The following is a 59,117-nucleotide window of genomic DNA, read 5'->3' as shown; positions in this document are numbered from 1 at the left end:
GGGTCCAGGTTTTGCAGCTCTTTCAGAACATCTGCTATCTGGATTTGGGTAAAGGAGAACCTGGAGAGGCTTGGGCGAGTAGCTGCGGGGGGGGGGGGCGGAGCTGTTGGCCGAGGTTGGAGTAGCCAGGAGGACGGCATGGCCAGCCGTTGAGAAATGCTTGTTGAAGTTTTCGATAATCATGGATTTATCGGTGGTGACCGTGTTACCTAGCCTCAGTGCAGTGGGCAGCTGGGAGGAGGTGCTCTTGTTCTCCATGGACTTTACAGTGTCCCAGAACTTTTTGGAGTTAGAGCTACAGGATGCACATTTCTGCCTGAAGAAGCTGGCCTTGGCTTTCCTGACTGACTGCGTGTATTGGTTCCTGACTTCCCTGAACAGTTGCATATCGCGGGGACTATTCGATGCTATTGCAGTCCGCCACAGGATGTTTTTGTGCTGGTCGAGGGCAGTCAGGTCTGGAGTGAACCAAGGGCTATATCTGTTCTTAGTTCTGCATTTTTTGAACGGAGCATGCTTATCTAAAATGGTGAGGAAGTTACTTTTAAAGAATGACCAGGCATCCTCAACTGATGGGATGAGGTCGATATCCTTCCAGGATACCCGGGCCAGGTCGATTAGAAAGGCCTGCTCGCAGAAGTGTTTTAGGGAGCGTTTGACAGTGATGAGGGGTGGTCGTTTGACTGCGGATCCGTAGCGGATACAGGCAATGAGGCAGTGATCGCTGAGATCCTGGTTGAAGACAGCGGAGGTGTATTTGGAGGGCCAGTTGGTCAGGATGACATCTATGAGGGTGCCCTTGTTTACAGATTTAGGGTTGTACCTGGTGGGTTCCTTGATGATTTGTGTGAGATTGAGGGCATCTAGCTTAGATTGTAGGACTGCCGGGGTGTTAAGCATATCCCAGTTTAGGTCACCTAACAGAACAAACTCTGAAGCTAGATGGGGGGCGATCAATTCACAAATGGTGTCCAGGGCACAGCTGGGAGCTGAGGGGGGTCGGTAGCAGGCGGCAACAGTGAGAGACTTATTTCTGGAGAGAGTAATTTTTAAAATGAGTAGTTCGAACTGTTTGGGTATGGACCTGGAAAGTATGACATTACTTTGCAGGCTATCTCTGCAGTAGACTGCAACTCCTCCCCCTTTGGCAGTTGTATCTTGATAGAAAATGTTATAGTTGGGTATGGAAATCTCCGAATTTTTGGTGGCCTTCCTAAGCCAGGATTCAGACACGGCAAGGACATCAGGGTTAGCAGAGTGTGCTAAAGCAGTGAGTAAAACAAACTTAGGGAGGAGGCTTCTGATGTTGACATGCATGAAACCAAGGCTTTTTCGATCACAGATGTCAACGAATGAGGGTGCCTGGGGACATGCAGGGCCTGGGTTTACCTCCACATCACCCGCGGAACAGAGGAGGAGTAGGATGAGGGTGCGGCTAAAGGCTATCAAAACTGGTCGCCTAGAGCGTTGGGGACAAAGAATAAAAGGACCATATTTCTGGGCATGGTAGAATATATTCAGGGCATAATGCGCAGACAGGGGTATGGTGGGGTGCGGGTACAGCGGAGGAAAGCCCAGGCACTGGGTGATGATAAGAGAGGTTGTATCTCTGGACATGCTGGTTGTAATGGGTTAGGTCACTGCATGTGTGGGAGGTGGGACAAAGGAGGTATCAGAGGTATGAAGAGTGGAACTAGGGGCTCCATTGTAAACTAAAACAATGATAACTAACCTGAACAACAGTATACAAGGCATATTGACATTTGAGAGAGACATACAGCGAGGCATACAGTAATCGCAGGTGTTGATTGGGAGAGCTAGCTAAAACAGCAGGTGAGACAACAGCTAATCAGCTAGCACAACAACAGCAGGTAAAATGACGATGACTAGGCAGAGAGGGTCGGATTAACTACACACAGAGCCTGAGTGCGGCTGGGGCCGACAGATAAAAACATAAACAAACAGAATGGAGTACCGTGATTAATGGACAGTCCAGCAGGCATCAGCTATGTAGCCAAGTGATCAGTGTCCAGCAGGCATCAGCTATGTAGCCAAGTTTACAGCAAGGATCCGGTGGAGTATTGGGCTCTAGCCGTGTATGAGTGTGGTTCGGGTGAACAGCTGAGTAGGCCGGGAAGTGGGCCTCAGGGATAGCTTCGGTACTGCATGCAAGCTAGCTGTGAAGATCAGAAGTAGTGGTCCAGGGATTACGGCAGGAATCCGGCGTTGTTGTGGAGAGAGTTATCCAGGCTAAAAAAAAATAAAAAATAAAAAACTGTCTGGCTGTGCAGAAGGTAAAAGCCGCTAGCAGTGGCTAACAATGACTAAATAGCTTGTAGCTAGTTAGCTGGTTAGCTTCTGGAGGTTCTTGAATGTGTTCTAAAAATTTAAAATAATAGCGATTCCATATTAACATCTCCTCCCCGCTGATCCTCAACACTGGGGCCCCACAAGGGTGCGTTCTGAGCCCTCTCCTGTACTCCCTGTTCACCCACGACTGCGTGGCCACGCACGCCTCCAACTCAATCATCAAGTTTGCGGACGACACAACAGTGGTAGGCTTGATTACCAACAACGACGAGACGGCCTACAGGGAGGAGGTGAGGGCCCTCGGAGTGTGGTGTCAGGAAAATAACCTCACACTCAACGTCAACAAAACTAAGGAGATGATTGTGGACTTCAGGAAACAGCAGAGGGAACACCCCCCCATCCACATCGATGGAACAGTAGTGGAGAGGGTAGCAAGTTTTAAGTTCCTCGGCATACACATCACAGACAAACTGAATTGTCCACTCACACAGACAGCATCGTGAGGAAGGCGCAGCAGCGCCTCTTCAACCTCAGGAGGCTGAAGAAATTCGGCTTGTCACCAAAAGCACTCACAAACTTCTACAGATGCACAATCAAGAGCATCCTGGCGGGCTGTATCACCGCCTGGTATGGCAACTGCACCGCCCTCAACCATAAGGCTCTCCAGAGGGTAGTGAGGTCTGCACAACGCATCACCGGGGGCAAACTACCTGCCCTCCAGGACACCTACACCACCCGATGCTACAGGAAGGCCATAAAGATCATCAAGGACATCAACCACCCGAGCCACTGCCTGTTCACCCCGCTGTCATCCAGAAGGCGAGGTCAGTACAGGTGCATCAAAGCTGGGACCGAGAGACTGAAAAACAGCTTCTATCTCAAGGCCATCAGACTGTTAAACAGCCACCACTAACATTGAGTGGCTACTGCCAACACACTGTCAATGCCACTGACTCTACTCCAGCCACTTTAATCATGGGAATTGATGGGAAATGATGTAAATATATCACTAGCCACTTTAAACAATGCTACCTTATATAATGTTACTTACCCTACATTATTCATCTCATATGTATACGTAGATACTGTACTCTATATCATCGACTGCATCCTTATGTAATACATGTATCACTAGCCACTTTAACTATGCCACTTGGTTTACATACTCATCTCATATGTATATACTGTACTCGATATCATCTACTGTATCTTGCCTATGCTGCTCTGTACCATCACTCATTCATATATCTTTATGTACATATTCTTTATCCCCTTACACTGTGTATAAGACAGTAGTTTTTTTTGGAATTGTTAGTTAGATCACTTGTTCGTTATTACTGCATTGTCGGAACTAGAAGCACAAGCATTTCGCTACACTCGCATTAACATCTGCTAACCATGTGTATGTGACAAATAAATTTGATTTGATTTGATTTGATTTGATATTATTGGATCACATTGGGTGATCCAGAGGTACATCTGAATTTTATTTTGCTTCTTTATATAACCTTTTCCTCCAGTCTATACAAGTATGGATCAACCACAAGGAAAGGTTTTAAATAATTATAAATGCTTTTAATGTCCAAGAGACAGCAAGTGAAAGCCAAACTGAGTGATCTTCTATGAGTGCAAGAATGGGTATTAATCATGTCTCCTTGTCTTGAGATTTTCATTTTTTTTTGTGGTGAAAAGATGGTCTTTCCCAAGGCAACTTTTGTACATAATACACTGGATTGAAAAGCTGTATATTTGTCTAACAGGCATATATTGAATGCTAACAGGCATATATTGAATCAAAAAGTGCAATATTTAATCCAATAACAATCAATCGAGAATGAGGACATTGTCCCACACTAAAATAAAGTATGTTTGGCTGATTCATGATCTGTGCCTAATGGCAACGTGCACATGGGTCCACCTAAATTGCACCTATAGCTATGTAGGACTGTAAAACCTAAATTATATCTGCTCATACACAACCACTGAGGGATATAATTAATACACAGCACTATCTCCTGAGGCATGTGTGCTCTCTGCTGGAAAAAAAGGCTAATTGCAGGTGTGTGTTTGCTTATATTCCAAGTTCATAGGTGGTACTGTTACACTTTTAGCTAATGCACACACTTCCGAGGATAGAAGAAGAAGATGCAGCGCATGAGCGGAATAAGTACGTCACAGGGTTAGTAATGCCGCGTTCAAAACAACTGGGAATTGGAAAAATACGTGGTCAAATCATGACTGCTGTGATCTTCAGGTCGGAACACTAGAAAGAGGCCAGAGTTCCGGAGTTGGAATTCCGAATTGGATGACTGTTTAGATTTATTTTCCACAGTCGGAGATCGTTTTTCCAGATTTCCGAGTTCCTTTGAACGCGGCATTATACCAATCTGAGTGTGTCACACAATTATAGTCGTTATGGCAGCCCATGCTAGTGAGCTTGAAATTGCTAAGAAAAATTTAACAGAAGCAATTGGTGATAATGTCAAACAGTAAGTATGCTACCGTTGGTGACGTTGTCCTTACACGGTATGTTTGTTTTACTTTCCTATTTCGCAAGTTGGTTTAAACGTCTACAAATGGATAGCAAAGCTAGCAAACGTTAGCTGTCTGCAAACGGCTATGCAGTGACCAGTGTAACCTTAGCTATCTTACTGAATGTTTATTTCCTCAATTGCATATCTTTTAAAGTTACTGGGCGAACTTGAAGCTGTGGTTCAAACAGAAGATAAGTAAGGAAGAGTTTGACATCGAGGCTCGTCGCCTTTTGGCACAAGACAACGGTTAGTGCAGATATTATTTGACCTTCTCTGTTTCTGTGTGTTGGACCTAGCTGGTCCGTGGAGCCCTGCATCTTCCCATTAACCTCATTTTTAGTGACTGGCTTCATTATACTTTTGTTACTCACCAAAGTCAATATGTTACTAGAGTGACGATGAACTTTTCTCTGAATTAGCGAGCTGTCGTTTCGTTAGTCCAAAATACGTCATGTGAGCACTTTATTTCCCGGCACTATCCATGCGTTTGATCTGCACAACGACCAGAGCTACAGTTCAATGCAAAAACAAGAAACCATTTCAAAGCTAACTCTCCCAATTTTCCACCCTCTCAGTTCATGTCCACAATGACTTTCTCCTGGCCATTCTCACTCGCTGTCAGATCATCATCTCCACACCAGGTAGGTTTTCCAATGTAGAATGTATCGATATCTTAATTGAAACAGTTTCCTCACATCTGTATTTTTTTATTTTACCTTTATTTAACTAGTCAAGTCAGTTAAGAACAAATTCTTGTTTTAATTGACGGCCTAGGAACAGTGGGTTAACTGCCTTGTTCAGGGGCAGAAACAACAGATTTGTACCTTGTTAGCTCAGGGATTTGATCTTGCAACCTTTCGGTTACTAGTCCAACACTCTAACCACTAGGCTTGACCACAAACCTGACTGCAACCTCCTCCTCTTTTCCAGAGGGTGCTGGATCTTTGCAATGGGCAGGTGGCTCAGCCTCCAAGCCGGGCAAGCCTGCCAAAGGAAAGAAGAAGTTCTCCTCCAGACAAAAATTTGATGTGAGTTGTTAATAATAATGTATTCATTTTGTAAAGTGCTTTTCATTATCAAGAATAATCTCAGTGCATAAAATAGAATAGGGGGGAAAATAGATGGATATATCTCTAATGAAAGTAACAATCAGTCTAGGAAGAATGGTAGGCCAGCCGATAGAGATTAGTCTTAAGGCTTGCTTTAAAAGCAGTCTGAACGGGTGGTCAGTTGGCCCTGCCTTGTTGATAGTGTTGTTAAGAAGGCAGAGCACCACTTTACTCAATTGCCACATTATTTATTACAAGTTTTAGTTTGTGGAACGTTCCAACAGGAATCTGTTCCAAAAACTTTGAAGTACAAGGTTGCCAACAAATGCATACAAAGTAACATGATCAATTCACTTAACGTTAGCTAAATAGCTGCCGAACAGGCATCAACTCATCACGTATCTTATTCTTAATGTTTGTCAATAGGCTACCAGAGTGAGGACAGACATTTTTCAGAATAAACATGGCGAGTGAAAAAACGTAATGAATTAGCCCACTCCCTACCCGGTATCATTCTGCCGCTATACAACTTTATATGCATTGTTTGTTGCCCACCTTGTTGTTTACGAAGTTTTTAGAACAGATTCCTGTTGGAACGTTCCACAAATTATACCCATCCCCCTGAACAGCCCTAAGATTATCTGGAAGTTCCATAGGCGTGGTGCGTGGGAGGAAAGTCCACAGTTGCCCATTGTGTGGAGCCTGGTCCTAGGGGCGTGGTCCTAGGAGTAGTTTGGTGCGTGGAGGTTCATAGGGGGAGAGTAGGTCAGACAGGTAGGTGGGTCTGATGTCATTTAGGGCTTTGTAGACCAGGAGGATAATTTTATATTAAATTCTTTGAGGAACAGGTAGCCAGTGGAGATCAGCAGGAATGGGATTGATATGGGTAAACTTTTTTTGTTGGTCAGAATCCTTAACACACGTGTAACAAATGTGATCATACTTCCTAATTTTCTTCCGTAGTGTTTATAAAGAATATTGTTGCCCTTGCATAATGGGAGGTGGCAATAATATATGGTTTAGATCATCTTTCTGTTGAAGTATAATGCTGTGTGTGTGTGTGACCCATGGCATCTTCAGCATCGTTTCCAGCCCCAGAACCCTCTTAGTGCGGCCCAGCCCTTTAGCCCACGGGAGGCTGGGGGTGAGGAGGACGAACTGAAACTTAGTGCCCATACCTTGCTGCTGCCCACCCGTGGCCAGCTGGAGGCCCGCATGATGGTCACCGCCTTCGAGCTGGGCCTAGACAACGTCATGGAGGACGCTGTCAGCACCATGATCCACGCTGTGGAGGTATGTGTGCGCTATACTGGTACAAGATATGAGAAGGGTTGTAGAGTTCCTGTTTTCAGTGTAGGGCTTAATCCCAATCCCCCCCCTTAACCCTCCCCATCGTTTTGAGTGTCCCTCAAATGGAGCAACTAGTGGTAGGGAGAGATATCATAACCCTAGGAAATGGGACATCTCTACATCATTGGGGCACAGTAGAAACCGCCAAAGGATTGTTTACCACGCAATTCATTGACATCAAGCCTTGTTTATCACAATGCCTGTACTGGCGGCAGGTAGCCTAGTGATTAGAGCATTGGGCCAGTAACCGAAAGGTTGCTGGATCGAATCCCCGACCTGACAAGGTCAAAATCGGTTGTTTTGCCCCTGAGCAAGATAGTTGTTCAGGGGCAGTTAACTGACTTGCCTGGTTAAATAAGAGAAAATGAATAGATTTTTTTTCCCCCTCATGCAGCACATGTTCTTACCATATGAGCAACAAATGAAAGAACTGCAAAACAACAATGTGCCCTAATCTACATATTTTCTGGCTTTGGTTCAATGTGGAGTAGTACTGAAGTAGGACTTTAATTCCATAATAACAGTTTGACAAGTAACAGTTGCATTTTCTTCACTGTCATTTTCTGCAATTTCTTGGGGATTAATGGTTAACCAGTGGAAGTAATTAAAACTGTTCTGAATTAATATTTATACCAAACATTTGTGTCCATATAGAGATTGGCTACAAAGCTTCACATCCATAGAATATCGTTTTTAAAATGTTTTTATCCTGCACTACACATAAGTAAGAAAATAATTGGCTATGTTACTTCAGCTACATTGCATGACAAATATTGTCAATCTCTAACGTTACTATGAGGAAGATCAATGATTTTAATTTATTCAATTTGGGGTAAATGCTTTAGCTAGATTCTTTACATCCACCGGATTTCACAAGGTGACAACCTGGTTTGCTCAGGAGTCACTAACGCATTAAACACCATGAATTACATTCATACACATGTCAAACACCATATAGCTAGCTATAGTTTCTCCCATTCTTCCCTGCAGATCCCCTCAAGCTCTGTCAGGTTGGTTGGGGGGGGGGGGGGTCGCTGCACAGCTATTTTCAGGTCTCTCCAAAGATGCTCAGTCGGGTTCAAGTCCGGGCTTTGGCTGGGCCACTCAAGGACATTCAGAGACTTGTCCCGAAGCCACTCCTTGTCTTGGCTGTGTGCTTAGGGTCATTCTCCTGTTGGAAGGTGTCAGTCTGAGGTCCTAACCTGCTCCATAGCGCTTTTCATCAAGGAGCTCGCTGTACTTTGCTCTGTTCATCTTTCCCTCGATCCTGACTAGTCCCACAGTCCCTGCCGCTGAAAAACACCGTAGGGATGGTGTGAGATTTCCTCCAGATGTGACACTTGGCATTCAGGCCAAAGAGTTACATTTTGGTTTCATCAGCCCAGAGAATCTTGCTTCTCATGGTCAGTCTTTTAGGTGACCTTTGGCGAACTCCAAGCAGGCTGTCATAATTTTTTATTTTTTATTGAACCTTTATTTAACTAGGCAAATCCGTTAAGAACAAATTCTTATTTGCAATGACGGCCTAGGAACAGTGGGTTAACTGTCTTGCTCAGGGGCACAACAACAGATTTTTACCTTGTCAGCTCGGAGATTCGATCTAGCAACCTTTCGGTTACTGGTCCAACGCTCTAACCACTAGGCTACCTGCCGCCCCGTCATGTGCCTTTTACTGAGGAGTGCCTTCCGACTGGCCACTCAACTATAAAGGCCTGATTGGTGGAGTGCTGCAGAGATGGTTGTCCTTCTGGAAGGTTCTCACATCTCCACAGAAGAACTCTAGAGCTCTGTCAGAGAGACCATTGGGTTCTTGGTCACCTCCCTGACCAAGGCCCATCTCACTCCGATTGCTCAGTTTGGCAGTGCGGCCAGATCTAGGAAGAGTCTTGGTGGTTCCAAACTTCTTCCATTTAAGAATGATGGAGGCCTATGTGTCTTGGGGATTTTCAATGCTGCAGATATGTTTCAGTACCCTTCCTCAGATCTGTGCCATGACACAATCCTGTCTCAAAGCTCATGGAATGGTTTTTGCTCTGACATGCACTGTCAACTGTGGGACCTTGTATAGACAGGTATGTGCCTTTGCAAATCATGTCCAAATAATTGAATTTGCCATAGGTGGACTCCAAGTTGTAGAAACAACTCAAGGATGATCAGTTGAAACAGGATGCACCTGAGCTCAATTTCGAGTCTCATAGCAAAGGGTCTGAATACTTATTTAAATAAGGTATTTCAGTTTTTTTAAATTAAATTAGCAAATAATTCTTAACCTGGTTTTGCTTTGTCATTATGTGGTATTGTGGTAGATTGAGAAATGTTTTATTTAATCAATTTTAGAATAAGGCTGTAATGTAACAATTTGGAAAAAGGGAAGGGGTCTGAATACATTCCGAATGCACTGTAGCTTGATAAATAGAAAAAGTTAACGTTGACAAAAATATGCATAATCGTTTGTTTCTACATTAACTAATATATTTCTCTTAACTACATTTTTTTAGCATGATTTGTTATGAAGTTGTAATTACTTAAATTTGCTTCCATCCTAGTGTTTTAGTTTTTTTGGAAGCAACTCTCCAGCCTTGGGAGCTTCTTGGGAGTTTTGGGAACCTCTCAGTCTGTGACTCAATAGGAAGTCTGCATCTCTCTTCACTTTGTTTGGAAGGCCAACTGGAGGGCTGAAAAGGCACTACGCCTCCCCCAAAGTTGAATTTGGATGCCAATCTGACTCGATGGGGCTCATGGGATCGTGCAAAACTGGGGGGGGGGGGTGGTGTATTGTGATTGAACCTAGGACAGATTATTTTATGCTTTGATACATGCTTTGTCTTCCAACTTTGTACCCCATCCAACATCAGCAGTCCACTCAGGAATCTCTAGATTACTACTGTATTTAACCTGTTGTCCCTCCACTACCACAGAACCACCTGAAGGATGTTCTGACTGCCGTGGTGTCCAGGAGGAAGGCCTACCGGCTGCGTGACGGACACTTCCCCTACGCCTTCGGCAGTCATGTCACCCCACAGCCCTACTTGAAGAACAGCCTGGCTGCCTACCAAATCGTCACTGAATGGTAAGGAAGTCAGAGGTCAACTGTCTGCAGCTCTCCACTGTCATCTACCTCACATCAACTAGAAGAATGTTCAATTAAATATCTAACTATTTGTGTCAATGAATTGCAAAGAAACTGAAATGTAATTACAATGCTATTATTAGAAAATTACATCCTGGTAAGCAGTTGACTGTAGAATAAAGTTTAACCAATTGTTCTGTTCCAAGTAAACTTCCAGGGTCAACTTGAAGGGCCATTTTATAAACATCAGTAGTAGCTAGCTAAATGGTTGTTCAAACAGCATATTGTGCTGTATGTGCATGAAGCAGAAGTAGTAACAGTTAGGTGAGGCTGGAGAGCTGCCAGTACAGCACCCTGCAAAAAGGATCACTGGATATAGGTCCGTCAAATACCTATATTTTTTGCAAGGTGCAAAAAGGGCAACGTAGTGCATCATTTTTGCACCATTCTGTACGGTTTTCTTGTTATTCCTAGAGAGAACTCCTTTGTGGTGTTGGGGGCCAGGCAGCATTTCCTTTTATATCAAATGTATTTATATAGCCCTTCGTACATCAGCTGATATCTCAAAGTGCTGTACAGAAACCCAGCCTAAAACCCCAAACAGCAAGCAATGCAGGTGTTGAAGCACGTTGGCTAGGAAAAACTCCCTAGAAAGGCCAAAACCTAGGGAGAAACCTAGAGAGGAACCAGGCTATGAGGGGTGGCAAGTCCTCTTCTGGCTGTGCCGGGTGGAGATTATAACCGAACATGGCCAAGATGTTCAAATGTTCATAAATGACCAGCATGGTCAAATAATAGGTCTGGGACAAGGAGCACGTCCGGTGAACAGGTCAGGATTCCATAGCCGCAGGAAGAACAGTTGAAACTGGAGCAGCAGCACGGCCAGGTGGACTGGGGACTGTCATGCCAGGTAGTCCTGAGGCATGGTCCTAAGGCTCAGGTCCTCCGAGAGAGAGAAAGAGAATTAGAGAGAGCATACTTAAATTCACACAGGACACCGGATAAGACAGGAGAAGTACTCCAGATATAACAAACTAACCCTAGCCCCTGACACATAAACTACTGCAGCATAAATACTGGAGGCTGAGACAGGAGAGGTCAGGAGACACTGTGGCCCCATCCGATGATACCCCCAGACAGGGCCAAAGAGGAAGGATATAACCCCACCCACTTTGCCAAAGCACAGCCCCCACACCACTAGAAGGATATCTTCAGCCACCAAGGCCGAGTATAGCCCACAAAGATCTCCGCCACGGCACAACCCAAGGGGGGGTGCCAACCCATTACTAATAGATTACCTTTATGCTCTTGAATCAATGTCCGTACTGACCCGCTTTCTTTCTCCTCGTCCCCCAGCCCACCTCCCAGTGCGTCTCTCCCTGCGGGCCCACCCCCTCAGGTTTCACCAGACAATACTGAGCAGCAGGCTGCTCTCCTGTTGGCCTGTTCTGGTGACAGTCTCCCTGCGCCCCTCCCTCCTATCAGCATGTTTGATCTCTTGGAAGCGTTACAGGTGAGGAGATTGCAGCTTCAATTGGCTGTACCATCCCATGATATACAGTGGGGCAAAAAAGTTTTTTGTCAGCCACCAATTGTGCAAGTTCACCCACTTAAAAAGATGAGAGAGGCCTGTAATTTTCATCATAGGTAAACTTCAACTATGACAGACAAAATGAGAAAAAAAATCACATTGTAGGACTTTTTATGAATTTATTTGCAAATTATGGTGGAAAATTAGTATTTGGTCACCTACAAACAAGCAAGATTTCTGTGAGAGCCAGAAATCTTGCTTGTTTGTAGGTGACCAAATACTAATTTTAGTACTAATACTAAGTCCTACAATGTGATTTTTTTTCTCATTTTGTCTGTCATAGTTGAAGTTTACCTATGATGAAAATTACAGGCCTCTCTCATCTTTTTAAGTGGGTGAACTTGCACAATTGGTGGCTGACAAAAAACGTTTTCTTCTTTAAGAGGCTCCTCTGTCCTCCACTCGTTACCTGTATTAATGGCACCTGTTTGAACTTGTTATCAGTATAAAATACATCTGTCCACAACCTCAAACAGTCACCCTCCAAACTCCATTATGGCCAAGACCAAAGAGCTATCAAAGGACACCAGAAACAAAATTGTAGACCTGCACCAGGCTGGGAAGACTGAATCTGCAATAGGTAAGCAGCTTGGTTTGAAGAAATCAACTGTGGGAGCAATTATTAGGAAATGGAAGACATACAAGACCACTGATAATCTCCCTCGATCTGGGGCTCCACGCAAGATCTCACCCCGTGGGGTCAAAATGGTCACAAGAACTGTGAGCAAAAATCCCAGAACCACACAGGGGGACTTATTGAATGACCTGCAGAGAGCTGGGACCAAAGTAACAAAGCCTACCATCAGTAACACACTACGCCGCCAGGGACTCAAATCCTGCAGTGCCAGACGTGTCCCCCTGCTGAAGCCAGTACATGTCCAGGCCCGTCTGAAGTTTGCTAGAGAGCATTTGAATTATACAGAAGAAGATTGGGAGAATGTCAGATGAAACCAAAAAGTTATATTTTGGTTAACTCAACTCGTCGTGTTTGGAGGACAAAGAATGCTGAGTTGCACCCAAAGAACACCATACCTACTGTGAAGCATGGGGGTGGAAACATGCTTTGGGGCTGTTTTTCTGCAAGGGGACCAGGACGACTGATCCGTGTAAAGGAAAGAATGAATGGGGCCATGTATCGTGAGATTTTGAGTGAAAACCTCCCATCAGCAAGGGCATTGAAGATGAAACGTGGCTGGGTCTTTCAGCATGACAATGATCCCAAACACACCGCCCGGGCAACGAAGGAGTGGCTTCGTAAGAAGCATTTCGAGGTCCTGGAGTGGCCTAGCCAGTCTCCAGATCTCAACCCCATAGAAAATCTTTGGAGGGAGTTGAAAGTCTGTGTTGCCCAGCAACAGCCCCAAAACATCACTGCTCTAGAGGAGATCTGCATGGAGGAATGGGCCAAAATACCAGCAACAGTGTGTGAAAACCTTGTGAAGACTTACAGAAAACGTTTGACCTCCGTCATTGCCAACAAAGGCTATATAACAAAGTATTGAGAAACTTTTGTTATTGACCAAATACATATTTTCCACCATAATTTGCAAATAAATTCATTAAAAATCCTACAATGTGGTTTTCTGGATTTTTTTTCTTCTCATTTTGTCTGTCATAGGTGAAGTGTACCTATGATGAAAATTACAGGCCTCATCTTTTTAAGTGGGAGAACTTGCACAATTGGTGGCTGACTAAATACTTTTTTGCCCCACTGTACCTATAGCATTGATATTTTAATTGATTTCCTTTTCACTTACAGTCTAATCAAAAGGCAAAGCTGAACAGGAGGTATTTATGTAAATGTGTGTGAAACTACTTTATTGCTAATGTATATGTTTTTCCTTGATGTAGGTCCACCGGGGTGTGATGCCCTCTCACACCATGTATGCCCTGAACATGGAGCGTATCCTGTCTCGACTGTGGCACCCAAGTCACGAGGAGCTGGAGCAGGACCATGTGCACCGCCAACGCCACGCAGGGAAGGACGGCCTGCTTGTCAGCTGAGACACACAGACGGTCAGGTGGACACGCAGACAGGTCATGGTTGGGTAGGGCAGAGACAAATGGAGAGATGAACACAGTGTTGAAGCACCTATGTGGGCCCTATACCCTGCCTTGAAGCAGAGCGAGAGGGAGAGGATGATCTCTAAGACTGGATTAACACTCCACTAGGGAGTGCAACCAATTCACCACGCAACACAACTTTACACTAGTGTCAATAACGTTTTAGAACGCTTGGTGGAGTGTAAACCCAGCCTTAGATGCATATCGGTGTGGAAGACTCACAGACCTGTAATGTAGAGAAAGAAAGGAAGTCCCAGTGTTGTGGTATGGTCACAGACATGGCTTGTTAAGGCACTAACATGTCTACACACATGCACACACAGCTATATCTCTCCCATAACCTCTGACTGTTTTTTTAAATGCACTGTTAATAAGTTTGGGTGCATTTCTGACCTTCGGGTGAGTTTATTTTGTTAGTTAATTTGTGTTACTTTTGTATTTCCCACACCTCTGAACAAATATTGCGGCCCCTTTTATTTTGATATTGACATGCTCTTGCAGAATTATGCCTGAACTACACTTGGGTCCTTGTTTACTGTATTTTGTCACAGCGATGCATGCATCACAGTATGTATGCAAATGTGTATAAATGGTTTTGTATTTTTTTTCACCAATTGTTTTTAATATCAGTCAAAAATAGCAAAATGAAATAAAAAATATATTACACTTCTGTTAGTTAACAAGTTTTATTGAATACATTTTTTCCTATTACATGTTCATAATTTGCCCATTTTTAATCTTCAATTAAAATAGATTACTAAGTAATCTTCCATTGTAACTTCTATTAATGAAATAGTGTATCTATTTCTATGGTGGAATAGAAATGTGTCATCTTTGGGAATAGGTGTGTAGAATGTTCCCCCTCATTACTCATGTGGACTTGAGCTCTGTAAAACACCACCAGTGGTATGTCCAGAGACTGAAGAGGAAGTGCGACACCCCACTCTTGTTTTCTTCAGTTCAATTAACTAAGTAGACCAGACACAGCTGCTATAGAGCTTGTAGACCTAAAAAACGAATGATTTACCTCTGGTTGTTCAGCCTTGGGCAAAATTAATGGAGAAAGAATAGTTAGTCGGTTACCATGACCTTTATGAACTATGAAGCCTTTTATGTGAGTTTGGTCTTACATAAAAGCTTCAGTGTAAAAAAAAAAGCCACGTTAGCTGATGAAGATCTCATAGAACAAAATGTATAAGCTCCCCTAAACCTGTGTTTACCCCACCTTATTTTAAGCATTTATTTTTAAAAAAACTCACTTTTCCCGTAGGCTTTGTTCAACGAACCATAGCGGAGTTTCTGCCTACAAAAAAAAATCAATTAATAATGCTCCCATTTCTTTTTCAATGGTAAACGGCCTGCGTGAACTATCTTAATTTTTCCACCATCTTTGGTACGACTACTAGGTCTACTACCGACCAGCATTTTCAACAGAACACCGTATTTTAGGCACACTTTCGTGAATCCTACCTCTTTTCCTAACCTTAACCTGCTACGTTAATTCTCCTAACCTGCAACGAAAAAGTAACTTTGGTATCAAAGTGCCGTGAAAAGAGTGTCTCCAACACCCACCCGTCATAGACAAGGTAACTGCTCACAACGCTCTCTTGCCATATTTGGCTTGCTTGCTGCTAATTTCCGACACGATGTCGTCCAATCGTTTGTCGAGGAGTACGGTCCACTACCAAGCGATTACACTACACAGTGACTCAATGGTCTGTCTCCATATTTCACTGTCAACAAACATTGAATTAATTCACTGTTCATCCTAGGCTGAACTATTGACCTATTTCCCTGTCAATAAAACGACATTGAAACCCCCATTCTGAATAATTATAACCGCGACAATATCCTTAATGAGAAGTTTTATTCCACGTTATATTTTGTCGTTTATACATACATTTCGCATAAAAGGCATAAAAACAGTTATGATAAAAGTATTAATTCAGATCTAACATTTGTTATACCCCTTTCACAAAATGGTATTAATGTGTAAATGTTAAGAAAGTAAGGAAGTTGTATCAGTCCTAGTAGCCTAGCCTACACACACCTGTGAGTCAGTCCTTTCACAAGGTGTGTCAATAACGCAATGTCTCATATAGTGTTACATTGTACAACTTGTTGCTGGTGAAAAAACTCAGTGCTAGACTTGGACTATTTACATACTAGACAATTCATAGGACAACAGGCACTGGCACTGTTTGTTGGCCTTGGCCACCACTAGCCTAATTATTCCACGAATAAGTTTATATTGTCCCCACTCTGTCAGGCGCAAAGACGAAGTAATGTATCACGCCTCTAAGAGCTGCGTTTGGTCCCACAATGAAATGTCTCTCGCTCAAAGCGCAGTATTTGGCCGTTCAGAACGCCTGGAGCTGCTGCGTCAATATGAGTTGGCACCCGCTGTTAACGTGGTCCATGACCTTCTGTTTGAGCAGTGCCAGTTCGTCCCGGAGCACGTTGGCAGAGGAGACCAACTCTGTGTGTTGGGTCTTCAAGTTTTTGACCCTGTCCTCCAGCCTCGAGATCCTCTCCAGCTTCCTTTTCCGGCATTTGGACGCGGCCACCCTGTTTCTCAAGCGCTTTCTCTCGGCTTTTATCCGTTCCTGGCTCTCCATGTCGATAGGAGACAGCGGAGGGGTATCGCCGCTCATCTCGGGCACCGTCTGGGGCTCCTCTTTGAATGACTGTAGCCGAGCATGCTGTAGCCGTGGATGCTGGGGTGGCCGCTGGGGCTCGACGTGGTTTTGGGACGGGACGGCCGTGTAACTAGCGGAGGAGTGTCGGTCCCCGTTAAGTGCCGACGCAGAGCTGACAGCCCGACTGAAAGTGCCCAAGTTTGTGTATTCAGGTGGGTCGGGGCGCACGGTGCAGCTGTAGGGTATAGGACTGTCCGACACAGTAGATGAGGGTGCCATGTTGTTGGCAGCATTGGCTTGAGCGTCAGAGCTGCCATTGGGCATATGCTGTTGATAATGAAGCTCCGCGAGCGCCTTTACGAATCCCTCGGCAAAACCCTCTTGCTCGTCGGTGATGTTCTTGGGACAGAGGAACTGAGTTGGGGTCGGAGTCGTCAGCCCATTGCAGGACTGGATGATAAGCCTTTCCAATTCAGGGGAAGCCAGTTTTAATAATCCCACATCAGGGGATGTCAGGATGTCGATAGCTTTCGCCCGCAGATGAGGTTTAAACATTTTAGGGTCGTTGAGGTTCAGTGTCATGCTCTGCTTCAGGGTTTTCGGGTTAAACCCATGATATCCGCCCACTGCGCCTTGCTGACCATTTATAGATTCGTCATATAATGTAGCTTCCATCTTGGTGGGCATCAATTGACGGGCCTTTATCGCGAATATAATAGCTGGAATAAAAATCCAAACATCAAAAGTCGAAATTACAATAAACAATATGGAGTGATAAATTGCAATCTGATGTCCCCTATCTTTTTACAGTCCTCGGACAAGTAGTTTTCGAATTTCAACTCGGAGGACAACTCCTGATGTCCGATGTGGAAACTTTTCTTGAGACTTTATAAAATAATAGTATCAAACAAACAAAATAACTTTCCTTCCTCAATCGATAGGCGTCTTTGTTTCAATTAGGATTGAAAAAATATTCGATTCGCCTATTGAAATAAGGTTTTTCTTCTTTAAGCAGATACGGTGTCTGACTCGACACAATGTAGTTTCTACCACTTCCAACGTGGAGACGAACTTTATCCACTTCTAAGCTGCTGCTATACTGAAAATAACAATGATGTCATGTATGAGGCTTCCTATTGGTTTGAGATGATGTGATGGGCGTTACTTTTTTAATGACATGCATGTTGCGTTGACAACCAGCCATATTCCCGCCTCCCGCAAAGGCTGATGGGATTAGGTAATGCAGTAAAAGGAACGTTGTCCTCTGGGATTACGTTTTGTTTTTGAATATCTTCTTACCCGCTTTATTTTGTGACCCAATCTCAGTCAGGTTGACCAGATTACCTTTTAAAATCAGCTTTCACAATATTTGCTTTCTTTCTTTTGCTCTTTGACTTTGTGGGTGAAAGCATGGAAATGTGATATACTTCTGGTGTGTGTGACAGAGTGATGGTGGGCAGGGGGGTTGTTTTGTTTTTCAGGTGATACGTTATGAAGGGGACTGATCATGTTCAAGTAAATATCAAATAGAACATTGTGCCTCACATTTTAAGGGGTGTTTGGTGTACAGAGTATAGGTATAACAAATAAGCAACTGTATCAACAATGTGCTCCTTCCTACACTGTAATTACACAGTTACTACCATGCAACTACATAACATTTACTGAATGTAAAGTGGAGCCAACTCTGTAACTTTATTTTTCATGAAATATTTCCCCAAATAGGTGTAGTCTATGGTTTATTATATTTAGGATTTTCATGTGCAGTATGTGGAGAAACTCCTTCCAGTTCCAGTAGAGCTCACTGGACTGAGGAGCAAAGAGGTGCTCCTCAGTCTCAAGCAAACTGTCTGACTGATAGTGTTGGTATTGTGTCTCTGCTCGGGCCTTGCCGTGAGCTTTAACTCTGTCTGCTCACTCCTTGCAATATTCAACACATTCTATTTAACCCTGACTATAAATAAGTGGACAGACTTCAGCCACAGGCCACAAACTGAGGTTAACCCTGAAGTGACATGCTTGCCCTCAGGTTGCCTTGACGGCACAACAACCACCACCATTTGGAGGTATTTGACACCTTCAGTTGGAATTCCAGATTGGGATATTTAGGAAAGTCTGTTCCTCCTGTCACAATAATGATACTAACAACAAATGGGTTCAATGACAACGTTCCAATCCCACAAACATGTACACAGTCACAGGGACACACCAGATGAACACAGGCCAAAAAACAAAAACATGTGCGCATGCTCTCTCTTTCTCTCTCTCTCTCTCGCCCTCCCTCCCTCACACACTCATGCATTCTCTGTATGAAGCTAGTAGTACTTGAGACTAGTTTCACAGCAGTCCCTCAGCAGCATCTCCCTATAGAAGATAAAAGAGGTTTACACATTTCCCCCAGCACGCACCTGTGTTTATAACTGTAGCGGGGAATTTTCCTATCAACCTACCGCTGACCCGGCCATACTTCCTGTTTCTCTGTCCCTGTTTCCTGTCCAGTGGCCTGATGGGTAACCTCTAGATAACACCACCTTCCTCCCCTGGCTCAGCCAGCTGCTTCCACTGCATGGAGGTTTCTAATCAAGAGTTTAGTTTAGAACCCGGCCCAGCTGCTACAAACTGTCCTTTGTTGTAGCGATGGACCCTCAGTACATGAAAACACTCTTCCTGTCTGTGCTCTGCTCAGACCAAAATGTGGAGAGTTCACTTAGCATGTGTTGATCATAAATAGAGGAAAGTTAGATTACTCACTCACCAGTGTGTGTGTTAAACATGTCTACGGTGTTTGTTAAGGACCATCTGTTTCTTCCTGTCCTGCTGCTCTGTTTCTCTGTCCTCTCCTTTCTCTATTCTCCCGCTCTAATAAAATAGGGGTTTCTTGATATCCTCACTTTAGAAATTAAACTAAAATTGTAAATCTGATTTAGTGGGCTAGTGTAAATACAGATTTGTGTGTGTACAATGACGAGCTGTCAGTGTTACAAACTCTCCGTTGAACAAACCAAAGAGATCCCCCGCTGCCTGGCCTGCTATGCGAGACCATAACGACTTACCATTTTTGGTCACTAACGCGTTCCGTTGGAAATCAAAGTACATTTCGCTAATCATCAAAGAGTGATTTCGTGGAAGTTATCGACATAAATTGTGATCTTCGAGGGCAGGTAATGTATAGAGCAAGTTGTTAAAGTTTCGTGTCGGGTTGACCCTGTTTAAATCAAATGTTTAGGGAGTCGCTTTTTACACCATGAATTGTCAAATGTACCAGACTGAACCGAGACCGGAATGAAATATAACAAATTGATTCCAAAAATGTAAAAGCAACATTGTATCACTTCAACGATCACTCACGCGTAGTGCAACACTTTTAGTACTTTCACACTCTATCAACAGGAAAGCGACATGATCCCGTTGCTAGTGAATATCTATCTATACTGTTTTATGCGTAGTACACTATTTCCAGGGTTGGGGAGTAACGAATTACATGTAATCCGTTATATGTAAAGGATTACAAAAACGGTAACTGTAATCCGTTACATTACCAGCAAACATATTGTAATCAGGTTACAGACACTTTTGAAAAACGAGGATTACTTCGAGAATTACACTTAAATTGAGAATATCATTGTTTTCCCAATGATATTCAGCATGAAAAAAGGCGCAAATGTACATTTGTTCCAGTTGAGCGAGTCTGACCACAAGTCAGAGACCACTATGATGACACACCAAATGGGTTTGATGGATCGCGGGAAAAGAGCAGGAAAAGGTTTTTGTATAATACAGTCCAAATTATGTCTTCCAATGGTGCGACTGCTGACGGCATCCAAAGATGATCCAATTTGAATAAACGCTTTGAGGGAAGGTTGACAGCAGTGGTTTGGCCTCGGCGATACGGATGCCACTTATTATTGATATCTACATAGTGCATTGATGTGAATCCTGCTCGCTCATTTAGTCATGCAATAAAATGCAAATTAATTACTTAAAAATCATACAATGTGATTTTCTGGATTTTTGTTTTAGATTCCGTCTCTCACAGTTGAAGTGTACCTATGATAAAAAAATTACAGACCTCTACATGCTTTGTAAGTCGGAAAACCTGCAAAATCGGCAGTGTATCAAATACTTGTTCTCCCCACTGTACATACAGTACCAGTCAAAAGATTGGACACACCTACTCATTAAAGAGTTTTTCTTTCTTTTTACTGTTTTCTACATTGTAGAATAATAGTGAAGCCATCAAGACTATGGAATAACACATATGGAATCATGTAGTAATCAAAAAAGTCTTAGCAAATCAAAAGTTATTAGAGATTCTTCAAAGTAGCCACCTTTTACCTTGATAACAGCTTTTAACACGCTTGGCATTCTCTCAACCAGCTTCACCTGGAATGCTTTTCCAACAGTCTTGAAGGAGTTCCCACATATGCTGAGCACTTGTCGGCTGCATTTCCTTCACTCTGTGGTCCAACTCATCGCAAACCATCGCAATTGTGTTGAGGTCAGGTGATTGTGGAGGCCAGGTCATCTAATGCAGCACTCCATCACTCTTCTTCTTGGTCAAATAGCCCTTACACAGCCTGGAGGTGTGTTGGGTCGTTGTCCTGTTGAAAAACAACTGATAGTCCCACTAAGCGCAAACCAGATGGAATGGTGTATCGCTGCAGAATGCTGTTGTAGCCATGCTGGTAAAGTGGGCAAGTCCTATTCTTGAAGATCAAGGGATATAACATTTATTGGGATGACTGGAATTCTGATAGACTTTGTTTTTTTAATGTAAAGATATAATTTAATCGTATTATTATATGTAGTAGAAAGCGATGGGTTAGAAGAAGCCTACATAACCAACCCTTAAAGTTAAATTGAACATCCATATATGGCCAGCTATGTAAACTTGAACATTGATTTATCCTGGAATAGATTTAATTCAGTTGGTAACATTCATTTTTGTCTCCTGTTTTAATTCAATTTTTACCTTTATTTAACTAGGCAAGTCAGTTAAAAACAAATTCTTATTTTCAATAACGGCCTAGGAACAGTGTTGCCCTGCCCTGCCCTGCCTGTTCAGGAGCAGAACGACAGATTTGTACCTTGTCAGCTCGGGGATTTGAACTTGCAACCTTCTGGTTACTAGTCCAAGGCTCTAACCACTAGGCTATCCTGCAGCATTCTTCTAATGCCTCTTAAGGGGAAAGTAATCCAAAAGTAACGGAATGTAATTAGATTACATTACTGATTTTGGATAATCCAAAAGTGACATTACTGTTTACAATTTTGGACATGTAACTGTAACGGATTACATTTATAAAGTAACCTACCCAACCCGGACTATTTCTTATATCTTTTTTTTTAAAGAAACACAATAGGTTTGTATGTTTTAATTTAATCTTTTAGACCATAACCTATATGCATGTCTAAAAACAGATCCCTAGACATGCCATAAAAAAACCTTCTTCACCAGTAATCTATTTTTAATGATTCCGCTCTCTCTGTCCTGCAGGTGTTTTACATGGCTGGGTCGGACCCAGTAGAGTGGTACTATGTCGGGGTGGACGTGGGGACAGCCAGTGTGAGGGCTGCTCTAGTCACCAGGGAGGGCCAAGTAAAGACCACTGCAGAGGAGATGGTCACCATCTGGAAACCTCACTCAGACCATTATGTCCAGTCATCCACTGACATTTGGGCTAAGTGCTGTAGCACAGTCCGGGTAGGTGTTAGAGACTGTGTTCAGGTGTGACTAAAGTGCTCTGCAAAGTGATGGACTCTCTTGGAATTTCTTTAATTATTGGTGTAGATTAGTATGATGTCTAACTCCAAGACCTTTTTGAATACTTTTTGATGTTTTGCAACGTTTTCGCACATTTAGCAGCAATACAAAACATAAACATCAACATGTAACCAACACCATATTCCTATGACAGAAAGTGACCCAGGGAGTGCAGAGGAATCAGGTCAGAGGGGTGGGTTTTGATGCCACCTGTTCCCTAGTGGTCCTGGACCAGAACTTTCAGCCTGTAGCTGTCAACCAGGATGGTGAGTGAGGGAATGATTCAAAATAGATTTATTACAGTTTTATTGAGTCCAACGTTTCAACTACGTATTTGTCAAAATGTCTCCTCCTCTCCCTGTTGCCCTGTGTGTAGGTGAGGCTGAGAGGAACGTGGTGATGTGGATGGACCATCGCGCTGCAGAGCAGGCTGCACGCATCACCAGCACTGGCCACAGGGTCCTGAGCAGGGTGGGAGGGGTAATGTCACCAGAGATGCAGCCCCCCAAGCTGCTCTGGCTGAAAGAGGTTAGAGGTCACCCACTATAAGTCAACAGACAGTTTTATTGTTGGACACCGCTGATTGGCTAGTGCTGAGGTTTATTGCCCTGGTTTTATATCATTTTCCCCTTACCCATAATTCTTTGGTCAGAACCTGAGAGCGACATGCTGGAGGGACGCTGCCCACTTCCTGGACCTCCCTGACTTCCTGTCCTGGAAAGCCACAGCTTCTCTGGCCAGGTGAGCTTTAGAACAGAAGGAGAGGGGGTTTGTGTGTGTGTGTGTGCGTATTTGTGTATCTTGACCAGTCCCAGTGTGTGTATCAGACAGATTCTCCCTTATCCTTCAGGTCCTTATGTACTGTGGTCTGTAAGTGGACCTATTGCCCCACAGAAAAATGGGACACTAGCTTCTGGACAGCCATTGGTTTGGAGGACTTACTGGAAAACGACCATTCCAAAATAGGTGAGCAGAGGGAACCGGTTTTCAACATCAAGGGAGTTTTCCTGGATAAATTAAAGATAAATAAGAAATATCAAACTCAGCACTAGTTGGTTTTGATTTCTCAATGGGAGTACCTACCTGTGGTTGTTCTCTGCAGCCAATGTGTGTTTCTCCACTCTCCACACCCACCTAGGCAGTGTGACCTGCTGTCCAGGGAGCCCAGTGGGAGAAGGCCTTACCCAAGAAGCTGCAGCCGAACTGGGGCTGGACACAGGCACTGCAGTGGGAGCCTCCCTCATCGATGCCCACGCTGGAGGCCTAGGTAGACACTCATTCCAAGGGCCTCCTGTTTTTTTTAGTTTTTAGTCACAAAATTGTTTTTGCTTCATATTGCCGCTAACAATTTATAGATGAGAATATAATAAAAATATAGATTACAACTGAAGATGTTTTTGTGAGCAGCTCAGTTTGTTTGAGTTTATTATCATCACCTGGATGAGTCACCTAACCAGACCTTGGTCATCTGGTTTCGTTTAGGCAGTTAAACTGCTCATGAACTTCGACTTTTGACTCCTGCTGGGACCTCTGCTGATTACAATTGCATGGGGTCAAACGTGAAAGTCTAAAGCACTCCGTGCTGTTCTAAACCTTTGTACATGTCAGACATGTACATGCACTCTGCTCCTTCACCTCTGTGTGCCTCCTCTTCCCCACCTCCTCCCACATTTAAAACTAGAACCAGCTTGGCAAACATTATCCCAGCAGTAAATGTCAACACTATATTCCACCGTGGAGGTTATAGACCCACTTCAAAGAGTGAAGATACTGATTTAACAATCCTCCATTTTGTGGCCCAGTCTCCCCATTGGCTATTATAAAACCCATGTTTTGGAATCATAAAGGATGTTTTATTCTGCTTGTCAAACAAATGTGTTCTTAGTGATAAAAAGAGAATAAGTAGAAGCCTTGTGCACAGCTTCCAATGGGTAGGTTATGGCAGGAACAACTTTTATTTTGTTTTTATACATGTGTTTTGGGAATTCTCAGTGAACTTTGCAAAAGGTCAAAACGTAGTGGAAATGTCAAGTAGGCAGGGGAATGAGAAATATAAAGAAATCCACAACATACTGTACTTGATATAAATGTAAATGTACAAATGTTCTTGGTACATGACCTACCCACATTTTTAACCATGTAAATAATGAGAATATGGTGTGTTTTGTGGTTTCAGGTGTGATTGGTGCAGACGTGAGGGGGTTCTCCCTGCCCTGTGAGGACCAGCCAATCACGTCGCGCATGGCCATGATCTGTGGAACATCTTCCTGTCACATGGCGGTGAGTTGGTTAGACTTAAACAGCTCCTGTTGTCATATAATATAATATGTGCCACTTAGCAAATTTGATCTAAAGTGACTTATAGAACATTGACAGTGACAGACATATTCAGTATGTGGGGCCCATGCAGGAATCCAACCCACAACCCAGGTTGCATCTTAGCCAAGTATGTTTATCTAGCATGGCGAATAGTATTGCAATGCCATTGGTCAGCAGTCCTTCCTGGTGACCAATCATGAGGGGTAGACCCTGACCTGCTGCAACCTCTTGAATCCTTCAGCTGGAGTCTAGTGTCATGAGTTTTAACATCTAGCTCTAGTAGGGGGAGGTGAGGGGGCCTGATGCTATGTTGAAGCCTCTATGTGTTATTCTGTCCCCATGTGTTCAGATCAGCCAGGGGCCCCTGTTTGTACCGGGTGTGTGGGGACCGTACTTGTCCGGCATGGTGCCTGAGTTGTGGCTCAACGAGGGAGGACAGAGTGCTACTGGAAGACTGGTCAGTTCAGCTCTGCCCCCCTGGGTCCTACTCTACTAGACCAGGCCTATTCAACTACTGGTCTATGGCCCTGCAGAACTACTGCTTTTTCTTCTCTACCCAGTAGTTAATTGATCAATTCATGTCACCTATTGGCCCAAGAACCCATACACCTGGTGTCTCAGTCTCCTGCTCAGAAGGAGAAAAAGAAAACCAGCATTGCCTCAACCCTGTAATTTTGACTTTGTCCATGTGTGAACTGTGACCTGAAGTAATCTGCTACATATGCATTATACACTGAGAACTGTCTGACACAGTACGCCTCGATGACTAGCGTTGCTCAAACCACATCCACAAAACCATAATGTCTCTTTTTTTTCTTTTTCTCCGACCTCAGATTGACCATGTGGTGAAAGGTCATGTAGCCTACCCCCAGCTACAGGAGCAGGCGGTGAAAGGGTCAGCTATTTACAGCTAAATCATATCCATTGAAACAACAACATACATTTCACATGGAATAGTACAGAATACACACTTAACATGAACCGCATACTCTATCCAGATATGTAGGCTCAGAATGCTTAGAATCCATATGAACCCACTAACCTACTAAGAGCATGGTGTAACTGTCTGTTATCACCTGTCCTGGCATGTCAATTGACAAACTTCTTGGGCAATGGGAAAACCAGTTTTTCTCGCTCGTAAACATTTTTTACATTTTTTACATCTTCTGTTGCGAGAAAATTATTGATTTACTATTGCTCGAAGACATTACATTGTTCCAATAGCAGCTGAGAAGTCATTTACTTGATACACTTTACAAAATAAATTCCCAATGAGAAACCACCTTTCTACACAAAGAATTGTCAATCAGCAACATAATACAAAGTAGGTTTCAAAAAGTGTAACATATCACCTATATTTCCCTGCAGTGGGGAGCATATCTACAGTTACCTAAACAGACACCTGTCCTTCATGGCTAAAGACCTGGGGGCTCCCCTGGAGCTGCTGGCCTCCAGCCTCCACGTCTGGCCAGACTTTCATGGCAACCGCTCCCCCCTGGCAGACCCCACTCTGAGGGGCGCGGTGAGGAGAGACCACCTCTGGTTTAGGGCTCTGATAGACTGCTCCCAGATCTGTTTATGCTATCTTGCCTAGTCTTATCATCATTGGGCAAGGACAATGACAATAGGAGTTGGCAACACACACATACACACTTTCTCACACATCATATGCTGTCACTACTCTAGTCTTTATTTAGACTATTATTATTATCTACTCTGATGCCTAGTCACCCTGCCTGTTATGTACATATTTACCTCAAATACCTGGAACCCTCTACACATTGTTCTGGTACTGGTAATACCTGGAACCCCTACACATTGTTCTGGTACTGGTAATACCTGGAACCCCTACACATTGTTCTGGTACTGGTAATACCTGGAACCCCTACACATTGATCTGGTACTGGTAATACCTGGGACCCCTACACATTGTTCTGGTACTGGTAATACCTGGGACCCCTACACATTGTTCTTGTACTGGTAATACCTGGAACCCCTACACATTGATCTGGTACTGGTAATACCTGGGACCCCTACACATTGTTCTGGTACTGGTAATACCTGGGACCCCTACACATTGTTCTGGTACTGGTAATACCTGGGACCCCTACACATTGATCTGGTACTGGTAATACCTGGAACCCCTACACATTGTTCTGGTACTGGTAATACCTGGAACCCCTACACATTGATCTGGTACTGGTAATACCTGTAACCCCTACACATTGATCTGGTACTGGTAATACCTGTAACCCCTACACATTGTTCTGGTACTGGTAATACCTGGAACCCCTACACATTGTTCTGGTACTGGTAATACCTGGGACCCCTACACATTGATCTGGTACTGGTAATACCTGGAACCCCTACACATTGTTCTGGTACTGGTAATACCTGGGACCCCTACACATTGATCTGGTACTGGTAATACCTGGGACCCCTACACATTGTTCTGGTACTGGTAATACCTGGAACCCCTACACATTGTTCTGGTACTGGTAATACCTGGGACCCCTACACATTGATCTGGTACTGGTAATACCTGGGACCCCTACACATTGTTCTGGTACTGGTAATACCTGGAACCCCTACACATTGATCTGGTACTGGTAATACCTGTATATAGATAGCTTCATTCTTGTGAAAACATTTTTTTTAAACTCTGTGTCGTTGGGAAGGGCCTGTAAGCAAGTATTTCACGGTAAAGACTACACCCTTTGACAAATACTTTTAATTTTTTATTAGTATTTGATTTGAAGACAGCACAAACCGATCTGGGACCAGGCTAGGGCTCTGACCCTCTGGGCTCAGAAATCATTCAGAAACAAATGTCATGACACTATATAAAAGCCAATGAAGGGTTTTATGCCAAAGTGTCAAAATGTCAGACCTGTATGACTTTGCTTATAAATGATTTGTGAAGCATCTATTTAGTTCTTATGAATCCTTTATGAATGCCCAACAAAGCTTTTCTAAGTGGTACTGAAGGTGCTCTGTGTGTGTACAGGTGGTTGGGCTGCCATTGTCCCAGACCTTGGATGACCTGGCCCTGCTTTACCTTGCTACTGTACAGGCACTGGCTGTGAGTTCCACTACTAATAATCCATAGCGCTTTTCTGAAACCCCAAAAAGCTTGAATACTACATTTTAATATAAACATGTCACACATTACTTGAAATATGTACCTAGATTATCCTATCCTAAATGATTGTGTGTGGTTATGATAGCCAGAGGAGTATGTCCTCCCTGTAAATTGTAAAATGGGCTTTATAAACTAATTAGATTGATTGATTGGTTATATATCGTAACAATCCCCTCCTGCCTCTCTCCTTTCAGCTGGGCACCCAGCATATCCTAGAGGCCATGACACAGGCAGGACATAACATCACAACCCTCTTCCTGTGTGGGGGGTTGAGTAAGAATCCTCTTTATGTGCAGATACACGCCAATGCCACAGGTGGGTGATGGAGGGTGATCTAGTTTGTGTCCAGCAGCTGTAAAACATGTGAAACGGGAAGTACTACCTAACCTGAACTTGAGAAACACCCCCACTGAAAACTAACCTAGATTATTTCATTTGAGGTTCTGTATTATTATTTAGAAATGTATATTTCTCATTATGAAGAGAGTGAGTAAACACTCCTATTAATTCCTTATTTGTAAAATAACTTGAGCGCTTATGAAGGGATGTAACAATACTGCGTGTTGTCTCCTCAGGGTTGCCCTTGGTGCTTCCTGCCCAGACAGAGGCTGTGTTGGTGGGAGCAGCAGTCCTAGGTGCCTGTGCTTCCCATGATTATAGCTCCATACTGGTGAGTGCAGAACACACACATACACAATAAACACAGCAGTAGAATATTTAGTTGGACATCATAGCTGCTCATTCCTGACTCCATACTACCATCTACTGGAGAGGAACTAAGGTAAAGGAGAAATGCACAGATTCCCTTGCCGTGTCTCAAGGAGGAGACTTGTGCAAAGTCTGGTGAGATGACATGGAGGTGGCTAGATAGCTGTCTAAAGAGAAGGATCTGGGGGTGTCGCTCTGTGGCATTCAGCAGCATACCACTGAACACCGGGTAGTGGCCCACCCCATAAGCCAGACGTGCTAAAAATAAGAATGTGTATTATTGTTTGCACAGGGTCGCACCTGTCCCCTCATTTGGAGTCATAACTGCTCATGCAGTTGGTGCTGTCTGAGGATTTGAGCTAGGGATGACGGACTAGGGATGACAGGGCAGTGTGAACTATAGAGCTTATACAGAAGGATAACTATAAGGCCAGGAAAGGAGAATTGTACTGCCTACGTACTGTATGTCACAAACCTCATAGACAGTTGAGCCTTCCCTTTTCAAACCAGGTGATGGGCTGTTCTCGACCTCACTTCTCCAGATCAAAACTCAATGTGTATGATTTATGGATCACTGCTTGGTTTATGAATGCATGTTTTAGGAGGCGATGGAGAAAATGGCCAAAGTGGGAAAAGTTGTTCAGCCTGACCATGAGCTCTGGAGGTGAGATGAGAGACTGGCCTGCATCAGTGTTGGGTTTCATTGGTCAAACATCTGTGGGTTGTGCTGGAGGCATGTGCTGGGTACAATGATGAATTAACATTAATGTTGGAAACATCACTACTGATATATGAAAGTATATTTGTTATCAATTTTGCTCTAATGATGTCATTCTAATAATGTTTTTATAATGTTCTAGTATCTGACTAGAGGAGCTGTTCTCTCTCTTAGCTTTTACAGGAAGAAGTACTCTGTGTTCCTGCGCCTCCATGTCCACCAGAGGGAGTACATGGCCCTTATGAATGACTGACTGAGAACCAAGAGGTGCCACTGTCCAACCTGTTGAAATAGCAGACAGTAATCCCAACACCGAGGTTGGATTAGACTGAATATAATATCAAGTAGAGACTGTGGATACGACTATGATATCAGACACCCCAAATTAGTTGATTCCAAAAATCAGCTGGACTCAGATACCCAATACACCTAATAGGTGAAAAGAGTCTGAACTCGAACGTGATTTATCAAATGCAAAATGGTGGTGACACTAATCCATCTTGAGTTGACGCATGCGGGAAGATATAGGAAATGAATGCAATTTCCCAGTATTTAAGATGTGAAGTCCTGGCCTGAAAATCTAATATGGCCTACAGTACTATCCACAGGACACTGATAAGAGTTAAAAATGCACTGACAGAAAGTCAACCTGTGAAAAGCAATAAAACAGTCATCTTGAAATATTATGCAAGTTTATAAGAATTTGAAATTGTCACTTTTTCACACCTAGGCCTATTTGCTATCATGAATCCCTCTCTCATGTCCTCTCTTTGATCTCTCTATCACACACATTATTTCTCTGATCTCCTCTTATCTCATCTCTAACCTCTCTGTCTCCTGCTGTCCAAGCAGGCCGTAGAGGAATGTGTGATCCTATTCCCTGTGCTGAACAGGATCAAAGATCATAGTGTCCTCTGATGTTCTCCTGGTGACACAGAGGAATGCTCAAATCCCACACAGCTGAGTTATCAGGACTGGTTCATGTCCAGACCCAATGGCAGATCATCCTACACCAACCAGACCTGTATTTGATTTCTGTCCAGCTATGTTACATATAGTGGGGCAAAAAAGTATTTAGTCAGCCACCAATTGTGCAAGTTCTCCCACTTAAAAAGATAAGAGAGGCCTGTAATTTTCATCATAGGTACACTTCAACTATGACAAAAAAAAAATCCAGAAAATCACATTGTAGGATTTTTAATGAATTTATTTGCAAATTATGGTGGAAAATAAGTATTTGGTCAATAACAAAAGTTTATCTCAATACTTTGTTATATACCCTTTGTTGGCAATGACAGAGGTCAAACGTTTTCTGTAAGTCTTCACAAGGTTTTCACACACTGTTGCTGGTATTTTGGCCCATTCCTCCATGCAGTTCTCCTCTAGAGCAGTGATGTTTTGGGGCTGTTGCTGGGCAACACAGACTTTCAACTCCCTCCAAAGATTTTCAATGGGGTTGAGATCTGGAGACTGGCTAGGCCACTCCAGGACCTTTAAATGCTTCTTACGAAGCCACTCCTTCGTTGCCCGGGCGGTGTGTTTGGGATCATTGTCATGCTGAAAGACCCAGCCACGTTTCATCTTCAATGCCCTTGCTGATGGAAGGAGGTTTTCACTCAAAATGTCACGATACATGGCCCCATTCATTCTTTCCTTTACACGGATCAGTCGTCCTGGTCCCTTTGCAGAAAAACAGCCCCAAAGTATGATGTTTCCACCCCCATGCTTCACAGTAGGTATGGTGTTCTTTGGATGCAACTCAGCATTCTTTGTCCTCCAAACACGACGAGTTGAGTTTTTACCAAAAAGGTCTATTTAGGTTTCATCTGACCATATGACATTCTCCCAATCTTCTTCTGGATCATCCAAATGCTCTCTAGCAAACTTCAGATGGGCCTGGACATGTACTGGCTTAAGCAGGGGGACACGTCTGGCACTGCAGGATTTGAGTCCCTGGCGGCGTAGTGTGTTACTGATGGTAGGCTTTTTTACTTTGGTCCCAGCTCTCTGCAGGTCATTCACTAGGTCCCCCCGTGTGGTTCTGGGATTTTTGCTCACCTTTCTTGTGATCATTTTGACCCCACGGGGTGAGATCTTGCGTGGAGCCCCAGATCGAGGGAGATTATCAGTGGCCTTGTATGTCTTCCATTTCCTAATAATTGCTCCCACAGTTGATTTCTTCAAACCAAGCTGCTTACCTATTGCAGATTCAGTCTTCCCAGCCTGGTGCAGGTCTACAATTTTGTTTCTGGTGTCCTTTGAAAGCTCTGTGGTCTTGGCCATAGTGGAGTTTGGAGTGTGACTGTTTGAGGTTGTGGACAGGTGTATTTTATACTGATAACAAGTTCAAACAGGTGCCATTAATACAGGTAACAGTTACAGGTCTGTGAGAGCCAGAAATCTTGCTTGTTTGTAGGTGACCAAATTCTTATTTTCCACCATAATTTGCAAATAAATTCATAAAAAATCCTACAATGTGATTTTCTGGATTTTTTTTCTCATTTTGTCTGTCATAGTTGAAGTGTACCTATGATGAAAATTACAGGCCTCTCTCATCTTTTTAAGTGTGAGAACTTGCACAATTGGTTGCTGACTAAATACTTTTTTGCCCCACTGTAGTCTCTTGTGGTGGCAGGCTGAGACTGTTATTTTAGCAAATTCAGGGTTAGCCCCAACCGGGACTCGAACCCAACACCTTAGCCGTTACACCATGAGATCCGATCCTCCGAAAAAGATTGGTAGGTGTCGGGTTACGGTTGCTTTATTGACTGCAATAAGTAACACTGAAGTGAAACTAAAGGCTGTGTTTCTGTTGAAGGCGTTTTATTAATCGTCTCACTATGAGAAGTAAGGCAGCACACCTGTCCAAAGTATTTAATACATCTTAAACCTGACAACTGCACATTCAACTCAATAAATTGAGTTGTCTGCTATGTGTCTTTGAACATGCGAGTACTACAACAAATGCAACACGTCCTGACACCATATTATCAGCAAAATACTACCAGTCAATCTGTGATATGACCAGCATTCCATCATCCTAAAGAGAATGGCAATCCCTTTCATTGTCCTCATCATCTCCCTCTGTGGTTGTGTGGGAGGCTGTGTGACTATAGGTGTGATCCTCTGCTGCCCCTCATGGCTGAGGTGTGTAGCGCAAGTACTTCCTTTCTGAGGGTAGCTCTTTGGTGTAGACCCCTGCAGGGAACATGGCTGCTGCCTCCTCCTCAGGGATATTTGGAGGAACCATCACGCGCTCGCCAGGCTGGACAGAGAGAGGTAATGAGAAGGGGAGTTAGCAGAGAAAATAGAAATGGGCATAAGTGGCATGCCAATTGACATTGGACTGACAATGGATTCTAAGTGTTTGGAGATGTGATGAATGATGATGTTAACTGACTGTCTATTGGGTCACTCAAGCTTCCATTTATATTTGATTGATAATACTTCCTGAAGGATGCTGCAAATTCCACTGTCAGGCTATAGAGCTTGATATGGATTGGCTGACTGACCTGCCAATCAGCAGGGGTGGCCACCCGGTTCTTTGCTGTGAGCTGCAGGGAGTCGACCACTCTCAGGATCTCATCAAAGTTACGCCCCGTTGTGGCAGGGTAGAGCAGGGACAGCTTCAGCTTCTTGTCTTGGCCAATCACAAACACCTGAGACATAGAAACATGTCACACTTTGGTGGGATGGCATTAGGCAGGTAGGGGCTGAGCATTGGTGGAAAAAATACCCAACTGTCATACTTGAGTAAAAGTATAAATACCTTAATAGAAAGTTACTCAAGTAAAAGTCACCCAGTAAAATACTACTTGAGTAAAAGTCTAAAAGTATTTGGTTCTAAATATACTTAAGTATCAAAAGTAAAAGTATAAATAATTTAAAATTCCTTATTAAGCAAAGCAGATGGCACCATTTTCTTGTTTTTAAAATGTATAATTTACAAACGATGCATTTATATGTAGTGAGTCTGCCAGATCAGACTGTAGGGATGACCACTTGCGTGAATTGGACCATTTTCCTGTCCTGCTAAGCATTCATCATATAACAAGTACTTTTGGGTGTCGGGGAAAATGTATGGAGTAAAAAATTTATTATTTTCTTTAGGAATGTAGTGAAGTAAAAGTAAAAGTAGTCAAAAAATATAAATAGTAAAGTACAGATACCCAACAAACTACTTAAGTAGTACTTTCAAGTATTTTTTACCTAAGTACTTTACACCACTGGGGATGCATTTACTCACATGGCAAATGGTTAGCGGGCGAGAGAAACTGTGTGTGTGTGTGACAGAGTGAGAAAGTGTAGCAGATAAGGGCTGTGTTCACGAACAGGCAGCCATCATGCGGTGATATCACCCTCACTGCTTCATATAAAAATATGACATCATGCAGCAAGGGGCTGAGGTAATGAGTGTTTTTGCCAGACGGGGTGGTGGGGCTTGGGGGGAGGGGTAGTTAACTCATACTAGCCAGTGAAGGTAGGCTGCTTGCAGCAGCATGAATAAGTCATGTTTATGGAAGATAGAGCACCAGAAAGAGGAGGACGATCTCATGGTGGGCAATGACTTACCGGAAACAGAAACGGTCGAGAGATACTGACAGGAAGAAAGCAGAAACGGTAGAGAGAGATACTGACAGGAAGAAAGCAGAAACGGTAGAGAGATACTGACAGGAAGAAAGCAGAAACGGTAGAGAGAGATACTGACAGGAAGAAAGCAGAAACGGTAGAGAGAGATACTGACAGGAAGAAAGCAGAAACGGTAGAGAGAGATACTGACAGGAAGAAAGCAGAAACGGTAGAGAGAGATACTGACAGGAAGAAAGCAGAAACGGTAGAGAGAGATACTGACAGGAAGAAAGCAGAAACGGTAGAGAGAGATACTGACAGGAAGAAAGCAGAAACGGTAGAGAGAGATACTGACAGGAAGAAAGCAGAAACGGTAGAGAGAGATACTGACAGGAAGAAAGCAGAAACGGTAGAGAGATACTGACAGGAAGAAAGCAGAAACGGTAGAGAGATACTGACAGGAAGAAAGCAGAAACGGTAGAGAGAGATACTGACAGGAAGAAAGCAGAAACGGTAGAGAGAGATACTGACAGGAAGAAAGCAGAAACGGTAGAGAGATACTGACAGGAAGAAAGCAGAAACGGTAGAGAGATACTGACAGGAAGAAAGCAGAAACGGTAGAGAGATACTGACAGGAAGAAAGTGTGGCTCGGAGTGTGTTTTTTGTTTGTCTGTACCTGTGTACCTGTGTGTGCATGCATGTTTTGACACTCACACAGCGGGCAGTGAGGGGCATGCCGTCCTTGTCCTTCTCATCTGGGTCCAGCATGCCCAGGGCCACTGCCAGCTCCCTCTGATGGTCTGCTATGATGGGGAAGGGGAACGCACAGCCAGACTCCTCATTGTTGTAGGCCAAGATGTCCTACAGGACCACAGCACATCCGTCCATTACTATACACTGGTCATTGGTTTACACACTCACAACTGGGTGTCCCAAATGGCACCCTATTCCCTTTTGACCTGGTCAAAAGTAGTGCATTATAAAGGGGTGCCATTTGGGAACAGCCTATACCTTGGTCCAGCCACGGTGGTCCTCCAGACTGTCAATGGACAGGGCGATCATCTTCACGTTGCGCCTGCTGAACTCGTCGCTGAGTTTTGCTGCTCGGCCCAGCTCTGTGGTGCAGACAGGTGTGTAGTCACAGGGGTGGGAGAACAGGATACCCCAGCTACAGAGAGAGGGGGGCGGGAGTGATGGACAGAGGGAGAGAGAAGAAGATACAGAGAGAGAGGGGGGAGTGATGGACAGAGGGAGAGAGAAGAAGATACAGAGAGAGAGAGGGGGGAGTGATGGACAGAGGGAGAGAGAGGAAGATAGAGAGGGGGGAGTGATGGACAGAGGGAGAGAGAGGAAGATACAGAGAGAGAGGGAGAGAGAGGGGGAGTGATGGACAGAGGGAGAGAGAGGAAGATACAGAGGGAGAGGGGGGGAGTGATGGACAGAGGAAGATACAGAGAGAGGGGGGGGGAGTAATGGACAGAGGGAGAGAGAGGAAGATACAGAGGGAGAGAGAGATTAGAGAGAGAGAGATTAGTAGGGGCCTATTATTGGAATGTCAGCCTTTTTGTCTCCCTGCTCCTGTGTTTCTGTTTTAGTGGAGCGGCTAAGCTGCAGAATTTGACTCAAATCGTTCACTTTGTGATAAATGCACCACATTTGGTACAAAGGTAGATTTGGGTACCTTGAAAATATTTAGATATGGAGTCACCACATATTTGCCTTCTGGCGGGCATGGCAGTCCTTTTTCAAAATGGCCCTCGACTGTAACACTATGTTACAATTCAGAAGGACTGCTTTGACAAAAAGGCAACAAATTAGTCATGGTGTTAGATTTATTGACGCTGAAAAGATTAAGATATGGAGCCACCACAGATTTGGCCCCTGGGGGCCAAGGCAGGTATCTTACAAAATGGCCACTGTTGGTAACACAATATTGCAGTTACAAAGTCATTTTTTGTTGTTGTTGATAAACACCAAATTGGGCAAAGAGTTCAATTTATATATCCTGAAAATATTTAGATAGGGAGCCATGACTTTTAGAGGTCCCTTAGGGAGCAGTAAGTACACATCTACCCGATACTGCCTCAATCACCACCAAAGTCCATGGCATACCGAACTGTGGCACATAGCCTTTACTTTGTTGAAATAGCAGAACATATTCAAATGCAAGTAGAAAAACTAGTGGGTCATACTTTTGTATGAAAACAAGACAAAACAAATGGATACATGAAAAATGGAGTGGCAATGGCTAGAAAGCCGGTGACGTCGATCGCTGAACGCCGCCCGAACAAGGAGAGGAGCCGACTTCGGCGGAAGTCGTGACACTTAACCAGTAGACCAAAATAATATTCTGTTCTGGGCCGAAGCTGGTTGTAAGTCGCAGGCAGGGCTACCTCATCTATAGAGCGTTCTAACTCACCTCAGATACACAGTCTCAGAAATATTATTTTTCCTACAAAAGATAACTGCTGTATTTCCCTATGTACTCATTGTATTGTACTCTGTTAAACATTTTAAACAGATTCAGGCCAATAAGTATAGGCCATGACTTTATATACAGTGCATTTGAAAAGTATTCAGACAACTTCTCTTTTTCCACATGTTGTTTCCCCCCCCCCCCCCCTCATCAATCTACACACAATACCTCATAATGACAAAGCGAAAACATTTTGGGGGAAATATTTTCACATTTATTAAAAATACAAAACAAAAATACCAACCGTTCAAAAGTTTGGGGTCACTTAGAAATGTCCTTGTTTTTGAAAGAAAAGCACATTTTTTGTCCATTAAAATAACATCAAATTGATCAGAAATACAGTGTAGACATTGTTAATGTTGTAAATGACTATTGTAACTGGAAACGACTGATTTTTTATGGAATATCTACATAGGCGAACAGAGGCCCATTATCAGCAACCATCACTCCTGTGTTCCAATGGCACGTTGTGTTAGCTAATTCAAGTTTATCATTTTCAAAGACTAATTGATCATTAGAAAACCCTTTTGCAATTATGTTAGCACAGCTGAAAACTGTTGTCCTGATTTAAGAAGCAATAAAACTGGCCTTCTTTAGACTAGTTGAGTATCTGGAGCATCAGCATTTGTGGGTTCAATTACAGGCTCAAAATATCCAGAAACAAAGACCTTTCTTCTGAAACTTGTCAGTCTATTCTTGTTCTGAGAAATGAAGGCTATTCCATGTGAGAAATTGCCAAGAAACTGAAGATCTCATACAACGCTGTGTACTACTCCCTTCACAGAACAGTGCAAACTGGCTCTAACCAGAACAGAAAGAGGAGTGGGAGGCCCCGGTGCACAACTGAGCAAGAGGACAAGTACATTAGAGTGTCTAGTTTGAGAAACAGATGCCTCACAAGTCCTCAACTGGCAGGTTCCTTCAATAGTACCCGCAAAACACCAGTCTCAACGTCAACAGTGAAGAGGCGACTCTGGGATGATGGATTTTGGAACCACCAAGATTCTTCCTAGAGCTGGCCACCCGGCCAAACTGAGCAATCGGGGGAGAAGGGCCTGGGTCAGAGGTGACCAAGAACCTGATGGTCTGTATGACAGCGCTCAAGAGTTCCTCTGTGGAGATGGGAGAATCTTACAGAAGGACAACCATCTCTGCAGCACGCCACCAATCAGGCCTTTATGGTAGAGTGGCCAGACAGAAGCCACTCCTCATTAAAAGAAACATGACAGCCCGTTTAGAGTTGACAAAAGGCACGTAAAGGACTATCAGACCATGAGAAACAAGATTCTCTGGTCTGATGAAACCAAGATTGAACTTTTTGGCCTGAATGCAAAGCATCTGGAGGAAACCTGGCACCATCCCTACGGTGAAGCATGGTGGTGGCAGCATCATGTTATGGGGATGTTTTGCAGCTGCAGGGACTGGGAGACTAGTCAGGTTTGAGGGAAAGATATATGGAGCAAAGTACAGAGAGATCCTTGATGAAAACCTGCCACAGGGGGCTCAGGACCTCAGACTGGGGCGAAGGTTCACCTTCCAACAGGTCAACAACCCTAAGCACGCAGCCAAGACAACACAGGAGTCTCCGAATGTCCTAGAGTGGCCCAGACAGAGCCCGGACTTCAACCCGATTGAACATCTCTGGAGAGACCTGAATATAAACTCAGCAAAAAAATAAACGGCCCTTTTCAGTACCGTCTTTCAAAGATAATTTGTAAAAATTCAAATAACTTCACAGATCTTCATTGTAAAGGGTTTAAACACAGTTTCCCATGCTTGTTCAATGAACCATAAACAATTAACTTCTCTAGGGTAGGGGGCAGCATTAAGAATTTTGGATGAAAAGCGTGCCCAAATTAAACCGCCTTCTACTCAGGCCCAGAAGATAGGATATGCATATAGCGCCACAGCTTCACGCCACAGCATCATCGGACTGAGCTTGTTGTCATTGCAGGTAATCTCAACGCTGTGCGTTACAGGGAAGACACCCTTCTCCCTCATGTGGTACCTTTCCTGCAGGCTCATCCTGACATGACCCTCCAGCATGACAATGCCACCAGTCATACTGCTCATTCTGTGAATGATTTCCTGCAAGACAGGAATGTCAGTGATCTGCCATGGCCAGCGAAGAGCCTGGATCTTAATCCCATTGAGCACGTCTGGGACCTGTTAGATCGGAGGGTGAGGGCTAGGGCCATTCCCCCCAGAAATGTCCGGGAACTTGCAGGTGCCTTGGTGGAAGAGTGGGGTAACCTCACAGCAAGAACTGGCAAATCTGGTGCAGTCCATGAGGAGATGCACTGCAGTACTTAATGAAGCTGGTGGCCACACCAGATACTGACTGCTAGTTTTTTTACACATTATTTAATTTCTGTTTGACACATGTCTGTGGAACTTGTTCAGTGTATGTCTCAGTTGTTGAATCTTGCTACACCGGGGCAAAAAAGTATTTAGTCAGCCACCAATTGTGCAAGTTCTCCCACTTAAAAAGATGAGAGGCCTGTAATTTTCATCATAGGTACACTTCAACTATGACAGACAAAATGAGAAGACAAAAATCCAGAAAATCACATTGTATGATTTTTTATGAATTTATTTGCAAATTATGGTGGAAAATAAGTATTTGGTCACCTACAAACAAGCAAGATTTCTGGCTCTCACAGACCTGTAACTTCTTCTTTAACAGGCTCCTCTTGTCCTCCAATCGTTACCCGTATTAATGGCACCTGTTTGAACTTGTTATCAGTATAAAAGACACCTGTCCACAACCTCAAACAGTCACCCTCCAAACTCCACTATGGCCAAGACCAAAGAGCCGTCAAAGGACACCAGAAACAAAATTGTAGACCTGCACCAGGCTGGGAAGACGGAATCTGCATTAGGTAAGCAGCTTGGTTTGAAGAAATCAACTGTGGGAGCAATTATTAGGAAATGGAAGACATACAAGACCACTGATAATCTCCCTCGATCTGGGGCTCCACGCAAGATCTCACCCCGTGTTGTTAAAATGATCACAAGAACGGTGAGCAAAAATCCCAGAACCACACGGGGGGACCTAGTGAATGACCTGCAGAGAGCTGGGACCAAAGTAACAAAGCCTACCATCAGTAACACACTACGCCGCCAGGGACTCAAATCCTGCAGTGCCAGACGTGTCCCCCTGCTTAAGCCAGTACATGTCCAGGCCCGTCTGAAGTTTGCTAGAGAGCATTTGGATGATCCAGAAGAAGATTGGGAGAATGTCATATGGTCAGATGAAACCAAAATATAACTTTTTGGTAAAAACTCAACTCGTCGTGTTTGGAGGACAAAGAATGCTGAGTTGCATCCAAAGAACACCGCACCTACTGTGAAGCATGGGGGTGGAAACATCATGCTTTGGGGCTGTTTTTCTGCAAAGGGACCAGGACGACTGATCCGTGTAAAGGAAAGAATGAATGGGGCCATGTATCGTGAGATTTTGAGTGAAAACCTCCTTCCATCAGCAAGGGCATTGAAGATGAAACTTGGCTGGGTCTTTCAGCATGACAATGATCCCAAACACACCGCCAGGGGAACGAAGGTGTGGCTTCGTAAGAAGCATTTAAAGGTCCTGGAGTGGCCTAGCCAGTCTCCAGATCTCAACCCCATAGAAAATCTTTGGAGGGAGTTGAAAGTCCGTGTTGCCCAGCAACAGCCCCAAAACATCACTGCTCTAGAGGAGATCTGTATGGAGGAATGGGCCAAAATACCAGCAACAGTGTGTGAAAACCTTGTGAAGACTTACAGAAAACATTTGACCTCTGTCATTGCCAACAAAGGGTATATAACAAAGTATTGAGATAAACTTTTGTTATTGACCAAATACTTATTTTCCACCATAATTTGCAAATAAATTCATTTTTTTCTTTTTTTGTCTGTCATAGTTAAGTGTACCTATGATGAAAATTACAGGCCTCTCTTATCTTTTTAAGTGGGAGAACTTGCACAATTGGTGGCTGACTAAATACTTTTTTCCCCCACTGTATATTCATACAAATATTTACACGTCAAGTTTGCTGAAAATAAACACAGTTGACAGTGAGAGGACGATTCTTTTTTTGCTGAGTTTAGTTGTGCAGCGAAGCTCTCCATTCAACCTGACAAGGGCTTGAGAGGGTCTGCAGAGAAGAATGGAAGAAACTCCCCAAATACAGGTGTGCCAAGCTTGTAGCGTCATACCTAAGAATAATCGAGACTGTAATCGCTGCCAAAGGTGCTACAACAAAGTACTGAGTAAAGGATCTGAATACTTCAGTAAATGTGATATTTCAGTTGTTTTTTTTATACATTTTCAAAAATGTCTAATAACCTGCTTTTGCTTTGTCATTATGGGGCATTGTGTGTAGATTGATGAGGGGGGGGGGAACTATTTAATCAATTTTAGAATAAGGTTGTAATGTAACAAAATGTAGAAAAAGTCAAGTGGTCTGAATACTTTCTGAATGCACTGTAGATTAAAGGTTTGTGAAATAGTGGGTCAGTCTGTAGTCATTTAGTAAGATGGCTACCACAGCTCCCTGGGGCCAAATCTGTGGTGACACAATATCTAAATCTTTTTAGGGTCCATAAATCTAGCTCTGTGGCAAATTTGGTGCCTTTACCTCAAAACAGTCCTTCTGAATTGTAAACTCATGTTACAGTCGTGGGGTATTTTGTAAGAGAGCCACCACAGCCCCAAGGGCCAAATCTGGGGCGGATCCATATCTAAATCTTTTCAAGGTACCTTTATCTACCGCTGTACCAAATATGGTACTTTTATCACAAAGTGAACAATTGAGTCGAATTGTACAGCTTAGCCGCTCCACTAAAACAGAAACACAGGAGCAGGGAGACAGAAAGGCTGACATTCCTATGCTAGGCCCCTACTAATCTCTCCATATCTTCCTCTCTCTGTGTTTCCCCTGACACATTGGTGCGGCTGGCTTCCGGGTTGGATGCCCGCTGTGTTAAGAAGCAGTGCGGCATGGTTGGGTTGTATATCGGAGGACGCATGACTTTCTACCTTCGTCTCCCCCGAGCCCGTACGGAAGGTGTAGCGATGAGACGAGATAGTAGCTACTAAAAGAATTGGATACCACGAAATTGGGGAGAAAAAAAGGGGGGGGGGGGGGGGGAGTGAACGATCTGTACTCAAAACACTTCCATTCTACGCATCAGTACACTCGATTTTTAATACTGTATGTAATACTAATGCATTACATACGTTATTTGAGCACTATTGTTTTTTAGGGTAAGAAATAATGAAATGTTTAATATAATTTAATAAAACATGTTGATATTAAACCCGATTATGCCAAGCAGCCTAAAGATGTATTTGATCATGTAAGGAACCAAGATGAAAAATATAGGCGACTTCAAGTGTGCCCACAGAGAACTTGTCTTGTTGCAGCAACTGACATTTCAGTGTTGTCAGCGTTTTCATTGAGTGGGCTTAGAGAACAAATGATTTGAGCTGCAAGCAAGCAGTTTTTTTTTCTGACGTCTCAACCTAGTTAGACTGACACAACCAACTGGCCTAGATCAAATAAAACCACAGTAAAGATACATGTCTAAATATTATTCCGATAGGGGAAGAATAGCTGTTTATTATTATTATCTACGAAAAAAATAGAGATGCCAAAGCATCCTCGCTATACCCAATAACGTTAGGTATCAGATTAAAATTCACACCAACACAGTTTGAGAGTACAGTAGGATATGACAGCTATCAGCATAATCAACTTTACTACTTTTGCCAAACTATACTAAACCTTTATTTTTTTACAAGTGAATGATTTAGGTCTCATTTCTTTAGAAACAGGTGCCTTGTTGAATGCAAATGATATAGTGAAATCGAAAAGAGAACATAAATTATATAACGGAAAACTGGAATCTCAGGTAGTATATTCCAAAATGCTAACACGTGATTTCAATCGATGGCATATTTAATGTCATATCAGCCTTTAAAATTACTTACGAGTCACCCAAAAAATCGTGGAATTTAATTTTGCCGTTAGTGGTTTCGGCCTCAAAATTAGGAAACACATCTCCTAGAAGTAATCCGGGCATGGTCGCAATGAAGACCCGCGCGCTCCAGTAACAGCATACTGATGACAGCAGGTTCAAATCGTCTAACCCGGAACAGGTTTTAACACTTAGTATGATCATGTGTCAAATGTCATATTTTTGTAGACATTATTTTTTTTCTCACTTATCCAGTTTGCTTTTAAGGTGATAAAAATACAAAAACTATTTATAAAAAGCGTTTACAGGTGACTTTTTTCAAGTGTCAACAGTACGTTTTACACGTGTTCTTTACACCTGTCCAGTGCGCATTTACAGGTGATCAGAACACTTGTTATGGTCATTTTTGCACATGTTCTATATACCTGTCCAGTGTGCTTTTACTGGTGATTAGAACGCTCTAACCCAGAGTCTCACTCCAGAGACTGGGTGGGGCGAGCCCGGGGACATACTGGTTGTTATTAGCTAGCAACCTGTGGCTCTCCAAGCAGCTAGAGGTGTGCGTCTTTGAGGACTCCTCCTGTGGCAGCATTCTGCACCTGGTGAGGTTGGTGGAGATCACTGGCCACTCCGTGCCCTGGTTCATCGGCACCTTGTACTGTTTACTTCACAGTGAAACCATCCCTCCACTGTCAGAGGCCTCCCGCCCAGAACCGCTCCAACATGTTCTCTACCTTCTTCATGGAGTATTTCATCAAAGGAGACTTCATTTCAACCAGTAGAGAATGTGAAATGCTTTATTGAAAGAAGTTAATTATCCAAATGTTATAATTACATAATATATGCATTATAAATATAATTGTAATATTAGAAATACAAGTTCAATCTGTACTTCAATGCACATCTGTTGTGCATTATAAAAACAGGAGAAAAGAGGTGTCAAGAGATCTGTAAAAGACAAAGGGAAAGAACAGAGGAGCAGGGAAGACAGTATATGATTAATGAATTACAGTGCTACCCTAATAATCTCTCAGAGACTGTTAGAGAAAATAAGGTAGTTAAAGAGACAAGTGTTCAACAGGAATCTGTGTGTGTCCACACTAAGTCCATACCCTATCCAGAATAGCCTACTCTCTCACTTTGACAGTTGGAGCTGCTATCCTTTCACCCTTCTCCATGGCTGTTAGCTACCTACCTACAAATGCATTTGGAGTGTTTTTTTTTTTTACAGTGATAAATACATCAAGATAGCTAGCTAATACAAAGTTAAGTAGCAGGTGATATTTAATTCACTTATCTATACGTATGTAAAGTTGGCTAGATAGCTAACGTTAGCTAGCTACATTAGTAGCTCATTTGAGTTAGCCTGCACTGTAGCTAGTTAGCTAATAATACATGTTTTGATTTTACATTCGTAATATAACGTTATTTACTTAACTTACTTGAATAGGTTATCCCAGCCATGTGGACGATTGGAAACAAGGAAGAAACGTTTGTTTGTCACCAGAGCGTTTTAGAGCATCTTAAAATGTACCTGTGAATAAATTCATAAAATGTAATAACCAGACTTTCATACAAACTTGCTATGATGAATTATTGACGCAACATCGAACGCGCTGCCATATGCTTCCAGCACACCCAAACGCGAGCTACTCTGGGGGGCCTAAACCGCACGTATCCATTACCGTGTGCTAGTGTAGACAAACCGTTAACCATCTGGCCACGCTGGCTGCCATGTGTGCCCACTTCCTGCTGGCCCAGCTGGTGGTGACGCCCCCCCCTCATCACAATTTTCTCTTTAAATATTTTTTGTTGTGGAATGCAATGCATTTACAGTTTTTAGATCTGTTCTACGAATTGCCAAGTGGCATTCAGTTACAGTTGATAAAAATGTAAAGACTAATAGTGCATTTTGTCACTGGCTCTATGGAGCGGTATATTTTTTTTTTTATGTATATTTACTTTACATAGCCCCCATAGCTATTGTCGTTTGAAAATATATATATTTTTTGATGGGTGTGCAAGAATTAACGATATATTGTTTTAATTGTGTGTCACAGGTTCTACTGGTAAGTGACAGACCGTGTTAGATAATGACACAATCAAGACGTTGACAACCTATGACTTTCACACTGTAATAGGATAAAACGACGGAAAGTATCGAACAACAAAGTTTATTTCAGAGAGGAAGTGAAATTCTGTTGGTAAAACAGTGAGAATGAGAGACATAAAAATCATGCATGGTTCCTGGTTAAGAGACCCATTGTCACGTTCTGACCTTTATTTCCTTTGTTTTGTATTTATTTAGGATGGTCAGGGCGTGAGTTGGGGTGGGCAGTCTATGTTTGTTTTTCTATGATTTGCGGATTTGTATGTTTCGGCCTAGTATGGTTCTCAATCAGAGGCAGGTGTCATTAGTTGTCTCTGATTGAGAATCATACTTAGGTAGCCTGGGTTTCACTTTGTTTGTGGGTGATTGTCTATGTTGATTGCTTGTGTCATCACAGTTCTCATTTATCTTCACGGTCGTTTATTGTTTTGTATAGTGTTTTCTTTATAAAATTTCACCATGAACACATACCACGCTGCATTTTGGTCCTCCAATCCTTCTCTCCTCTTCAGATGAAGAGGAGGACGCCCGTGACACCCATTCCATATACAGTAGGGTGCTGTGGTATTGCCCTATTGTCGTGTATGTTTCTGTCTGTGTGAGGGGTGAAATGGTACCATACCCACCCCAAGCAAAGTTCCCATTAGTGTGCACAGCAGCTGCTGCCGAGTGTCATCTCCTGGCTGTGATTATTAGTCTCCTTACAGTGTTGCCACACACACACACACACACGGTGGTGGAACACCCGAGCAATACCTACCCTCCCCAGTGTTGTTGAATGCCCACCCATGCCAACATTCTGTAGACCCCCACCCCAACAGACATGTCTCTAGGGGTTAACAGTATAACACTTGGTTCAAGCCATTATGGAGGTCAGAATTAGAGACTAGCTAGCTCGGTCCAATAGCTCCGGTTGCTATGTTGATGAAGTGGCAATGTGTTGATGAAGCACATGGATTCCAGGCTAGGTTGATGAAGTAATCAGCACCTAAACTATAGACCTACGGACTATTCTATAGGCACATAGCTGTTAGCCTGGAATCCACACTGAATATGGCTCAATGCAGATTCCAGGCTACATAGCTAATTTCTTAGAACTCATTGAAATTATACTAGACATGTCAATTACTGGCCAGCAGATGGCACCACATGACCAGTTAAAAACAAACCTGCATTGTCTCTTCCTAAATGCTTTGCTCTTTGTGTACTGTGGCTTATTCTGTAGTTTGCTGTGTATGTCAAGGCTTTGGGTGGCTTTTTCAACATGCAGTTATACCCTCAAGTTTTAGTATTGGATGTGTGGTCATAAAAATCCTCAGTGCAAATTGTTCAAATGTAATTTTAAAAAATGTATTTATTTTGTATTTCATCTTTATTTAACTAAGCAAGCCAGTAAGGACAAATTCTTATTTATATTGACGGCCTAACAAGGCAAAAGACCTCCTGCGGGGATGGGGGCCGGGGATTAAAAAATAAAAATAAATACAATATAAATATAAATATAGGACAAAACACACATCACAACAGAGACAACACTACATAAAGAGAGACCTAAGAAAACGACATAGCAAGGCAGCAACACATGACAACACAGCATGGTAGCAACACAACATAACAACAACCTGGTATAAACACAACATGGTAGCAGCACAAAACATGGTACAAACATTGAGCACAGACAACAGCACACAGGGCAAGAAGGTAGAGACAACAATACATCCCACAAAGCAGCCACAACTGTCAGTAAGAGTGTCCATGATTGAGTCGTTGAATGAAGAGATTGAGATAAAACTGTCCAGTTTGAGTGTTTGTTGCAGCTCATTCCAGTCGCTAGCTGCAGCGAACTGAAAAGAGGAGCGACCCAGGGATGTGTGTGCTTTGGGGACCTTCATCAGAATGTGACTGGCAGAACAGGTGTTGTATGTGGAGGATGAGGGATGCAGTAGATATCTCAGATAGGGGGGAGTGAGGCCTAAGAGGGTTTTATAAATAAGCATCAACCAGTGGGTCTTGCGACGGGTATACAGAGATGAGGAGTATAGAGTGCAGTGATATGTCCTATAAGGAGCATTGGTGGCAAATCTGATGGCCGAATGGTAAAGAACATCTAGCCGCTCAAGAGCACCCTTACCTGCCGATCTATGAATTATGTCTCCGTAATCTAGGATGGGTAGGATGGTCATCTGAATCAGGGTTAATTTGGCAGCTGGGGTGAAAGAAGAGCGATTACGATAGAGGAAACCAAGTCTAGATGTAACTTTAGCCTGCAGCTTTGATATGTGTTGAGAGAAGGACAGTGCACCGTCTAGCCATACTCCCAAGTACTTGTATGAGGTGATTGATTACCTCAAGCTCTAAACCCTCAGAGGTACTAAAAACACATGTGGGAAGTGGGGCATTCTTCTTACCAAACCACATGACCTTTGTTTTGGAGGTGTTCAGAACAAGGTTAAGGGTAGAGAAAGCTTGTTGGACACTGAGAAAGCTTTGTTGTAGAGCATTTAACACAAAATCCAGGGAGGGGCCAGCTGAGTATAAGACTGTATCATCTGCATATAAATGGATGAGAGAGCTTCCTACTGCCTGCGCTGTGTTGTTGGTGTAGATTGAGAAGTGTGTGGGTACTCCCTTGGTGACAGGCAGTGGCTGAGACAGCAGATGTTCTGACTTTATACACTGCACTCTTTGAGAGAGGTAGTTCACAAACCAACCCAAAGACCCCTCAGATACACCATTAATCCTTAGCCGGCCCACAAGAATGGAATGGTCTACCGTATCAAAAGCTTTGGCCAAGTCAATAAAAATAGCAACACAATATTGCTTAGAACGAAGGGCAATGGTGACATCATTGAGGACCTTTAAGGTTGCAGTGACACATCCATAACCTGAGCGGAAACCAGATTGCATACCCAAAAGAGAATACTATAGACATCAAGAAAGCCACTTTGATAAACAGGGCAAAATAGAAATAGGCCTATAACAATTAGGATCAGCTTGATGATCTCCCCCTTTAAATAAAGGGTGAACCGTGGCTGCCTTCCAAGCAATGGGAACCTCCCCAGAGAGGAGAGACAGGTAAAAAGGTTGGAGATAGGCTTGGCGATGATAGAGGCAGCAACCTTAAAGAAGAAAGAGTCTAAACCATCTGACCCAGATGGGTTTTTGGGGTCAAGTCACTGAGTCTCCTCTGACTCAGTGACTGCCTGCAGGGAGAAACTTTGTAGCGGGGCAGGGGAAAAAGAGGGAGAAGCATCGGGGATAGTCGCATTAGAAGGGGTGGGAGATTAGGAAATGTTGGATGGGCAAGGAGGCATGGCTGAGTCATAGGAATTCTGACTTAATGAAGTGGGGATTAAAAAGCTCAGCCATGTGCTTCTTGTCAATAATAGCCACATCATCAACATTAAGGGACATGGGGTGCTGTGAGGAGGAGGGTTTTGTCTCCAGGTCTTTAACAATTTTCCAGAACTTCTTGGGCTTAGACCCCCAGAGAGAGAACTGCTCCTTAAAGTAACTAACTTTGTCCTTCCGGGTTGCCTGAGTGCACTTATTTCTCATTTGCCTAAACGAGAGCCAGTCAGCTTGAGTATGCGTGTGCCGAGCCTTTCGCCAAATGGAATTCTTGAGGTGGAGTAACTCTGCAAGATCACGGTCAAACCAGGGGCTGAACTTGTTTTTAATTCTCATTTTATTTATGGGGGCCTGTTTGTTAACAATACCACTGAAAATTTCAAAAATAAGGTCCAAGCGTCTTCGACAGAGGGGATCAAGCTGATTCTATACCAGTTTACAGAGACCAGTTCATGAAGGAAGGCTTGCTCATTAAAATTTAAGCGTTTATGACAAATCAGGACAGGTCGTTTCACTGAGCAGCCATTACGAACACAGGCTGTACAACAGTGATCACTAAGGTCATTACAGAAAACACCAGACTGATACCTATTAGGATTATATAGGAGAACATCGTTGACAGTAGCCTTTTCTGGGTGTTTGGAGTCAAACCTTGTGGGATTGGTGATAATCTGAGAAATATTTAGGGAGTCCCATTGCTTTAGGACTTGGTCAGGGGGTTTAAGCATGTCCCAGTTTAGGTCACCTAGCAGGACAAATGCAGACTTAGTGTAAGGGGCCAGGAGAGAGCTTAGGGCAGGTAGGGTACAGGCCGGTGCTGATGGAGGATGATAGCACCCAGCAACAGTCAACAAAGAGCTATTTGAAAGTTTAATGCTTAAAACCAGCAAATCGAATTGTTTGGGGACAGACTTGATGGAGACAACCAAGCACTGAAGGTGATCCTTGGTAAAGATTGCCACTCCCCCACCTTTGGAAGATCTGTCTTGCCGACAAAGGTTATAACAAGAAATGTTAATAACATCAGTATTCAAAACACTCTTCCTTAACCATGTCTCAGTAAAGACCAACACATCTGGATTCGAGCCGTGAACCCACACTTTTAATTGATCCATTTGAGGTAATAAACTTCTAGTGTTAATGTGTGATCAGTGAAGCAGGTATTAGAGCACAAGTCAGAATTGGGGCTAGCAACAGTAGATGGGCCAGGGTATACATGCACATTTCCAGATATCATCAACAGTAATACAATCAAGGCACGGCAGAGGACAGGGAGAGCTCTGCAATGCTGAATTATGACATCTGAATGCGCATCAGATGACAACAAGATCATATTGTACAGCAATTTCATCAGGTAACATGAATACAAAGCCGGCAATAGGTGGTTAGAATAGGATGGGAGGCCAAGAGTCTGTGTAGCCAATAGAGAGTCAGAGTCCCGAGTGTGGGAACAAACATAGTCTTTCCCACGGTTGGGCAAAGAAAGTTTGTAGTCAACAAATTATGCAGGAGTCATGAGGAAAATAGAAAAATGCACAATAAAAAAATAATATATATAACGACTTGGGGCTAGCCAATGTAAGTTCAGAGTCACTCGCCACAACAGTGTGTGCTGGAGGCGATCAAAATCTTGGGCGAGATGGGGGAGTGTGGTGGGGGTACCTGTACTAGACAGGGGGAGACAGGCCAGGGCAGACGATAAACAGATCGCCAGGTGGAATCCAAACAGCAGTGCAGCAGGCAACAGGAGTAGGTCTCACACCCACTTGGGAGAAGCTTTTATTTCTGGAGGCAGATTTCTTGTAGAAAATGCCAGTGGGTGGTCTTTGAACAGCAGGAGGGGGCTTCAGAGGGCGCTTCAAAGACTCCTGACACTTGTTGGGCCCAAAGGCCTCGACACCTTTTACTTCACACCTTGGTGCTAATTGAATTTGTATCTGGTCTGTCCTTGCAAGCCTGACAGCCTTAACTCAGCTTTCAGTCCCCATAAAGTAAAATATATCATTGTAATGTACTTTATGTTTAATTTTTTCATTTTATTCTTGGCTTTCAAAATAGCATCAGATCAAACACTACTCACTCAGTTCCAGGTTGGATGGTGTCCTCAGGTCTCTGATGTTTGTCTGCTAGAGCACCCTCCGTATAGCTTGGAAAAAGAAAAACCTTGGAAGCAGTAATCTCTAGGGTTAATTTTGGTCAAAATTAGGTTGTCGGTTTGGAGTTTTGATCTGGAGCGAAGTCCATGCTGTGGGGGGTAGCATCCTGCATATGTACCTGCCGAAAAATCTAAGTTGATCTAACTCCAAATCTAAAAACATGTTGAAAAATGTGAGAGCTCACATGCAGCTGTGTCTCTCTCTCTCTGAGTGGGGCTTGCCACTGGACTGGGGGGGCGTGCCACTGGACTGGGGGGGCTTGCCACTGGACTGGGGGGGCGTGCCACTGGACTGGGGGGGCTTGCCACTGGACTGGGGGGGCGTGCCACTGGACTGGGGGGGCTTGCCACTGGACTGGGGGGGGGGGCGTGCCACTGGACTGGGGGGGCTTGCCACTGGACTGGGGGGGCGTGCCACTGGACTGGGGGGGGGGGGGCGTGCCACTGGACAGAACAAATGCAGACTGATCAACTCTTTAGGGATCTCTATCATTTTAATATTTATTGAGAGATAAAATTACATACAAATGGTAATTGGAGCCCATATAATACACAATAGTGAAGATACAACTTGAATATAGACTCAACATGGACAGTACAGTACATTTTTAAATTAAAATAAGTAAAATACATCGTATATAATACAATATCTCTGTTTACATGGAGTTCCACCTTAGTGAATCTCCTGCCATTAATTTTATTGTAAGATTCATTCATTCATTCACTTATTTACATTAGTAGAAAAAAAATGCATTGTAGTAGACAGAGTAGCAACAGGCCTCGCTGTGATCTGATTATAAAACTGTTAGTAATGTTGTTGGTTGATAATATTCTAGTAACAGCATATGAGTTCACGCCACACCAGTCCATCATCTCTGCCCAGCCTCCTCTTATTGGCTGCTTCTGCTGGGTCTCCCCAAGCTGACGTCGTAGGTGATCATGTGGAAGTTGTCCCAGGCATAGAGCTTCCTCTGGGCATGGTTGTAGTCCACCATGCTGTTGTAGCGGTAGTGGTTCTTAAAGGGCACCGCCATGCCTCTGCCCTGGCTGGTGGCCGTGTCGAACACATGGTTTACGGTGGTGTCTGGGGCCGTGTAGCTGGCCACCGTGTAGAGCCGACCGCAAATCATGAAGGAGTTAGCCACTGTGTTCTTCCTGATGTTGGTCTCCCAGCTCCTCTTCACCTCCAGGCTCTCAGGGTCCAGCTGGGACACCACGATGGCTCCCTTGGCCTTGCTGGTGCTGTAGATGGCCCACAGGCCCTGCTCGTCCACCGCCAGGTCGATGTCTGTGTAGCCACCCCAGGAGTAGGGGTGCTGGCCGTGGAAGCCAGCGTGGGGGAGGTCCAGGCGTGCCGCCAGGCTCTCGTAGGCAAGGTCGTAGCGGAGCAGGGTGCGGCTGCGTCGGCGCTGGTAGTAGAGGGAACCACGGTACAGGGTGGCCCCTGTGCTCTCCACGGGCTCAGGCAGCACCATAACCTTCATGGGGAAGCCCTTGGCAAACTGCTCCATGTCCTCATAGGCGAACAGCTGGCGGACGTCCGTGCCCACTGTGTCGATGCGCCACACCGTCTTGTTTCCGTATGGAGAGGCCATGGGCTCAGGGTCCTGCAGCCACACCCCGTACTTCCCTGTGATGCTGTCAGCCTTTCGGTGCAGGACGGGCTCTCCCACAGACACCAGCTCACCACAGCCTGGACACAGAGAGAGGGTAGTTACATTAAATTCAATCAATCAAGTAAATTGGAATATGTGCTTTATGAAATATGATCACTACCTTTATGATCATCTCTAATTTATTTTAGTTTTTAGAGGTGACGTGCATATACATAATACACTGAACAAAAATATAAACACAACATGTGAACTGTTAGTCCCATGTTTAATGAGCTGAAATAAACCATCCCAGAAATGTTCCATACGCACAAAAAAGCTTATTTCTCTCAAATGTTGTGCACATATTTGTTTACATCCCTGTTAGTGAGCATTTATCATTTGCTAAGATAATCCATCCACCTGACAGGTGTGGCATATCAAGAAGCTGGTTAAACAGCATGATCATTACACAGGTGCACATTTTGCTGGGGACAATAAAAGGCCACTCCAAAATGTGCAGTTTTGTCACACAATACAATGCCACAGATGTCTCAAGTTTTGAGGGAGTGTGCAGTTTTTGAGAATTTAGCAGTATGTTCGACCGGCGTGTATGGTGTTGTGTGGGCGAGCGGTTTGCTGATGTCAACGTTGTGAACAGTTTTCCATGGTGGAGGTGGGGTTATGGTATGGGCAGGCATAAGCTATGGGCAATGAACACAATTGCATTTTATCGATGGCTATTTGAATGCACAGAAATACCGTGATGAAATCCTGAGAACCATTGTGAGGCCCTTTTTGTTTAACATACTGTACCTGTGTCCAACAGATGCAGATCTGTATTCCCAGTCATGTGAAATCCATAGATTAGGGCCTAATACATTTATTTAAATAGACTGATTTCCTCATATGAACTGTAACAGTAAAATCTTTGATATTGTTGCATGTTGCATTATATTTTTGTTCAGTATAGTTGGTGTGTAGTGACTTTAAGAAGCCACTAGGGAGAGATAGATACAAGTTAAATCAGTGGTTTTCAACCTTTTTCTACAAGACCCCGTTGTTTTGCCAGAATTTCTGTCGACCCCACCCCTAACCTTAAAATCTGTACATTTGGATTTTTACATCAACAAATAACATTCAATTCATTACATTTTCTATATCTCTTTTAACAATGAAAAGAAACCAATAAATATATTTACTCAATAAAAAATGTCTTTCTCAACATTTTTTTGTATCTGGTCCCATACAATAATCTGTACTCTAAATGTTTTGTTCCCAAAAACAAAAACAATCCCAAAAAACGACCTGTGTGGTTCTTTCCAGCGTCTTGAATGAGACGTGATGCTGGGACCTCAGTCACCTCTGCCTTCATCTCCTGATAGAGAGAGTCTGAGAGGAAGAGAGAGAGAGAGAAATAACATTTTTTTCAATGGTTTATTTGGTGGCTGAAGTCATAAATAACTCAAAATATCCAGCATCAATAATCCTGAACACATTCAAAGATGACACACTGACAACATGAAGGCATCTTGATATGTTCTCCAGTCATTTGACATGCAGCGCAGCCCCCTATTTAACAGAGTTATTGTATTCCCCAAAAGATCACAGACACTTAAACTAACATGCAGAGTAGTAGAAGTGACAGAGTAGTGACAGAGTAGTAGAAGCAGAATCCGTGTGGTAAATACCATTCCGCTAACCCAACCAAGCAGTGCATACTGAAACCTGACCTGTACTCCACTCTGTTTATATTAGAACACTTTGATTTTGATCAGATCAGATAAACAAACACTCACAATTCACAGTTTCTAACTCACATACACTCCGAGAAACAAAGGTGCTATCTAGAAACTTAAAGGGTTCTTCAGCTGTCCCCATATGATAACCTTTTGAGGAACACTTTTTGGTTCCATGTAGAATGCTTTCTACAGATGGTTCTATCAGGAACCAAAAAGGGCTCCTATGGGGACAGCTGAGGAACCCTTTAGGAACTCTTTTCTCTAAAAGTATATATAATTATGCATTTTCAAACAGTTATTTTTTAAGTGATGATGTGAGACAGTAGAGACTTACCGCTGGCTGGTCTCTGGTTGAGCTCGTGAAGTGGGAGTCCTGCTCCAGCGGCTTGGTGCTGGTGGCATGGTCTCTGTCGTAGTGTCTCAGCCGCCGCACTCAGTTCGTCCACCCTCCTCTGGAGCCCCTGCACCTGCCTGTTCAGCTGCTCCTTGTCCCCCTGCAGCTGGCTCTTATCTCTCATGGCCTGGGAGTACGCTTCCTGGATGGTCTTGTCTCCCCCACCCCCTGGACCCTCTCCCCCTGCTCCCTTGCCCCCCAGCAGCCTGCTGACCAGGGCCTCTAGCAGGGTGAGACGAGATTTCACCACCTCCATATCTGGTCCTCCGCTGGTCCCGGAGCAGCTTGCCTCGGCAGGGTTGTCCACGGTGAAGGTGTACTGACAGCGCCCCGTGTGGTCATTGGAGCGTCTCAGGGAGGCTCTGTCCTGGCTCTGGGAGCTCAGAACCAGGTAGGACAGACCCAAGGCTACCTGGAGCCACATTCTGGAGGACAGGTGGATGGATCACCTGGGTCTCAGACTGGATCACTCTCTTGGTCCTTCAGGAGTTGTTCTCTTTCTTTCTTTCTTTCTTTCTTTCTTTCTTTCTTTCTTTCTTTCTTTCTTTCTTTCTTTCTTTCTTTCTTTCTTTCTTTCTTTCTTTCTTTCTTTCTTTCTGATGGATCAGAGGACCTGTGATGGAACCTTTCAGCTGAGATCAGGTTTATATCCTGTTGAATTCTTTGCGTGGTCTCTTTTATTTCTGACTGCGTCCCTGGTCTTTTGTCACTGTCTGTTGTTCTCTGAGTTAGAACACGCTGCAAGTGGGATATTTATACAGTCAACTAGCATACTGTGGGAGGGGACAAGGATCATGGCTGCACATCTGAGATGGGGCATGGGGGGGGGGGGGGGGGGGTAGCTAGGGGGTGTGACACCATGTGTTCTGAGATAGAGAGTGGATTTAACACAGTTAGTTTTTTTCTGTCTATGTTTTATTGTGTCTGTCTGTAATAGTTGTTTGTCTGCAGTATTCTGTATGTCTGCAGTTATTTATCAAAACATAGGTTGTATTTGTCTATACTGAGCGTCTTTGTGTCTGTCTGTCTGATCCCCTTTTTATCAAAGTAACGATGGCTACTCAGTGTTTACTTCCTTTATATCCGATAGTTATATAATCGGATATATAAATCACCATATGATTAAACTCTCCCCAGGCACAATATCCAATATCTCTTTGATTTATCACCAGTTAGGTAGCGTCCTATGCACCTGCATTTTAGGTGTGAAGTACAGGTAAGCTCTGGGCTAAGGTTCAGTAATGCACCATTACATCCGGTCTGCTTGCCTTAGTCTAAACAGGTCTGGGATGTCCAGCTGCCGTCCACCCCTTGCCCCCCACAACAGGCCAACCCAGCTTAGCCTGGTCCCAAATCTAAGGGAAAATCAGTTCACCTGTACACCTGAGGGCAGTCTGGCACTCTGCTCTGCCAGGGCAGGATGTCTGGAGGGTGGTTAGGATTAGGAATGTGGTGAGCACAGATGGTCCATCCTTCCTCCCTAACCCATAGTTGTCTTTATCTGGCTGCTTCACTCTGGCATCATAAATCTAGCTAAAGGATGGGGATGATTAGGGAATATTTGACTGGACATCATCCCACTCTTGTGTAACAGAAAGCTTTCATTACAACGTGATTCATATCAGAACGTTGGGACAGGGTTTTAGTCACCTCCCCTTTCTTTCCCGTCACACACAGGAATCCCCACCCCCCACTTCTCTTCTCTCTCTGCCTCCCTCTCCTTCCACTGCTCTCCTGCTGGCTAGCCACCTTCTTCTCCCCCTTCCTTCTGGCTAGCCACCCTCTCTTTTCTCCCTCCCTCCTGTCCTCCCAACTTTCTCCCCCGGCCCCCTGGCAAGCCACCTTCTTCTCCCCCCTCCTGTTCCCCAGGTGCCGAAAACGTGAGATGTTGATTATGGCAGCCCCCCGCACCTCTCTGATTCAGAGAGGTTGGGATAAATGGGGAAGACACATTTCAGTTGAAGGCATTCCGTTGTAAAACTGACTTGGTATCCCCCTTTCCTTCTGGCTAGCCAACATCTCTTTTCTCCCTCTCCCCCTCTCCTCCCACCTCTCTCCCTCTGGCTAATCACCCTCTCATTTCCCGCTCAACTTCTGCCTAGACACCCTCTCTACTCTTCCCTCTCCCTGGCCTGCTACCAGCTTGGGATCTGGGCCCTGGGGAGCAGCCCTAAAGGGGATCATGTCCTTTGGTTTGATCTGGTGATCTGGAGACAAAACAAACCTTGTTTTGTACCAGGTGGACATTCCACGTGTCTTGCCTCTGTCAGTTGGTTTTGGGGGCCAGTTTTGTGAAGTGCCAACACACACACACACACACACACACACACACACACACACACACACACACACACACACACACACACACACACACACACACACACACACACACACACACAAACACACACACACACACACACACACACACACACACACACACACACACACACACACACACACACACACACACACACACACACACACACGTGTTTATGACTGAGGGAGGGGACAGGGGAGCAGGTTGGAACCTCATGGCTCAGACACGATAGTCGATTAAAGAAAAAAACAAATGATAGGGAGAACGGAGGATCTGCAGAAGAGGAGAGGTAGCAGGGAGAATCACTAAGATAATAACAGATGCTCCATCTCCTCTCCCCCTCCCCTCGGGGGAACGGAGTAATGGTTTTTGCATATTTACTCTTGGCACAGCTACGGTCGACTCAAATTCAAAACATTGCTTGAGTGATGATTTATTTTCTATTCCCTCCCCCCTTCCCAGTCATTCCACCCCTATGCTTCCAACTTAAATTCACCACATACTCACTAAAAAGTGTTTGTTCCACAATATCAAACTCAAACTTCCCTGGTTGGCACAACTGGATATACTTCATGTTTCACTGTGGAATCTCCCGCAGTGTTTCCACCGTACGTTCGTTCACCTCTCCAATGTTTTTTTCTGACGTAAAGTTACGGTGCTTCAGGCATCCTGTTTTTCTCCAGCCCTGTCCATGGCCCCTGGACCCCTGCCTCATAGTGGCCACAGAGAAAATACAGGCAGTCTACAGGCGGTCAGCTGCAGTCTCTCAGTGAGGGGCACGGACATACCGGTAGCATTTGCCATCCAAGAGTACTTAGCACCTCTGAACAGAGTGCTGCCTGTAATTTGTAACTGAGTGCAAACCAATTCTACATGTAGAATCGAGCAAAAAAATTGGTCCACCTGTTGGTGGTTCCCTAAAACACACCTTGACGAATGAATGGCAGATGAATGGCACATCAACAGTCTGTGTGGTGTTTGTGGTCCCTTAGTCCAATGAGACACCAGACTGCTGCTTAAAATGGACTTCTGATGCCTCTGCCATGCACTTAATTAGGATGGCTTATTTAGTATGTTTTAAATAAAAAAGACAGACCACAAAAGCAGATAATGTTATTTCTTTCCATTTATCAGCAGCCCAAGTGGTTTGACTACTGCTGTGCGACAGCACCCAGAGTGTACAGTACCTTTAGAAAGAAGTCATACCTCTTGACTTACTCCACATTTTGTTACTGTGTTACTGCCTGAATTCCAAATGGATCAAATGTTTGTTTTTCTCAACCACCTACACACAATAACCCATAATGACAAAAAGAAAACATGTTTTTAGACATTTTTGCAAATATATTGAAAATTAAGTACAGAAATATCTAATATTTACACCCCTGAGTCAATACATGTTAGAATCACCTTTGGCAGCGATTACAGCTTGGAGTGTTTCTGGGTACATTTCTAAGAGCTATACACACCTGGAGGGTACAATATTTGCACATTATTCTTTAAAACATTCTTCAAAGTCTGTCAAGTTGATTGTTGATCAGTGCTAGACAGCCATTTTCAAGTCTTGCCATAGATTTTCAAGCTGATTTGTCAAAACTGTAACTAGGCCACTTTGGAACATTCAGTGTCATCTTGGTAAGCAACTCCAGTGTATTTTTGGCCTTGTGTTTTAGGTTATTGTCCTGCTGAAAGGTAAATTACTTTCCCAGTGTCTGTTGGAAAGCACACTGAATCAGGTTATCCTCCAGGATTTTTCCTGTGCTTAGCTCTATTCTGTTTATTTTTATCGTAAAGAAAACTCCCTAGTCCTTGCTGATAACAAGCATACATACCCATAACATGATGCAGACACCAACATGCTTTAAAATATGAAGAGTGGTACTCAGTTGGATTTGCCCCAAACATAGCGCGTTGTATTCAAAACATAAAGATAATTTCTTTGCCACATTTTTTGTAGTTTTACTTTAGTGCCTTACTGCAAACAGGATGCATGTTCTGGAACATTTGCTTCCTTCTTTTTACTCTGTCATTTCAGTTAGTATTGTGGAATAACTACAATGTTGTTGATCCATCCTCAGTTTTCTCCTATAACAGCTATTATTAAACTCTACAACTGTTTTAAAGTCACCTTTGGTTTCCTTCCTCTCCGGCAACTGAGTTAGGAAGGACCCCTGTATCTTCGTAGTGACTGGGTGTATCGATACACCATCGAAAAATGTCACCATGCTCAAAGGGATATTCAATGTCTGCATTTTTTTGTTACCCATCTACCAATAGGTTCTCTTCTTTGCGAGGCATTGGAAAACCTCCTTGGTCTTTGTGGTTGGATCTGTTTTGATATTCACTGCTTGACTGAGGGACCTTACAGATAATTATATGTGTGGGGTACAGAAATTAGGTAGTCGGTCACGCCCTGATCTGTTTCACCTGTCCTTGTGATTGACTCCACCCCCTCCAGATGTCACTTATTTTCCCCAGTGTATTTATCCCTGTGTTTCCTGTCTCTGTGCCAGTTTGTCTTGTCTGTTTCAAGTCAACCAGCGTGTTTTTCCCATGCTCCTGCTTTTGCTATTCTCTCTTTTGCTAGTCCTCACGGTTTTGACCCTTGCCTGTTTTCTGGACTCTGTACCCGCCTGCCTGACCAGTCTGCCTGCCCTGATCTCAAGCCTGCCTGCCATTCTGTACCTTCTGGACTCTGATCTGGTTTTGACCTCTTGCCTGCCCACGACCATTCTCTTGCCTACACTTTTGGAACGAATAAATATCAAATATTCAAACCATCTGCCTCCCGTGTCTGCATCTGGGTCTGGCCCTGAGCCCTTATATAGTCATTAACATTATAGTCACATTTTTACTCCTGAACTTATTTAGGCTTGCCATAACAAAGGGGATGAATGCTTATTGACTCAAGACATTTCAGCTTTTCATATTTTATTAATTTGTAAAAATGTGCAAAAACATAATTCCACTTTGACATTATGGGGTATTGTGTGTATGCTAGTGACACAAAATCTCTAATTCATTTTAAATTCAGGCTGTAACACAACAAAATTAGGAAAAGGTGTGTGAATACTTTCTGAAGGAAGTATATCTTCGTAAGAGTTGTGCATGTCATATTTTCTCGGAGAATAAATGGACAGATACTGTACATCAGATGGAGTAAAGAGTGAAGAAAATAATAGCAAGGA

At 43.6% G+C, this 59,117-nt stretch overlaps 5 protein-coding genes across 7 annotated transcripts; 2 read left to right on the top strand and 3 right to left on the bottom strand.

Annotated features, from left to right (window-relative positions):
* Nucleotides 1-4,475: 4,475 nt before the first annotated feature.
* tada1 (transcriptional adaptor 1) lies at nt 4,476-14,643 on the top strand. Of its 2 annotated transcripts, none has more exons than XM_020467359.2 (8): nt 4,476-4,799; nt 4,999-5,090; nt 5,420-5,485; nt 5,775-5,872; nt 6,974-7,186; nt 10,162-10,313; nt 11,670-11,826; nt 13,756-14,643. In XM_020467359.2, exons 1-8 carry the CDS (start codon nt 4,726-4,728, stop codon nt 13,906-13,908), a joined length of 1,005 nt encoding a protein of 334 aa, XP_020322948.2. In that variant the 5' UTR covers nt 4,476-4,725; the 3' UTR covers nt 13,909-14,643. The 2 variants fall into 2 exon arrangements, with proteins under 2 accessions (XP_020322948.2, XP_031666805.1); XM_031810945.1 differs by having other exon boundaries at nt 4,494-4,836.
* Nucleotides 14,644-15,817: 1,174 nt separating this feature from the next.
* LOC109874843 (transcription factor AP-1-like) lies at nt 15,818-17,718 on the bottom strand. Its single transcript, XM_020466870.2, has one exon. It carries the CDS (start codon nt 17,292-17,294, stop codon nt 16,329-16,331), a length of 966 nt encoding a protein of 321 aa, XP_020322459.1. The 5' UTR covers nt 17,295-17,718; the 3' UTR covers nt 15,818-16,328.
* Nucleotides 17,719-19,638: 1,920 nt separating this feature from the next.
* On the top strand, nt 19,639-29,944 carry fggy (FGGY carbohydrate kinase domain containing). Of its 2 annotated transcripts, XM_020467029.2 has the most exons (16): nt 19,639-19,768; nt 22,105-22,311; nt 22,526-22,637; nt 22,748-22,899; nt 23,024-23,112; nt 23,222-23,337; nt 23,510-23,638; nt 24,548-24,651; nt 25,040-25,147; nt 25,524-25,585; nt 26,059-26,212; nt 27,698-27,772; nt 28,027-28,147; nt 28,408-28,502; nt 29,143-29,204; nt 29,433-29,944. In XM_020467029.2, the coding sequence occupies exons 2-16, from the start codon at nt 22,114-22,116 to the stop codon at nt 29,509-29,511; spliced, it is 1,656 nt and encodes a 551-aa protein (XP_020322618.1). In that variant the 5' UTR covers nt 19,639-19,768; nt 22,105-22,113; the 3' UTR covers nt 29,512-29,944. The 2 variants fall into 2 exon arrangements, with proteins under 2 accessions (XP_020322618.1, XP_020322619.1); XM_020467030.2 differs by lacking the exon at nt 29,143-29,204.
* A 2,120-nt stretch (nt 29,945-32,064) lies between these two features.
* Nucleotides 32,065-42,438, bottom strand: LOC109875249 (peroxiredoxin-6). The gene is made up of 5 exons (XM_031810680.1): nt 42,282-42,438; nt 34,840-34,996; nt 34,543-34,689; nt 32,771-32,917; nt 32,065-32,523 (listed from the first exon to the last, which is right to left on the bottom strand). Exons 1-5 carry the CDS (start codon nt 42,371-42,373, stop codon nt 32,395-32,397), a joined length of 672 nt encoding a protein of 223 aa, XP_031666540.1. The 5' UTR covers nt 42,374-42,438; the 3' UTR covers nt 32,065-32,394.
* A 7,921-nt stretch (nt 42,439-50,359) lies between these two features.
* On the bottom strand, nt 50,360-54,354 carry LOC109875435 (myocilin). The gene is made up of 3 exons (XM_020467786.2): nt 53,553-54,354; nt 52,785-52,868; nt 50,360-51,577 (listed from the first exon to the last, which is right to left on the bottom strand). Exons 1-3 carry the CDS (start codon nt 54,034-54,036, stop codon nt 50,775-50,777), a joined length of 1,371 nt encoding a protein of 456 aa, XP_020323375.1. The 5' UTR covers nt 54,037-54,354; the 3' UTR covers nt 50,360-50,774.
* Nucleotides 54,355-59,117: the final 4,763 nt, after the last annotated feature.

Source organism: Oncorhynchus kisutch, linkage group LG30 (assembly GCF_002021735.2).
Source record: "Oncorhynchus kisutch isolate 150728-3 linkage group LG30, Okis_V2, whole genome shotgun sequence".
Lineage (NCBI taxonomy): Eukaryota > Metazoa > Chordata > Actinopteri > Salmoniformes > Salmonidae > Oncorhynchus > Oncorhynchus kisutch.
Note: the sequence above shows the minus strand (reverse complement) of the source record. Positions and strands in the feature narration are given on the sequence as shown.

What these genes read in the sequence shown, in the direction of transcription:
- LOC109875435 (XM_020467786.2), bottom strand. Translation starts at nt 54,036, where the DNA reads ATGTGGCTCCAGGTAGCCTTGGGTCTGTCCTACCTGGTTCTGAGCTCC. An exon ending in CAACCAGAGACCAGCCAGCG is followed by an intron (nt 52,869 to 53,552) that starts GTAAGTCTCTAC and finishes TCTTCCTCTCAG; the next exon opens with ACTCTCTCTATCAGGAGATG. An exon ending in CGCTGGAAAGAACCACACAG is followed by an intron (nt 51,578 to 52,784) that starts GTCGTTTTTTGG and finishes CTCTGTGTCCAG; the next exon opens with GCTGTGGTGAGCTGGTGTCT.
- LOC109875249 (XM_031810680.1), bottom strand. Translation starts at nt 42,373, where the DNA reads ATGCCCGGATTACTTCTAGGAGATGTGTTTCCTAATTTTGAGGCCGAA. An exon ending in TGCCCCTCACTGCCCGCTGT is followed by an intron (nt 32,918 to 34,542) that starts GTGAGTGTCAAA and finishes TCTATGTCTCAG; the next exon opens with GTGTTTGTGATTGGCCAAGA. An exon ending in CCACCCCTGCTGATTGGCAG is followed by an intron (nt 32,524 to 32,770) that starts GTCAGTCAGCCA and finishes CTCTCTGTCCAG; the next exon opens with CCTGGCGAGCGCGTGATGGT.
- fggy (XM_020467029.2), top strand. Translation starts at nt 22,114, where the DNA reads ATGGCTGGGTCGGACCCAGTAGAGTGGTACTATGTCGGGGTGGACGTG. An exon ending in AGTGCTGTAGCACAGTCCGG is followed by an intron (nt 22,312 to 22,525) that starts GTAGGTGTTAGA and finishes TTCCTATGACAG; the next exon opens with AAAGTGACCCAGGGAGTGCA. An exon ending in CATCTTCCTGTCACATGGCG is followed by an intron (nt 24,652 to 25,039) that starts GTGAGTTGGTTA and finishes CCATGTGTTCAG; the next exon opens with ATCAGCCAGGGGCCCCTGTT.
- tada1 (XM_020467359.2), top strand. Translation starts at nt 4,726, where the DNA reads ATGGCAGCCCATGCTAGTGAGCTTGAAATTGCTAAGAAAAATTTAACA. An exon ending in CCTTTTGGCACAAGACAACG is followed by an intron (nt 5,091 to 5,419) that starts GTTAGTGCAGAT and finishes CCACCCTCTCAG; the next exon opens with TTCATGTCCACAATGACTTT. An exon ending in CCTCCAGACAAAAATTTGAT is followed by an intron (nt 5,873 to 6,973) that starts GTGAGTTGTTAA and finishes TGGCATCTTCAG; the next exon opens with CATCGTTTCCAGCCCCAGAA.
- LOC109874843 (XM_020466870.2), bottom strand. Translation starts at nt 17,294, where the DNA reads ATGCCCACCAAGATGGAAGCTACATTATATGACGAATCTATAAATGGT.